We start from the raw sequence: 68,104 nt of genomic DNA on the forward strand, positions 1-68,104 counted from the left end.
ATTCAGAAACAAGTCAATATTCTTTTAAAAGTACTGCTCTTTCAGTTTGTATGGTTTTATCTTAACGACTGTATTAAATGTCATAGCTCAACTGAAGGACATTCTGTTCCCCCCCAAAAAACGTATGATATTCATAATACTGCATGTCGTAGGCACTGAATAGCACCACCACAATGCCAGTATGTTAAGTGGAATACAGCACTTAAAAATGTTCCGTTTGCAATTGCTGACAAACCTGTTTGTATATTTTGATACAGACATATGGTAATGTGCTGTATAGTCATATATTTCATAGAGATATCTAATCCAAAGAATTAGTCCAACATTTTGGGATATATGATCATTTTCTTTTATCCCCAAAGTTAAGCTGGAACTAAGTTTCTGAGAAGATGCACATAAACATAACCCTAAAGGCTTGCAGAGGAGATGATGGGCACATCTCCCACATTTCAACAAAGTGTTGCATGGACCTTCACATTAAGCTGGCTGTTTTATCCAAATCCTCTCGGGAAACAGGTTTTAACCTGACATGGAAAAGCAGCAGCATTCACGCTTGTGAGTATGTGTTGATTTCTACACACCCAAAACAGAGAAGCTTGATTTGCCACACGCACATTCTCTGCTCAAGACACCATTTACTCCACTGTATCTCTCCACAGAAAATTGTTGGTTAATGATATACTTATAACAGTCAAAGAATCATAGAAAACATAATAAGGTTTAGAAATCTGCAAGGGGAATATATGCCTCTGGTTTCTGGTCAGATTGCAGTTGCTATTTAAAAACAATTTGAGAAATCATTAGTGCATATATGAGGGATATCTAGGGTTAAGTACTTAGTGGATTGTGTAGTTTTTAGATTCAAATGCAAGAGATATGAGGTAGTTAGTTTGGAAGCTTGAACAGTAGCGCTTCATAAATGAACAACAAGAGACAGCAATTTCTTCTTGACTGTAAGGAAGGCCATCCAACCTTCAATTACAGAGGACAGTGATGAGTACGGAAGCAGTCATTTGTGATGATTCATAATGCGCTATGATACACAGGGCCAAAAGGAGAAAACATCTCTTAGTCTATCTGGCATTTCATTAAAACTCTAAAACAGACATACACATGCAACCCTTAGCAACAACACAAAGGACTGCCTGTGGAATAAATGACTTCTTTTTATATGTTCTTTGTATCCAAAGACATCCTGTAGCGCCTACCACAGTTTATCTTGATGGACTGATCAGAGATGAGATCACAGATGGTTTTGACTGACATTTCTGTAAAAACTCCACAGTGAATTTCTGATGACACTGTATGTACAGATTCAACAACAGCAGCCTCACAGCAGACAGCTGAGCTAATACCGGGGACGAAATTAGAACATTTCCCAAACACCGAACAATAAAAAAACAGACCTGACCAAAGCCCATCACAGCAGCTCCTTATCACAGCTGAAGCTGTATTATGTTGTCTATCTCACACAATGGAATGTGAAATACTCTTATTCCAGTTGTTCTATGAAGCAAATGGATTTTCTTTGTGCCCACCGTGATACAATTCTCAGGCTGTGTCATTACATGTCCAACAAAGCCTTGCTTGCAATGGTTGTCACGTGTACAATGGCAAAAGCTCAAAATGTCCAGTTTTTGGTGAGACTAGCAGCTTGATTGTCATTTTGAAGTGTGCTTGTTTGTACAACCCGTCCATCGCTGACCATACGCTGAGTGTACTTAACTATTGTTTCATTTTACGCACCTCCTCTAAACACTCCTCATTATTTTTAAAGACCCCCCCAAGTATACCTGCAGGAGTGTGCTGTTGATTAGAGACCTCCATAAATTATTGAATTACCAGAATGTTATGTAAAGATAATACTAATGATGGTAGTAATGTGATGGTTTTAATGTCCTGCTGCTGCTAGGAGCACGAAACTCAGAAGCACAGGAGTTGCTTTATATATTCCAAAATGCACTAGCACTTGGCAGTGCCACATGGGTCATTGTATATGAGATATCTAAGTGGATTATTCAACCATTTTGATGCAGAAAGTGGTCAGTGGCTACAGATTTAATATTCAAGATTCTTGAAAGCACATTTTAGGGCTGTTTTCAAAATCTGAATATGTTTTAAATGCTTGTGGAGACAGATTACGGTTTCGGTTTTGGGGTATTAAAACCATTCAAGGACAGCCAAGGACAGCTGTCAACATTAAAATTCAAATTATTTCCATTAAAAAACAGGATTCAAGAAAATCTAACACATTTTAACACATAATAAACACACTCACAACATAGAAAATGGATGCATGCCAATCTTTATTGCTGGGATGCTTTTTTTTGGTTCCTCTTTTTATAGTGAAGGTTACCTGTGAGCCAATCAATCAACGTGTGGAGTGAGGATGCAGCAGAGAAGAGTGAGCCCTCATGGTTCCCATACTGATCTGCTGTTTTTTCTCTTTCTTTTTTCTTTTTTTTTTTTACCCATCCACCTTCTTTCAAGTATCTGTTCTCATCTCTCTTCAAACTTGGTTCAACACAAGGGAATGAATTTTTGTATGAGGTCAAATATGAAATATCTGGGACTGAATTATTGATGCATGTCTGCATGGCCTCGACAATGGTTTTCCCCAGATGAAGGGTTTGTACAAGTGTTCCTTCTAATGTTTGGTGTCACCAACATTGTGCACAGATGTCGTGCTTGCATTTTTGGTCTGGGTTAAGGCAGCTCCGATGCTGTGTTGGATGATGCTGAAATTACATTAATAACATTAAATATATATTAGAGCACGCATCCAAAGGAATGAATGCCTGTGCAAAAGCAAAAGTAGACTCAGAGTAGAAACTGCAATCAACCCCCTTGCGTGTTGATTCAAGTCCAACGTTAATAATATGTTTTTCAAGGTGCACATAATTGCGATTCCCACTAAAAAGCATAGCTTGCTTGAATGCAGAATTGTATACATGGTAATTTTCATTCAGGGCATGGATGAACAGCTTGTGATTTATCGTCCAGGATTATATGTTTGAAAGCCGGAAATTTAATTCAGGTCAAAAGTGTAGATTTTTTAAACCACAAACAAGTCTGTCAAGCAGACATATATGAAAAAAGATAGAAGAGTCTAAAAAAACATCTCCATTTCTTCCCCCCACAGAGAGCCCACAGAGCCAAGTTCTGTGGAGAGAAAGAAAACGTCAATGAACCACACTGAACTTGTTGCTTGATATCTGCAGAGCAAGTTAATCTTCTTGCATTGTGCTTTTTTTATGCACAACGCAAGCATCACTGTAATTGGTCACCTGCTGTGTGAGTGCTTGGAAGTGCAGAAACATTTGTTATTTTCAGTGCAATGTATTTACAAATATATTAGTCTAGCCTATTTGGTCTATTAATAGTCCTAGCATACTACACATACAGCTGAAATAATGTCAATAAATGGTTTAAATGGTTGGCTAAAAGAAATGGACGAATGGATTCTGATTTATCAACATGAATTAAATCACAGCTTTTCAATATCATACATGTTTTGCTGATGATACAATTTGGAATAATCAGGTTGTTCCATGATAAGCCTATGTCACAGCAGCACTGATTTGTGTGTAATAAATGTATCTAACCAGATGAGACTGTGAATGTGATGCGTTTTGTATTGAAGGACCAGAATCAGACAATCAGACTTAAACTGTTATGTCATCACATAATAATCACATAGTACAACACACTTCTAACACATTGGCCAAGCCAGCATAAATAAATTGTAAAAAAAAAAAAGTTCATGCTTAGGTTATTGTATAAAAAGTTTCTCATTTATTTCCAGTAAAGTCTAATGCTATTAGTATTATATGTTGGTAAAGAGAAAAACTGGTTGTAATTAATTGATTTCCCATGTCATTATACTCAGCTGACTGTAAATACAGTCTAGGTGAAACCTGTATTTGTCTTTGTGACACTGATGGAAATTATGTTCTAGCACCAGCGTGTGTCCTTCATTTGTCACCGTCACGGTAGCTGCTTCCTTCCCATCATCCCTCAGCAGGCGAATGTCATATAGTGAAATGTGAACGGCCGTGCTGGATTGCAGACCTTGGCAGCGCTTCTGATAGCTGCTAAGTATCCTGAACACTGAACAGTGACTCTGCCTTCCTCTGCTCCATCATCCACATGTTCATATGTTAAGAGAGGTTAACAAGAAAGGCAACTGCTTTGTCATTAAAAGGCTGACACGTTTAGTCATGTACCGTGCTGCTACGTGCTATTGTTGGGTGGAAAATCTTTAAGATGTTAGCTTTTTAGGAAGATTAACAGCCTCTTTATTGGATCATACACATTTTTGACTCAATATAATTGTAATGGGATTTGAAAAGGTTCCATAAGACCAGGAGGAGAATTGTGTCATTTCACAGAGCACCATGTAATCCTTCAATAGATGCATTTGCATTAAAATAACGAGCAGGAGTTTTGGCAGAACAAAGAGAACATCCTTTTTCATATGAATGGAAAATGGCATGATGTTGCTATATCTATAACCCTTTGACACCTACTCCACTTGTTGGGGTGGTCCACCCACATTATCACAAATGGACTTGCAGGACATTGCAAAGATTTATTACACAGCCAGACTGCTCTGAAGGTAGGCAGAAGCCACATTTTAAAGCTGCACCGTATCTATATTTTTATACTGACAATCGATCAAATGACTACGTGTAATGTAAAAGGGGTTGCTGCTAATGACAAACCCAAAGAGAATTATCTCCTGACTCTGCAGCTGCCCTCAGCTCTACAGAGGTTTTAACCGTCTTTCAGCCTATTGTTATGGTTTTATAGCCTGTAAATGTTTTACTCGACTGTTTTAGTTCAGTCTCATTGCTCTCGCTAGCCTTGTTTCAGCAGCAGCAAGCTGCTCTTTTCACCAAAAGAGCTCTAAAACAAAAAAAACACTGTACAATACCCGCCCAGCACAACAGAGAAGGCAGGGTGCTAAGCTGCTAAAGAGTCTGATATTCCCCTTGGGAGCTGGTGGAGACCAAAACAAAGCTTGGAGATTTGTTGGATTTGTTGAAATTACATTCTTAAGTGTTCAGAAAATGACTCCAAATGAATTCTAATATTGATCCATGTCTGCTGGTTATGTAAATAGGAAACTGTTTGAAACACTTTCACCATATCATCTTGCTAAAGTGAGATCAGATATTGTGTTTTAAACGTGTTTCATTACCCCCACGTGGCCAAAAAATAGTTTAACACAGCTTTAAGTTCTCAGTTGTATTCTCTGCCATGCATTGTACCTGAATTAATTATACAGCACAGATTTCTTTTTTAGTATCCCTCAGGCAAAGTGAGTGGTGAGGGAATCTGTATTAATTTCAGTGATATAAATGCAGACCATATTTAAACATCATTTGCAGAGCACTGCTTTATAATTCATTGTTCTGTAATCATACAAAATGTTTCTAAGTGTGCTACACAGTAGCTCTGCGATGAGAAATTGAAACAAGAGCACTAAGGAAAGTGTACTGTCCCAGAAAACATTCGGCCCCTGCTGAGCTGGAGCTGTAGCCTACTCATGATACAATTACTCTGTGTTATTTGCTTGACTGTAAAGAACCCATGGGCATCATCAGCCTCTAAATTACCAAGCTCACCTTAATATCCACATAAAAACTCAGAGCAGGTCAAAATTGAATTGTTGCACCAATAAATTGTACACTGTCAATGGTACTACAGAAGCATGAAATAGATATTGATCCTATTGAGTGCTTTGCTTCTCTTCAGCATTTTCTCCCTAGCAGAGGTCGCCGGTGTTAGGCATATGATAGCCTGGGGTAATTCTCCCACAAGACTTCACTTATATTTTACTTGATTTTATGGCATTTGTGATTTCCGTTGTAAACTTTCACATTTTAATACATTTTAAATTGTATGTTCTGAAGACTTGTACAGTTAGTTTGCAAAATATGTAAAACATCATCTTGGTAATTAATTTTTATCCAATAATTAATTCCTCACAACAGAATATTTTCAGAGTTTGATGGCATTTAGATGCAGCATTCGTCTGCAGTGCGCAGTGTTCAGCAAGTGAATCTGCTTTCTGGAGCAGAGAGGTTTTATATGCAAATAACCAATATCTGGGATTGATATATATTTGATAGGATTCTGAAATCCAACATTATCAGTGAGTGTGCTGCTTACATCAAACTTGTCAAAGTCAGATACTACGGCTGACAGAAATAACAGATATATCTCAATATTTTTAAAGTGCAATAAACATTTCACAGATAATTGATGTATGTTATTCAAGAGATAACAGATTCCTCCTGTATGAATGATGTGTGAATGGGTGAATGAGGATGTAATGTAAAATCCCTTTGAGTAGATGAAATGACTAGAAAGGTGCTATACAAATACATACCATTTACCATTTAAGGGCTCAGCTCAGTCAAGCCAACATATAGTAACTCTATCTGAATTGCTACCAGTGTTTTTCTGTGTCTGAATATGGAAGACAGTTGTGTCCTAGTGTCCAGATTTTGACTTTTAAAAGTAGTTCAGCAGTTGCCCGTCCTCCTCCCAGCACCCTACAAGAGGCAGCAGCTCATTTGAAAATGTGATGTTTTATTTCATTAAGCTCCACTTTCATGCATTGTGAAGTACGTCTGCTAAAATGAGAAACATTTCAGAAACTATTCTGATATTCATATTTGCTGATGTGTACGGAAACTGCTAAATTACGGAATATACATGATGAATATTGCAGTCTTTTGCTTCATTTCTGAGAAAGATAAAATCAATGTTGTTGGCATGATGGGGTTCTGCCAAGGCTCAGTGCCTATTGTTATCGCTATGCATTTTCTGCAGATGATGAGAGGACAATGCGTCTTGACCCAGTTGGACCACGTTGCAGGAATGCTGCTTCATGCAGGCGATGACATTTGAAATTACAATCCTCATTGTTGAAGGAGCTGAACCCTGACTTGGCCCCATCAGTAAATAGTCAAAACAGTCTCTTTTCCTCTGGCATTTTTCATGAATGCTTCCATAGGATGCAGCTATTCTGCCACTATCAAAGGAATCCAGCTTAACCTCAATTAAATGTCAGGGGAACCTAAGATGAATGTGCAAAACGTATTATAATGATATTTATGACACATTATAACACAATCAGGGCAAACTCCTTGTTAATAATCTGATGTCTGTGACACTTGTGAATGTTTATATCATGAAGAAGACTGAACAGTTTTTGTGTGTAGCATCCTTGAAGTTGCTATTCTCATCCCATCACTGCAAATGTTCTCAGTGGTTGAATCACCTCAGTGATGCCAGACGTCATTCTTAAATGTTTGCAATGTCCACATAGGTGTGAGTGTTGTGTAGTAAATTTCTGTTATTGTACCTTTTTTCTGTTACTGTAAAGAAAATACGTTCCTAGATAACATTCTTGGTTTGATTAATTGAATTAATTCCAACAAAGTACTTCTAGCGACACAACCTATTGTGTAACTAACTGTAATAGCTGAATACTTGCTATTGTTTTACTTTAAACCTAATAAACTTGCAAGAGATTGAAAAAAAAAAGTTTAACACAATTACGTACATGCTAGCATATTCCAACTTTATCTAACCTTATCTCACCATCTTCACCAGTGAGTTTGCTCAGTTGTCATGGAGAGGACAACTCCAGATTTCTTGTTCAAGGTCAAGAATGAACTTTAAAGCTCGACATTAGTTAGAACGACATTAAAATGTATCATAAGAGTGACATCTTAACTCATTCATTGCCTCTGAAATAGTACACATTATATTCTGATAACAGGATTTGCAAAGGCACATTGTGGTGTTCCTCAGGGATCAATCATAGGGGCTCTTTCACTTTAACCAAATTACTAAACAGTCTTACCTACCCGTGCCAAGAAAAGGGAGAAACCTTAACCCTAACCCTAACCCAAAGCAGGAGACAAGTTTTTAGAAAATTAATCAATTTCAGTGACCATGTGCAAATAAGACCAGACTCCTTCCACTCACAAGGTTCCACTGCTATATTAGTTTTATTTTTTCATACATTTGTTTTGCATCGTTTTGAAGGTGAACATTTCTTTTTCAGATAGGAAAGAGTTAGCTTATACTGAATACCATTTTATGTTTGGAGTGCATTTGGTTTTATTGTTTTCATAAAGCAGCTCATCTCTGTCTCAAGGTACTCTGTTCTTTTTTCTCACAAAACTTCAGTACAATGAGTGTCACTGTGAAGCTGAAAGGCTTGTATCTTGTGCCCTTGTCGAAGCTAGGAGAAATCAGGAAAACAAAACTGTAGCACATGTTTGTCCTCTTCAGGAGCATCCACATAAGCACACAACAAAAAAATTTCATTCATTTTATTATCTGTCTCCAAAATTAAGTGATAACTGTTTAGGAGTACAGAAGGTATTTCTGCAGTGAGTTTGATGTGAAGTCTGGTTTGATGCACACAGGAGGATTCAGATCTGCTGCACCAGAGCACAATCAGTCTATGCCCTTCATTTTCAGCCCTGTCATGCACTCTAAGCAGGTAGGAGGCACTCTCACAGTTGATCCTATGGTTGGATCTGGCAACTAGGAACCATTTCATTTTGTTAGTATTTTGTTTTTAATCTACTGTTACTATAGAAACACTGAAGGAAATTATGCCTCTCTCTCCACACAGTTTATAGTGGACTTATAGTGTCACTGACAGAACAGCAGAACCATGATAGTATAATATAGTAAATTCATGCACTACAACATGCTAAAGTTGAATGCTATAAATGGGAATTTCAGTTGGATAAAATGGTATAACACCTGTGAACAGCATTACTACACCTAAGGGTTTACATATGGACAGCCACCATCGTCCCCCAAAACAGCAGTTCAGTGTCAGTATCTCAAGCTTTCAGGTAGCTTATAGTCATGAATATCAAGTCATTTTTATCCTAATTAAGAAGAATCCTAATCCTCCTGTCCACTTGGGTCTGGGTGAACAAGAATAGTGCAGTATCTAATGAGGGAGGACTATTCATGCTTGTGCAACACTTGGCCATCATACAAATGGTCACAGAATGTTTGTCCTTCATCCTGGCCCTTCATGTTTTCCTGCATCTCCTGATACCTTATTATCTACAGCAGCGGCGTAAAAGGTGAGTACGGATGTATTGATTGTTGATGCCCTCAAATGGCAAGACTCAAGGGGGCGGTTACAGAAATGTTATTTCTAATGCATGTAGGCATCAGCAAGCCGTGGAATGTTTTCATGTTGAATGGTGTTTGGTGAGGAAAAAAAGAAAAACATTTTGAGCATGAATAGACACACACAAACTCACACACACACACACAAGCAGCAACATATAACAGAAAGAGCATATTTCATACAGGGTTGACCTCCATCTAGTGGCAGAACTGATGCCGCTTGAAATGCATTTAGATTAATGTCAAAGCCTCTGCAACATGGAGACAGTGGTGACACTCTACCAGACTACTGTGGCCCTCGGAGAGTGGAATACAGAGCAGAATAGCAGAATACAGTATAATATAATACAATAGAAGAGAGTGAAATACAAGATAGTGTAATTCATGAAGTATTCCAAAAAAATCATATCAACGCAAATAGAAATCATATGTTTCAAATGATACTGATGATCGACAGTAAATCATGACACACCCTATACACAAACATTTACTAATTTATAGACTTTTTTCATTTGACATTTGTATAGAATTCTACATAATAAAGCTGGTCAGAAAACACCACATGAATTATTGTAAATATTTAATTTCAATGACAAATGCCTGTGTAAAAAAGCAAACAGTTACTTCTTGATAAGGCAGGAAGAGTAAAGGAATCACAATTGCCATGGCATTTCAAATGAAATGATTTCCCTTTGGGCCATGTAAAATGTAATTATGGCCATATGCGTTATTACATGCATAAAATCCTACAAAATCAGGAAACAGGTTGAACTATAAAAGCATATAATGGCATTAAAATAGGTAAAGCAATGTGGTGTCTGCGTGGAGCAGAAGCCTTTCTTTCAGGTAGAGGGATGATGGAAGTTTGACCAGCATGCCGTTATAAATAAATGTATAAACATGACTCAGTCGACTTCGACAATAGGCAACGGAATGCAGAATTGTAAAGTTAGCGTGGAAACCCAACATCAAAGAAAACCTGTTTGTTACCTTTGCCACTGAGTACATCTGAATTGCTTACAGCACTCCAGACCTTGTAGTGATATCAGCCCGCTTTGCAGCAACCTGGTGTTTTTTTTAACATAAAGTGCTGTGGCTGTTATGAAGAGAAATATAACTCTGGAAACATAACCTGTCAGGACTATGCTCATAAAAGACAATTATTCAAAGCCACAAAGAAAGCATCACATGACACCACAATGGACCATTGAATCTTTTAAATTTTACTTTTCAAAATTGTATTTTTCTGTATGACAAACAGCAAAATGGCCTTTCCTCATATGAAAGTGGGAAAGTTATTACTATGACTTCCAAGCTGTAGTTGCTTCCGCTGCTGTTTGGGCTGTCTCATTAGCTCGTTCAATTTACAATTCAAACACGTCGTTTGAGATTCCATATGAGAACAGGCAGTTCAAGCATGAAATGCAGAGCTGTTCTCTTTCAGAGTTCATTTGTGAACTCCTTGTAATGTTTTCTGTCTTCATTTGCTAACTTATTTCTTTCTTTATATAAGTACGTTTCATAACTATGTTCATATTGTCTCAATGTGCCTCTGCAGGTTTTCTGTCAAACAGCCTGGATCCTTGCCTAAATGTGTTAATTAGCCATTTCATTATCTTTTTATGAAATAAACACTGCAGTCTAGTTCTACTAAAAAAGCAATGACAGCTGAAATTATACTTCTTTCCCATATGCTCTCCACGCAGACAAGACTTACCATCTTGTTACCATCTTATTACTCATTCACATTGGACTTATTTCTTTGCAGCTGTTTAGAGGCGACAAACAGCTGACCACTTCTTATGATCTAACAATCATAGTGCATGACCTACGCAGTCATTAGACCTGTGTTAACTGTTCATTCATGATTAAAATGCAATGCATTACATACTGTATGTATGTGGACCTCTACGCAGGGCCACAGCCACGATTGTAGATAATGAGGTCGTGAGTCAATATCAATCCCAAAAGAGACCAAAAGCAAAGTCTCTAAAAATATTTTAATATTTTTCATTTTGCATTATTTACATCTTTTGATTAGATGTTGAATTATATTCATTGGATGTTTTATTAAAATGGAGCAGTTGTTTCAAGGACTATTCCTCTGAAAAGCAAAATGCTCATATCACATTCTAATCTTTCCCTCAGCTCCGTGGCACATTTCAGCATCTTTCAGCTCATTGTTTACACAACGTTACAGCTATGGTTCATCCTCTCTGCCTTCTCACATTGTTCTCAGCCACAGCTCAGGACTTGGTGGAGGCCAGAACAGAGCTACAATGAGAGCGGACAGTATCGGACTGACTGCATCAGGTGGACAAAAAAACGATGACTCCTTAGTGTAGTTACGCATCTGCTGGATGCAGCCACTTCAAACGTTATCAGCCCATTTAATTGCCTGCAATCATTACCATTAGCATGCTTCAGACAGGGCCACATCTGTAGGCCACAGGACGCACATCAACTTATATTATCAGCACATCTGCAGCAATGGGTGTAATGCTACTGGACCTTCACTGTCATGGTAACAACAATATATAAACGTGGCTGACATTGTGAGACACTTACAGTTTGGTTACATTTAGGCATCAAAACTGCTTGGTTTGGTTTAGAAAAAAGATCTTAGTATCCATCACAATGATTATGATAGGAAGTGAAGTTATGTTGTGTACCTGACCCCAGTCCTTTCCTGAGAGAGTCCAGTGTTTGACCCGTCGACCCTCTCCGCACATGGACTTTATTGCTCTTTATGTGCCTTAAGTCTTCTTTTGTTTTGCTTCTGTCATAAGTACCATAGCCTCTAAGCGTTTCTGTCTAAATGTGGGTACTTCCAGCTTACCAATAGATGGTAAAAGCTTACTGAGCCTATTAGGAGGAGGAGTAGCGCCATGCTACTCATATCTATGCCCCTGATTACAACTGATAATGGCCATTTAAAGGGCTGATAACATGCAATGTGTGATTAGCTAACAGGTTCACCACATTAGCTAAAAATGTGGCACGTCTCTGGTGTTTCCTTGTTTCTGCTGCTCCCCACTGGGAAAAAGATTGCAGGTTTAACTCAAATAACAATAAGATGGTCTCTATTTCCCCTATAATTAGTACCAAAGTACTATTCTTGCTATCTACTTTGTGGAGAAATAATAATTCATTAAATATGTATTTATTTTGGGGAAAAATCTATTTCAAATATCAGTCTAAAAATACTGGATCTAGCCTGAAAATTACCAAGCACAGATTTTTAACTGTAGAATGTCAAATCCACTTGGTTGCTAAAATGCCCAGATTCCGGTGAGAAAGAGGACATCAGTGATCTCAATGTTATCAGTGGTAGTTACAGCGCTACTTCTGACAATTACAGATCATGTGAACGTATTTTGATCAATTTGTCTGACAGGAGAAGTACACAGTACTGTCTACCAGATGCATATGGAAAGCAACAAAATACAAATGTCTTTAGAACGCGTATGCATATGTGACACACAAAAGGCCCTGGAAATGAAGCATGTGCTGCAGAACACAAAAATTACATGCTATTAGAAAGAGTAGCAATTACCAGCACACTGGCTAAGCTCAGTACATATGGTCACTGTGGGAGTCCTTGTTTAGGAAAATGACAACATGGTCATCATCTCCTGGGTGCTTCTGTAGGAGACAGGAAAAGGGGCAAAAACGAGCATGACAGAAGAAAAATGAGTATGATATTCACCAGAGCATATTCTTGATAATGGTTTTTACTTTTAGATAGCATGCGAGAGAAAAGTGAGAGATATTTTAATATTGGCTTACACTGATCCTTGCTTTCATCTCCTTAACTTCTCTCAGCACAGGATCCTCCTCTAGAAATGGATATTGAGGATCTTTAAGCCACAGATAATAATGCAAATATTTTACCCAAATATATTCAATATATGTAAAATATTTCATAGACCTATGGCGGGGGTTAGCGGCACAATGATTCCCGGATTTAATATTTGATATCTAATATTCAAAGGCTTGAGAAGTTGGCTTACTGTGCTGTTTCCACAACTTCCTTGCCAATATGGCGGTGCCCACCAGCAGCATTAAAGAAGCACACACCAGCAAAGACTCAAAGATGTGACTAAAACACAGACACAAAACACACAGTGGGCTGAACAAGTAGTCAAGAGCAGCTAAGGCTTACACTACATCTGATCTTACATAGAAACATGACGGCCAGGATGATGACACACAGATACTCCTGTACAAGAGGGTGATTGTGTGTGGGTGACTGAGCTGAGCTTGGGGACAGTATGGATTAGCAGCCACAGTGGTTAATAGTGTGAGAGGCACCACATCGAGCATTTAGGTTAAAATACAGATGAAATGAATTCCTCATAAACACTGAAATCATAAAGAGGTGCTTCACTCTTTACCTGTGGCTGTTCCAGGACTCCTTAATGATGGATTTGGGCGGAGGCAGGTGTGCAACAGACTGACTTGTGGTAGGTGGGGATGTCAGAGACGCTGCGGATGGAGATAAAGATATTATACACAGAGCTGAAAAAAAGATGCACTGCCATCAGCAAAACAGCATTTGTAGCAGCGACCGCAGGGTTCATAACATCAATATTCTTGATAAGTTACTCGTAATAATCGATACGAGGTACAGCTGGAGACCTAAGAGCTCCTGCCATCTGTCAAATACACATATTGATCCTTAAAGCTGCACTTCTCATTTCAGCAGCCGCAAACTGACGTGGGCTAAAGGCCACAATTGTGCCTCTTTTCATCTAACTAAAATGGAAGGAGTTTCTGTCCGCGTGTTCGTGTGTCCGTCCTTCGATTTTCTTGACAAGCATTCATCTGATCCACTCCACACTTGCCGGGGGTTTTGCTGAGGACCCACAGAGGTGCAGGGTAGAGTGTGAGCTGTCCAGATCTACGGGACATATGTATTAGTTCTGTGTTATTAACGGCAGGAGTGTATTGAGAGGGGACCCCTAGTGACTGTTACATCGCTGAATGGCATGCTGGGTACAGCTCGCTCTCCATCGCTTGCGACAGAACATTCGGGGACCATATGAAGAAATTGAGGCTGGAGGTGTTACGCTGTAGCAAAGTCAAACATTTCAAGCATCAGCAGTGTAACTATAGGAATGGACACTTTGGTTCCTGGAAATAGTCCAGGCTCAAATAGCTCGCTCACAGCAATGACTGTTCTCAACAAGCACATTTTGAACAAGCAGTGTACTAGTACAAATCTCTTTAGTACACTGATCTGTGTGGTTTGCACAGATTTTCAGTAGATGTTTCTCAAACTAATAGCACAGGGAAAACTATCTTTTTTAATTCTATTAAAGATGCATTAATCAGTCATTTTTTAATATGAGCATGCACTAACAGTAACAAACTCACTGATGAGTATCATCCAATTCTGCAGAGCTTTTTAGTGTCTTAGAGCTCATTGATTTGGTTTTCTGGCATCCAATTTAACTGTTTTGATTCACAGTCACTTGGTCTCATGCCACAAAATGCCAAAAAAAAAAAAACAGTTTATTAACCTTCCATTAAATGCAAGAAACAAAAAATGAAATAATAAAATTATAAAAACATAATTAGTTGTATTATTTTTTAGGAGTTCCTTGTGGACCTACTAGTCGTGGGTCGAGGTGTGACCAGCACATGCACAGATATCTGCTTTTGCCCTGCAGAGCACCAGTACCAGCCGGTGTCTCCCATCTGCAGCTTCTTTAAGGTTACAGTGAAAGCCCTAGTTCTGTCATCGCTGACGGCCACTGAAGTGTCTTCGTAGCTCCCTTCAGAACCTGTCAGCCGACAGGAGCTCCAGTCTCCACTCCGACACCACTTCTTCTCACTTTCTCTGTTGACAAGCAGTAACAGGGGAGTCAGTGGTGGCTGGCTGTCCATCAGAGCTTGGCTTCAATTGAAGATCTCAAACAAATAACCATGTTTTCCTGACTCTGCAAGTGAGGATTCTATATGGCTTGATGGTAAATAGAACTGACAAAATAGAAATACGATGAGAGGGACAATCAAATACCTGTATCTCTCACTGTAGAGGCATTCGATCGTGATGCTACTCCCTTCTTCCCCACTCACTTGGCTGTTCACCACTGACAAACCTGCAGGACAGACATTAAACTGAGCTTTTTTTTTTTTTTACAGGTGTCACTGAAGGCTTTTCAGTTTAAAATCACTGCATTACTCACCATGAATGACCTTTATGTTTTTGAAAGCGACGACATCAGCGTTCAATATACTGCCAATCTCCACGCCACACGCGTACCAGCCGGAGTCTCCCTCCTTCAGGTTGGTCATGGTCACAGTGAACAGCTGCTGGACCGGGTCGTCAAAGATGTTCAAATTGTCCTCAGCTGGATTGGCCGAATGGGGGGCATCTGTTCGAGCTAAGCTGGTGCAGAACCCCCTCGTCGCCCCCCGACACCAGTATTTTACATAGCTGGCATACTGAGGCTCATAATGACATGGCACTGTGAGGGACTGACCCTCCAGGACCACCAGCTCCTGTGTGGTGGTTACTTCGCAGAGGAAAGCTGGAGGAAAGTAGAGATGACTGAATGTTGAACTCTATCTTAGACTTAAACTTCCAGTCATGCTGCAGTCAGTACAGAACAGTTCCTCACACTGGACACGTGCGATTGAGGAATAGTTGCCTTGAGCAATACTTGTACCACATTTATGGTTTCAGTTTCCTTTGTCACGAACACTTTTCCTACTTCAATTTCTCTCTCCATACTTTTTTTCCCCCAAAATTGGATTATCCCTCTGTAATAGAGATTTCGGGGGGAGAAATATAACAGGCCTTTGGAGATTTGACAAAATAAACATCAAACATACTGTTGCCAAGGGGCAAACAGTACAGAAGCTTAGATTTAAAAAAAAAAAAACAACAACACAAAAGCCTTCTCCAGCTCCTGCAGAAAATGATCATTTTAACAACCATTCTAGTCTGTCTTCAACAAATGATTGATACAGAAAAGTAATAAAATAGTTGCATAACAAATATTTTACACTGTAGCACCAGTATTGGCCAAAAGCACAACATTGGAGTCAGGGAACAGCAAACTAGACAGGAATCATCAAAGAAACTCCTTCTTCCATCAGTTAAAAGCTTATTGTCCAACTTGTGCAAACATATGAGCTCAGCAGTCACTTATCATTACCTGGGATCCATGGTAACAGGCCGAGGGCGAGTGTGAAGAGTTGTGGCATGTTTCACCGTCAGTGTGGGGTTTACTGAGCAATGTCTTTCCCTTGTGTAAACACAGGGTCTAGGTTCCGCAATGCCTGTTTCCGCTCAGTCATGTGACCGTAAATTGGATCCAGATGTTCCACATGTTAACCATGTAGGAGCCGGTCAGGTTTTTAATATCAAGGAGCATTTTTAGCAAACATTTCACAAGCTGTGAACTGTGGCACTGATGTAAAATACAATGATTTGTCAATTTCTGTTATTAACAAGTAATAATAAACTAGTATGGTTGAATTTACTACCACCTAAGGCAAAATATATGAAAAAATGTAATTAAGAGTAGTTGTATTTCTGTATTCTTCGACATCCCCTGAATTGGTCCAGTAGATTGTCTCTGTAATCCTGGGGGGCAACGTCACCCGTCAACGTACGTCCACTAGGCTCAGATTGTTATTCAAAGTGTCTGACAACATTACGGAAAGGATCCCTACAGAGATAGTGCTGTTATACCACAGTTCAAAGCCACCAGACTCCATTGACAAAAACAGTCATTTTACATCACAGTTGCAGGTCCACAGCTGCTTCGGTTGGGTTGGTGATGTCGGTGTTTTAATGTGTCCAAATTAATGTGTTAAACCACCAAAATCACAGCAACTAGACAAGCAACTCCTGTGTTGTATAGCGTAAAATTCCTGTTAATTGAAAATAGCTTAACGGCTGTAGCTGAATACTGAGAGACAAAGTACTCAAGCTTATTCTCTGAAAATGTCAAACTATTCTTAAGCAAAAGTTTTGGCCTGTAAGATAAAACATGCCATCTTTACTCCCATTCTCCTGTTTCTATTATTTCAGTGTTTGCCGTCTTTTTAATAACTTATTCTCCCAAACAACCGAATGTTCAGTGCCTCCCCTCCGTGACTGAAGAAGAATCCATTTGGCAGCCTTCAATGAAATTATTTGATTTTGATGCCTGAAAACTTTGGATTTGATCCAGTCTTCATTTGTTGGATTAAGCTTCTACACAGAGCCCCCACAGCCACTGAATTAACAAACAATTATTCCAAGCCTCTCAATTTGCTCTGTGAAGGGTGTCAAGGATGTCCCTAAAGTCCCTTTCTGAATGCTTTGGCTACAAAGCCTTTTATGGTCATCCATTTCCTGGAAAAATGAAGGCAGAGCTCAAAAGTGAAACTTACTGTTCTGGGCAGAATCGAAACCTAACTTCCATAAAACTGTTCCAGCCAATCAAATCCCATGGCATATCCCCTTTCCTTTCCCTTCCTCTCCTCTCCAGCTTAAGCAAAATGGTGCCATGATGCCTCCTAATGTTTGTTTTTATTACTGGGGGTTATAATATAGACTCTGCTACTTAGTTATTTTAATGTAACACCAGTTCTTTGCCAAATAGGCTATTACTCTAGATGGACCATTGATTTTTCTTCCAGTCCAGGAAGGAGCAGTTTAATCAAAAATACATAACAACTCTACTGTATGAATTACTCTCTTGTAATATTGTCTGCTCTCAGGAAGACGTGGGTTGCAGTCTGATTCTTTAGCACACCGTGTACGGGAAAAGCACTTGCACTGTGAGTTATAATTTTATGGTTCTTTATCTTCCACTCCACTAAATCTCCGAGTCAAATATTGTACTTTTCACCCCACCGTCTTTATTTGACTTTCAGATAAAGGTTTTAGAAATCTATAATGAGTATATAGACTATAAAACATTTTTTAAATTAAACCACCAAACAGTATACGAAATAGCTGGAGTCAGCTCTACCTCCCCCAGTCGCATTAAAATGTGGCTTACATGTAAAGGCATCAGTATTAATATTAATTAAGCACACAGATCATAAGTGAGAGTAGTAATACACCATAGAAATACTCCATTACAAGTAAAAGTGCTGCATTCACAGTTCCAATATACTGATTAAGTAAAAGTACTCACTCATGTTTATTACATTATTATACCGTAATCATTGATGCATCACTGTGTTCATCACTTTTTAATGGTGTTAAAAGTGGAGATGACTTCACTTACTTTACATACTGCTGGGATGCTTATGAATTTATCTGTGGAGATCAATAAAGTCATAGTTTAACCTCTAATAATACATCAGAATTCATTTATTGATTAGATTTTGTATGAGGCATTTCAATCCGTACAGTTCCTCGTAGCTCAAGCTGTCAGATAAATGTAGTGGAGTAAAAAGCTGAGACCCCCACAGAAAATACCTCAAATTGTGCTTATGTAGTACCCTTGAGAAAATGTACTGTGGCCATAGTATTAAGACAAAGTGGTTGTGGTACATTAACGTAAGTAAAGGATCTGAATACTTCTTCCACCACTGACTGTTCACACTGTCATTTAATGAGCAGCATAATGAGTCACACAGAGGGCTGATCCCAGGTCAGATATGTCCAAAATCTGGTCTCTTTGTTCCCACAGTCCCCACTCTCACTGCTTTATTCTAACCCGTCCTCAAAGGGGCCGGTGCCAGTGTTATCCACTTAATATGTAGAGGTGGGTAGACAGACTACCTCTGTCTCTGCTATTAAATCAGCATAGGAAGAGATTTAGATCTGACCTTTACAGGGGAGACCTGGGACGCCAGCGTCATTCCGTCCAATTTTATTCTCAGTGTGGAAGGCAGTTTCATATCCAGCTCAAACCGGCCCACACATTCACATCCCCACAGCCCCACGGCCCTGTGCAGTTAAAAGTGATTGAGCTGGAATGTGTTTGACTCTATCAGGTTTTCCAGAACAAGTCATAGTAATGGCAAAACCTCTCATTGCTCTGGGGTGTAATGTTCTTTCTATCCGCCCCCCCCCCCCCCGGAGCGCGATAAGGCAGCGGGCCTCCGGCTTGTTGAGGCACTCTCATCGGCTGAGGAATACACTGCAGTTTAAGGTCTTCAACTTTAAAGTAAAAGATGCAATCCATGGGGTTCAAAGCAGGTTCTGCAGAAGGATGGAGGTCTTTCCGGGTCATTTTCACTGAGTTATATTTTTTGTCACGTCAGCCTTTAAACAGATGCTTCCATTTTCTGTAACCCACACCAGATGTAGCATACAGCTCCCACAGACCCTGATGGAAAAAGTCCTACATGAAAATGGTCCTCAAGAGTCCCCCCCCCCCCACCCACCCACCAAGATCATACCGGCCCTGTTCTAGCCTCTCTTTGCTGGTTACCAGTCAGATTTACAATTGATTTCAAGATTTTACGGATCACTTCTAAAGCACTTCTTGGCTCAGCCCCCAGCTACTTTCACTTTGCTGCCACCACTGTTTGTGTTTTCTAATAAGTCTTATTATTATTATTGTTCTCATCTCCAGGATCACATACTTTATTCCTTCATTTTGTTCTTATCTTAAGAGTCTGACTTGATTCACCAATGAATCAATGAAGTGTTGCAAAACTATTATTACTACTACTATATTTGATGATGCAGAGTCGTCCTGATAATGGAATAACTGTTTTGTTGCTCCCAAGGTCGCCATTTCTGTTGTTTTTATTTCTTCTTCTCAGTGCAAAAGGGAATGCTTTACAAACTTTAACATTTTTAAAAAAGAATGAATGAAATCATTATCAGTAATAGAAACGGTGCTGCATCATGCGTGACAAGATGCAACTAATTCAGTGTTGATGGTGGGATGGGACTCTCTGAATCAGTGGCACCAAAGCAGACGTGGCGTCGTGTCTTGACGCAGAATTTTGATAGTTTCTCTTGTTGTGATCTATAACAGAAAAGAAGAAGAAGAAGAGGTGGTTGGGTTAGCGGCATCAAGGTTGCGGGAGTCGTTATTTAGAAGCAACTGAGAAAAAAGAGAGAGCGTGTTGTGGCCTTCACATCTCAAAATCCAATAACAGCGTTTTCTAGCAAAGCAAAAGCAAAGTGTGGCATCATGTTGATCTCTGAGAAATATGAGCCTGAAGTATATCTTATCGTGTGCACAATCTGGAGCTGTTCCACTGAGGATGAAGTGATGAAGTGGCACGAATGGTTAAAGTGACTGAGAGCACAAAGGACAAGTCTCTCCCCCTCTCTCCCTCTCCCTCTCCCTCTCCCTCCCCCAACCAATATGGTAAAGCATATCTGTATAAAAGCCCACTTAAACATACTCTGAGTATAAAACCTCCCGTTATCTGTCCATTGAAAGATTCCACAGTATAAACACTGATGCATATCACACTGACATTACCTTTGAGAGAGATTTTCTCATCATCAGAGATAGAGACGGAACGAAACACAAACAAAAAAACAAAACTCTGTCTTCAAACTATCTGGTGTTCATCCTTGAACGGTCTGGTTTAAAACTATTTGACAAAAACTGAATAGAACCTGTGGATACGTGTGAATATCTCCACTGTGGTCTGAACTACACTGTGACTGTGAGATTATAAGCAAAAGTTGCATTTTTAAAAGAAGCCAAGTTCAAAAACTCCTAAAATGAGAAATACACACGGTGTGATGGGGTGGGTGGACACTGGGAGTCAGACGCGCGTCTTTTTCAGCCGATGAAATTCATCACGACCAGGTGGAGGACAGTGTGAGCGAATAGGAAGTCAGCGAAGGCTCTCTCTGGGGAGATGGACAGGAACTCTCCTTTGTTCTGTGGGTTGATCTGGATACGAAGACACACTGAGACAAAAGCAAACAACATGGAGGATTTAGGGTTCGTTTTGAACTCCGCACATCCGCACGAGACACTTAAAGGCATCACACGTCCTAGTAACAGGTATTTTCATTATCAATTAAATAATAAATGTTAATTTAGCACATAGATAAAATTTGTTTTTCAGAATAAAACTAAAGCTCTGCCTCTTCCCCTATGGTTACATTCCTGTGACTCTGAATTTAAGGATGACAGCACATAGAGTTACATTGGAGCTCTATATTAAAGAATCAGACTGTATGACATTACTGTGATCCTGTTAATCATATTTTTAAAATCCTCAAGCTATCATGAAACATTTTAGATAGAGAATATGACTAATATTACGGTGCAGTAGGAACAGAAACATTACTGCACCCTGCCTAAAAATAACCAATTTGATCATTTAATAATAGATAGTCTCAGACAGTCTCTGTATTGTGGCTGTATTTCTCTATTTTCTATCACCGTTATCTGATTACATCTTTGGGTTTTGGACTGTCGGCTCCTCTTGGGCTTAGCGGGCTATTGTTCATTATTTTCTGTCAATTTCCAGCCAGAAAATTAATCGAATAAATAAACCGTGCAGTTCAGTGCAGTGTCAGTATGAGCTCTGATTTACAGGGTTTTCACTGGCCTCCACCCACTGATTCTGGAATTAATAAACCCAGTTACCAGTTTATTAGGCACACCTTCCTAAACCTGAGGCAACAGTCCTGAGCTAAACTGAGCCTCCTTATAATGTGCACTGTTTACTGCACTGCAAGCTGCATTGCATTTTGCAGTATATTGTAAATTGTGTAATATTAAAGGTGTTTTTGGATCAGCACCTTTCTGCAAGTGAATGAGTTATTACAGAGCCTTTGTGTTGGACTAATTTTATTCATTTTCTAGTAGTGACTTGGTGAACATTTCCCTGCTTGCCATACTCAGATAGCGCCTTTATTGATTGTATGCATGTATAATGACACATGGAGCCATGGGGCTGCTAGCTTGGTGAGCTAACGTGCTAACCCTCGAGCTGTCGCATTTGTGCAGCTCGCTGGCAGGACGTGAGAGCATTAAACGTGTTTATTTAAGTATTTCTTTACCTGCGAGGATGAAAGAGCCCACACACGAGATGAAGCCCGACAGAAAGCTGTTGAAGGGGAAGGTGCCGACGAGCAGACAGTAGAGGAACTGCAGCGCTCCTGTCAGCAAGATGTACAGCAGATACGCGTCCACCACCTTCAGCCTGTTGGGCGTCGTGGTGGTGTACTCCTCCAGAAACCGAGAAATGACCGATATGACGGAATTCGACATGATTTTTACCGTCTAGTTTTTACAAAATGGGACAGCAGTCGAGTTTGTGCACCGGTCCTCTTCCTCAGTCCAATGAGTGACGTGTCCTCATCAACCGGAAGCGGCCTTGGTGTTGCAAAGTATATCTTCCGAGTCGCTCGGTTGGAAGAGCACAAGCATATCAACCGTGGGAGATCTTGGCTCCGCCCACCATGCAAGAGATGTAAAAAAGTAAAGATGATCTACTCTGATAGTATTTCGACATGAGGCTGTGTTCACTGTTCACTGACCTGAGAGGACTCGGTGCTTGATGTGTAAAGTCCCACAGCCACAGAGGTTATGTTTCCAACAGTTTTTCACCATTTTGCCAATTAATATTCCACACAAACACACAGGAAACATTGTGTATAGCCACAGTAAGACACAACAATAGCACTCGTGGCTAATAAACACTGTGTGTGAAGTGCTCCCACGCCCCGTCAGACTTCAGCATTACTTTGAAGAGTGAGTGACGAGCGACGCTTTCCGCGCGCCGGTGAAGCATCTTCCTGGTAGACCATCTTTGTAGCTGTGTCAGCTGACCCAGGCGTGTACGCGTTACAAAACATTGGGAACAAGCACACAGTGATAACATTCCCAAAGAACACACAGAGGAGCGTGTTTTCAGCCTCTTAACATGATTTAACGGGATATTGTCACCGGAATATGTCAACCAATGGACCCTGCTACGACCCCCGCTCCCATTCAGGACAACTGTGAGACAGAGTGAGTAACTTAGACTGTGTAGTACTCAGATACAGCCTCCTTCAGCTAGCCAGCTTATGTCACATGCTAACTAAACTTTTAAAAACTGAACATGCTAGTTGTGTCCCTCTCCCTTTTTAAGACATTTATTGGACTCTGTGTAATACACGTAAAACAAACCCTGTGCCATTGTACCTAAACCCCATACCATGTTGTCACACTGATTTAGTGTGTTATATCCATGTGACATTGCACTTAGAAAACTACACAGTACTCTCAAACATTTTAGCTGCCTGGATCTGTACTAATATAACACAGAGGCTATTACCATGAGGATGTACCTGACAGGAACAGGAGAAAAAAACTAGTAAAGTGAGTGTAAAGTTAGTGGTTTAATGAGATTGTCTTGATGTGATACTCCTGACAACAGGTCTTGTTAATTTGCCATTCTCTGGAGAGAAGAGCAGCTGTGAGTGACACTGCACGGTGAGCCAGTTGTCCACATGACTCAGCACATTGTTGATTGCAGACCAGGTAGAAGGCCCGGTGGCGTACCTGGTGTGTTTATGGTGGGGGTAGAAATGTGAGACCGGTCTGTTTCTGCCTCCAATCAGCAATCAGAGAAGAAGAGACAACCCCAGTTCAGCCTCTCCGTCTTTTTAGTCTCTATCCTGAAAATAAAAAGGTAATATTTTAGAAAGTGACTGCGAAGAGGTCAGAGGTAATCATCATCGTCGCTGCTGTGGGTGTCCCTGCTGGCTGTGATTGACAGCATGGTGCCTGTGAAACCTGACACTCCTGGGCGTGTTGCACTTCTGCAAATAACGCTAACGCTGACTTTAACCTTGGACTCATCTCGTAGCATTAGTATTGTACATTCAGCACGTGCTGAGTACTTTCTCTACTGCCTGCTTCATTCTTTTCACATTTTTGTCGTCTTTCTCTCCCTCGCCAGGTCGACTTCAGTGTGGAGCTGGTGGCCCTCCTGGCGTCCAACCTCCATGTCCCTTTTGAAGACTACAGAGTCCAAGATTCTTGCCTGTAAGAATGTTTTGGCTCCTACTGCCAGGCTGTATCACCACCAGGGGCTAATGTAAATGTAGCTCGCACAGAACCTCACCGAGGGCACACCAGTCATTACTCCTCTGTGTCTGCTCACCACAGGTATTCAGAATGATCTGTGGGCTCGGTTTGTGACCCTGCCCAACCAGGATCGAATATGGACTCTGACCCTCCCCAACAAGGTGGCGCGCAGACCTGCAGAACAAGGTACCACCCTCCTCCCAGTCTTTGTTTACTGGGAGGCACCGGCTCTAATCCCACAGTGCTGTATGTGTTACAGGACCCATGACATAACTCCTCTGTCACCCTCCTTTCCCTCTAGCCCTGAAGACTCCCCTGGTGATGGTCCATGGCTTTGGAGGAGGGGTTGGCCTGTGGATCAGGAATCTAGAGACGCTGAGTCGGTCACGGCCTGTTTACGCCTTTGACCTTTTGGGCTTTGGCAGGAGCTCCAGGCCTCCCTTCCCCTCAGATGCTGCCAAGGCAGAGGAACAGTTTGTCGACTCCATTGAGCAGTGGAGGCAGTCTCTCGGTCTGGAAAACATGATTCTGCTGGGACACAGTCTGGGGGGGTACCTGGCTACCTCCTACGCCATCCAGTACCCTTCTAGGTAATAACACAGACGTGATGGAAAACGTTAAATGAGCAGGGGCAGAAGCTGGCAGCGATTTAGTGTTTTGTTACTGACTAGGATTAAAAACCTCAGTAAGTCATGTTCTGTGAAAAAGACATCAGTGAAGTCCTGATGAATATAAATCTGGATCAGATCTACACAAAGAACAGTGATTTTCAGTTGGAAACAGACCGTATCTAAGAACTGGACGTGGCCACCGTTGCCTCCCTCTGATTGGTTAATCACAATGTAGCTTGCTTTATCATCTATTTTATTCTAAATGGGACCACAATTTTCAAAATCAACATTGTGCTGTGTTGAAAAAGACTTGAAATGAGACACAATTTCATTAGGAACATGTTTACTGAGGTAATGAACTAAGTGAGAAGTAGGTTCTCATAGACTTCCATACAATCTGACTTCTATTTGGAGCCAGTGTAGTCGCCCCCTGCTGGCCATTAGCAAGAATACAGGCTTAAGGCACCAAAACATTGGCTTCACATTTCAGACACAGAGGCCACGTCTTCTTCTTTTATACAGCCACTGGTCATTAAATGTAGTTAGTAGTAGTCAAAGTCATTGTTTCAGTAGCTACAGTATTTGTACCTTACAAGATCATTTTTAATCCATATATTTAAGGAATCAGTTTTATATTAATTTCAGTTGTCTGGAATGAATATGACTTTGCACAAAGAGTAGAAAAAAGGGAAAACAGCTGCTTGGCTCTGGCCTGCGTGACCATTTCTAGATCAGGTTCAGTCACTTCTAGGAGTCTCCACTGGTTGCCTGGCAACCTCATTGTGATGATAAGCCTCCTGGAAGTGACGGCTCCTGGTCTAGAAATAGTCCAGAGCGTGCCACTCCATAAAACCACAGCTTGTCATTTTTGCACTTTGTTTTTTTTTTTCGTGGATCAGTCAAATGAGTGTCAGTTAGTGAGCTAGAGAGGTGCTGGTTGGCTATCTTTGTTACCTTTGGACTGAGCCAGGCTAGCTCTTCCCCCTGTTTGCATTCTTTGTGCCAAGTTAAGCTAAGCAGCTGCTGGCTGTGGCTTTATTTTACCCAACAGATATGACAATTACATCAGTCTCCTCATCTAATTCTCAGCATGAAAGCAAATTTCCCAAAATGTTGAACTTTCCCATTAAATAAAACTTACAGCTGCACCAATTAGTATTTTTATAGTAACAATCAAATTAAATTACAATTGGTGTATGCGCTTTCTGCCAAAAACACCTCTATTCGTACTAGAACATAGAAAAACACACAAAGGGAGATGTAGGTAAGTTATATCAGATAGTAATACGCTGTATTTTCAGGTTAGTACTTCCATGATGACAAATAAGTGCCAGCTGATTACTGTAAAATGTGTTCTGATCTCCTCTTGCAGAGTGTCACACCTTATCCTGGTAGACCCCTGGGGTTTCCCCGAGCGACCCCAGGCACAGACCCAGGAGGGTCAGGGGGCAGAGGTGGTGAAGAGGCCGCCCCTTCCACGCTGGGTGAAAGCTATTGCAACAGTGATTTCATTCTTCAACCCCCTGGCTGTCATCAGAGCAGCAGGCCCATGGGGTAAGATCTGTCTGTGTCTAACAGAACAGCGAGCCATAGAACACGCCGTCCACTTATCTTACTGTGTGTCCTCGATTCAGGTCCAGGTTTGGTCAACCGATTCCGTCCCGATTTCAAAAGGAAATTCGAAGATCTGTTTGACGATGACACCATGACGCAGTACATCTACCACTGCAACGCACAAACCCCGAGGTGAGCCAACGCACATTTCACCACTCTGTCACATTTTTAGTAACACAACAGAGTAGCTGCAAAAAGCTGACTGTCGTCCCACCACCGTTTCCATTTCACCTTCTCCCCCAGTGGTGAGGTGGGCTTCAGGGCCATGTCAGAGTCTCTGGGCTGGGCCAAGAGGCCCATGCTGCAGCGGGTCCACCTGCTGCCCCCCTCCCTGCCCCTCACCATGCTATATGGAGCCCGATCCTGGGTGGACAGCTCGTCTGGGGACAGAGTGGCCCAAGTTAGGAACCAGGCCCACACCAAAGTTGTGGTGAGTGGTGACACAGAGTCATGTTTTCCTGTTATGAGTCAAAAATATGCAGATCAGCTTCAAATTAGAGTCATTTTAATTCAGTATGTGTCTGTTTATCTTCAGTAGCGTGCAGGCACTGACTGTTCTTGTCATGTTTATCCCTTATCTGTTCCACTGTGCAGCTGATAGATGAAGCCTCTCACCACGTGTATGCTGATCAACCAGAGGAGTTCAACAGAGTGGTGGAAAATATATGCAACTCTGTTGACTGACAGCCAGTATGTGTGTGTGTGTGTGTGTGTGTGTGTGTGTGTGTGTGTGTGTGTGTGTGTGTGTGTGTGTGTGTGTGTGTGTGTGTGTGTGTGTGTGTGTGTGTGTGTGTGTGTGTGTGTGTGTGTGTGTGTGTGTGTGAGAGTGTGTGTGTGTGTGTGTGTGTGTGTGTGTGTGTGAGAGTGTGTGTGTGTGTGTGTGAGCGTACAAAAGGACTGAAAGTATGTAGACAATAATTCATGGCACTTTTAGCACTGTAACCTTTGCATGGGGAGCATGCTGGATGGTTTTACGCTGGGACATATCTAGACTTGATGTAGCTCAACATGAGTTTGAATGTAATTTTGTTCTGAATCCTGTTCCTGTAGCAACAGGTTATTTATATTATTGTGGTAAAAATCATTTGTTAGCTCATATAAAGGCTTTTTTTTGATCTGGTATTGTTAGAGAATGATTTGTTTATAAGATTGATTTAATTTATTCGTTAATGTGTTCATACAGATTACTAATTGAACCACTTAATTCAGTGCTAATTTATGTTTTCCGTTGTTATGTTTTTAACAGTAAGTGACACACACACCATTCTGGATGCACTGGGTTTGTGTGTTCCAGAGCAGCCACGTGGCTACTGAGTCACACACCACTCACACTACATTACAAATGTCTAACACGAAGCATTAAGTACTGTATGGAGCATTATCTGCTTTTCTCTTGCGTCTTTCCTCATTTGTATTTTATACCTTGAAAACAATAAAAAGTTAATTCGACCAACCACGTCCTCCTGGTCTGATGCTGCACAAAGATCAATACTGTACACCGACCAATAGAGGTCAGCAACAAATGTCATTTTTTAGTTTTACCTTGTGCTTTACGCTTCTGCCTGTCAGCAGTGGGAATGGATAGTGGAAGTCCTGCATCGGTAAGAGCCCGTGGTGGAGGAAGTATTCAGATGCTTTACTTAAGTAAAAGTACTAATAGTGCACTGTAAAATATTACATACTTATATTACTAATATTATTACTTAAGTAAAAGTGTGCTGTATAAGTACAATCAGGAAAATGTATTGAAGTAAAAGTATTCAACGCTGAAAGATGTCCCCTGTGACTACTGTATATTAGATTATTATTACTCTGTTACTATTTTGAATAGGACTGCAACTAATGATAATTTTACTGATCTACTTATTACTTCCTCTATTAGTCGACTGTTTGGATTGTAAGAATTAGGAAAATAGTGAGAGATGTTATCACAGTTACCCAAAGTGACACCTTCACAGTGCTTGATTTGTCCAACCAACAGTCCAAACCTTAACATGATTAAAAATACCTTCAAATAATCAAAAGAAAAATTAGCAAAATCCTCACATTGCCTTATTAAAATACATTTTTCTGTAAAGGGATTAATTAATCAGTCGAGGTGGAGATAAATTTGGTCTATTTTACATACGTACATTTTATCCATTTGTTGGTTTGTTTACAATGTATCATCTTTTATAAGATGGTCACATGCTGTCAAACTAATATGTGTGTGTGTATATATATGCATGTATACATATATGTATATATACACACAGTGTATATATGTGTGTGTGTGTATATATATATACCCACAGTGTATATATATGTGTGTGTGTATATATATACACACGTATATGTAGATACATATACGTATGTATATCTATGTATATGTATGTATATATATATGCATGTATCAGAATTGTAGTTAAGTTACGTACTTGAGTAAATGTACAGTGCTACTGCTCCTTGTGCTCAAACTACAGGATGATATATGATTTAGTACCTTTTGTCTCACCTTATTATTATAAAATGTAGATAAACTCCATTATCAGTAAATAAGCATTATAAATAAAAGCCCTCATTAGGCAGCAGAACTGTCACTGGCAGGTTACCATGTGTGTATTAATGTTTCAGTGTTTTATAAAGTTATCATAGGTTTTGTATGTAAAGTTTTATCGTGAAAAGTATCACAAAATGCATCACAAAATGGTGCAATACTTGAGTAAATATACTTAGTTACACTCCACCTCTCCCCTTCATCCCATTAAAGACTGAAGTTAATGTACAGTCAGTCAAAAGAGAGATTACAGCACTACCTTACGCAACAGATATATGGAGCATGTGATGGAGACGAGCCCAGCTTTACCCAGCCTCTATAGCTCAGCCTCTCCAGCGGCACTGACCACACCAAAGAAAAGGAAAAAGCTGTGTATGTAGGTCACAGATAAAATACCACAATCACTGCTTTGTCTACTCCTCACATTGAAGTGCACACTGTGATCTGTGTCTGTCATCAATATCTTGAATGATAAAATGCAGCAAAGGTGTGTCACCTGCCTCAGGCTGCACATTCGAAATGAGTCACTATTCAGCTAGTTATCCCTCATGCAGCACACACTTTTCTCCATAAGAAAAAATGGTTAGATTGCAGAAATGGAAAAAATACATGTAACCACTTGCTTCCACTTGATTTTGTCATGATTTTACCCTCCCTCACCTCCATCCAGTAAAGACTTGTCCGATGGTTAGAGGAAAAAGAACATAACTCAGGTCATTATGTCACTTTTATTACCAACACAACGTATACGTTACAAAAAACTCCATTCCAGGTAGATAAGGTAGATAAATAGTGTAATGTTATTAAAATGTCCTTCACATTGTACTATGAGTGTTGGTGTTACACAGACAAGAACCAGGTAAGGCTAAGGTGAATTAAGGCCGCTGTGGTCTCTCTTCCGATATGGCTTGCTATGGTTTCACAGCAGTGATCAGCCCAATTCTGTAGCTAAGTTGCAATGTAAATGACTTCAGTGTTATTCTAACACACACATATAATGTAATGTAGAAACACACACAAGACGTACAGAACGGCATGTGGTAGAATTCTTCCAAAGGAATTTTGTAGGTTTACATTCGGTTTTATGAATGGTGTTTCAAAATAAAAGAGGCATTGCGTATTAGCATTTCATCTGATGATCAAAACAACCTTTTCGCCACCTACATTTCTGGAAATCTACACTGTCAATAGGTACGGCAAATGAATTTTATTTTACAGATTCCTCAGTCAAATGTAAGAGAAAACAGTTGCAAAATGTCAAAATGTCAATGCCAATTTCAACATGATTCTCTCACAGTACCCTTCCTTCATGTAAGCCACGTGAGGTTCATTTTGTCCGACAATACTTTTCACATACTTTTCATCTTGTGACAAGCTACATGAACAACGCACATACAGTATTTATATTTACATCACAGAATGATGACTTTCTGCACCTTCACATCATTTGTTCAGTGTCTTGAAATGCACGAGTGTTAGGACAGTCTATGTAATCTGACTGTTATATAACTCAATATACTTTCACGGATGCTTGTCAATTTAAACACTTCATTTGCTGTATGCATTTAAACCCTGCTGTATTCTTCACCACAGTTTGGACATTTCAGAGCAAAGGCAGAAGTGTGAATTTATATTATTTCAAGTTAAAAAAAAATAACACTGATAATGCTACAGTTGCTAACTGTCTATTCATAGTTTTAGAAATATCAAAAATTTGAATTTCGCTGTAATACAAAATAAACAAGATAGTTGGAGATACAAGAACTCAGCACACTTTGTATATAATTAGAGGCTCTCAGTTTATATTTTATAAGGAAAAAGTCGTCCTCTCATTGCTCAAGAACGACAATATCGGCCACTCCGTGCACTTGTGTGAGCTGTTTACAGTCGAGAGACGCCACCAGCTTCCTGGGTCCGGGTTGGGTGGGGATGAAGTGCTCTGTCAGTGTCACCGTGGAGTGACCGCCGACGTCACTGAGAGGGGAAAGAGAAGTCGATCGTTAGTCTGGAGAAGGAAATGTCGTGGGAAGTGTGTGGATGACGGAGATAAGGAGGGAACGGAGAAGGAGGTGTGTCACGTTCTCACCCCACGATCACTTCATGGCCGTTCTGCAGACCCAGGCCCTCTACTCTGAACACCACTCCCTTCAGCGTGCGCGGCAGAGGGTTGGTGAAGGTGATCTTGGCCGCCATCTCCTTGCCAACCACAGCGTCTCCCAAAGGCTGCCACAGGGGAATGCAAAAGGACTCAATCTTCCTTTGTTCGAGACTTAATGATGCTGACACACATGCTGATATACAGTAACAGCACAGTAAAACCTACCGTGATGTTGAGGTCAGGTGTCCGGAGCCTGAAGGTGGTCTGGTTGGCTAACACTTGCTGGGTCTCACTGACTCTTCCGGACAGGGTCAGCATCAGAGCGGCCTGATCCACCAGCTGGTTTTGGTACTGTTGGTAGGGCAGTACCCACTCAATGGTCTTTTCTGTGTGGAGAGGTACAAACAACGGGTTGGACTCAGTATGCCGCAATTTTACTATGCAGGTTCTATTTTCTTTTAGCATTATTAGCTCATTCGCTTAGAATAAAGACTGGAAAAGGGGGGAAGCTGCTGGCTTGTTTCTGTCCAACGGTAACATCCTAAAAAAATCTAATAAATCCACCCAACAGCACCTTCAAAGCTCACAATTTAACATGTAATATGTTGTTCCTTAAATCCAGTTCAAACCAAAGTGTAAAAAAAGTTGTGTGTTCATGTTTTTACTGTTTGATCTTTGTAAGGACAGGCTAAGCTAAGCTAACTGGCTGCTGGCTGGTATCTTCATATTTACCATACAGACATAAGAGTCAGTAGATTCACCGTAATGCCACCCTCACTTTGACTCTTTATAGCACAGACTTCTGGGACAGATTTGGGTTTCAGTGGGATTTAGTTTCACAGTTCCTTATTACTGGAGTTCCCTTGAATGTTCCACTTCATTAAATTGCATCAAAGCAAAACAACTGTTTCAACTTTTTAAACAAGACACAACTCATTCTTCCCCTTCCACATGAAAAGTTTAGGCAATAAAACAAGCCATTGCCCAATTCAGTATCCTCTTTTTTTTTTTCTCCTGCTGTCTTTTTTGGCCTGCTGAAGTCCTAATGTCAGCTAACTTTAGATAAACATATTTAACACTCCAGTCCTGTGATTGTTACTTGAGGCCACCGTTGTCAATGTTGAACAAGATATATAACCTTGTTTTGAACCCGAATTAAAGGATTTTTGGCCACTTGGGGGCAACTGTAACAAATCGCATCACTTAGCTATTATCACATTTAAAGTTAATAGCTAAAAGTTGCTTAGTAGATACAGAGCAACATTAACAGTGCCTGATGTAAAAGCCCCAGCTACTTGGTTATTAACTGACTTGACTTTGTGTGTTTGGTCCTGAACAGGTATTGTACAGTGGGTGTCAGAGCTTTTTCAATGAAAACAGCAGCCAACAGCCAACAATGTCCATGAGAGCAGAGAAACTGAATCAAAACGGTGAAGCTGCAGGCCTTCAAACCAAAACACTGACTAAAGGAGGCTAAAGGTTTTTCTAGAGCTGAGGCCAAATGGAAAGCCAGGTGATAATTCTCTGTGAGTTTGTCACAATGAGTGATCTCTTTCACACACATGTGGCCATTTAATCCAGTGTTAGTCCAAACATATTGACTGTAGCAGTTTTAAAGCTTAGTGGACAACTGACCTTCATTGGCCAAAAGCTCCACAGGTATCTGCTCCTTCTTGATGGTGCCCTTCAGCACGCCGGTGTAGTACATGACGGCCACCTGGCTGTGCAGAGTGGTCCGACGAGGCTGCGAGCTCATGTTCTTCACCAGAATGCTGAGCTGGGCGTCAGCACCCATCCTGGGGCCCTCGCCCACCATCTTCACCTCCACGTACACATCCTCTGCCATGGGCGTGGAGTAGACATCTGGCTTGCTGCCATAGCGACTGGCAGTCTCCACAGCGATGCGTTCCTCTTCTGAGCCTGGGAGAGAGGGAGGAGGAGGTAAGTGCACCTCATTCTGTCTGATGTTTCAGGAATTATTGATGGATATTAAAGATATGGCGCAGAAGCCCTCCAAACTAAGCAAACAGACACGTTTTGACTTCACAAACAGCAGGTGAAGAGTTGAGGGGTCAGATGAGGGGAATCTGTGTACGGTGAAGTGATCTATGCGAGAAGAATCTATTAAATCATTACATATTAAGATAGTCCCAGGGAGAGTACAAATATTTCTGTCTGGTTCTGGAACATTAATCTGGGGAAGAAATGCTATTGACAAAGAACAATAATGCTTGCCGGTACCTTCTTGGTGTTTGTACAGGTGTGTGATGTCTGCCCGCTCGTCAGAGCCCACTGCTTTAGTGCTGATGTAGTGGCCCACAGCTTTCTTCTCACTGTGGATTTGGCTGAAGGTACCATCCAGGTTCCTCTGCCAGTAGATCTTATCACTGTTGACCTGATACCAACAAGCACGATCAGCTCAAAATACAGAGAACATCAGATGTTTGCTTCTCATGTTAATTTGTGGGTTTGTGGAGTGGATATGGAAGAAATTCCTCTTTGTTATTCAGCTGTTAATAAAGCAGTTGAGTGTTGCTCTTGGTCTAGCCAGAATCAGGGACCCAAGAAAGTGGTCCCTGTTTGGAAATAATGCATGCTGCTGCTGAGAAGCACTACATTTGTATCCATTAGATCTAAAGATTTCATGGTTTATGTCTGGTATATTAATCCAGCTCCAAAGTCCACCTTTATAAATCCTGTTTGCCCAGTTTCACCACCTTCCTCTCACTGTGGTAATGCAAAATAACAAAGATCCTCATTCAAGCAAGCTTGCCAGTTTCTCACCTCAGCGAAGACAAAAGGCGTGTCATGTTTGAGGTAGACCTGGCCAGAGCGGATGGCATTGACAGAGGCGGGGCCACAGCGGAAGGTGCCCTGACTAGTTTCCTGGGGAGTCGAGTCAACGGCCTGCCAGCCTCCATGGCCGGGGGGCAGGTCTGGTCTCGCCATCCAGCAGTCATTCCATACGTGGAAGTTCCTAGAGGGGATTGGGATATGTGAATTTGAAGCCCCATTAATAGTTTGACATTTTGGCAAGAGAGTTTAGCTTAGCATAAAGACACAATTTCCACAATTTTGCAAGTGTTTACTTTGAAATAAACGTGAGAAGTGCTGACACCTGGATTTTTTTTTTCGTGCTAAGCCAGGCTAGCTGTTTACACCTATTTCCAGTCTCTTGTGCTAAGCTAAGCTGACTGTCCACCTGGCTTAGCTTCATATTTAACGGAAAAATACAAACGTGGTATCAATCTTCTCATCTAACTCTAAGCAAGAAAACAAAACAAAAGTATATTTCACAAAAATGTTAAAACTGCTCCTTAAAGATTAAACATTTCATACTTATACATCTTTGAAGCCTCGTGATTTCATATTTGTTTTACTAAGGTTTTATATGCATGTGTGCAGGTTAGGCAAAAGTGGTATCAAAGAGATACTGTAATCAAGAATTCAGCTACGTTGCCAGCAAGGGCCTGGTGGACTTTTATTATTTTAAATTTCTTTTTTATTTACTTTGTGCTTATGAAGGAAAGGTGTAGTGTAGTGACTAGCCAAGAGAAACAAGGAATGTCACTCATCATTCCACAGACATTTTAAGGACGCGGTACTGGCAGAGAGCAGATAGATACCAGATTAGCCTCTGCAGTCTGAGAGGAGTTTCAAATAATTGAAAGCACGTGACGTCTCTGGGGTTTCAAGTTGGAGGGAACTGCTTTCGGAGCAGATCTTAATATATGGCGCGTTCCTATGGTATGAATTTAGCAGCAGGCAATTTTACAAGCACGGTGCCCCGGCTATGTAAAGCTACACATCTTACCAGACAGAGTCACTGTTGAGGTAGTCGATCGGCTCCATAGTCTCATCGAAATACACATCTGTGGTGAGGGATACATCAGTATCATGAGCGGACTGGAAGTTGGTCACACTGCGAGCGGGTATGCCAAGACAGCGCAGCACTGGAGACAAAGACAAGACAGACAGATGAATTGAAACTTAATTCATGAAGTCATTTAACAGTTTAATTATGTTCCCAGGTGCTAGGTCTCGAGCATTATGACTGAAGACATGTCTACTAAGGTGGAATTTTCAGGGTCACATGGGACTTTATTATCCCGGCTGAATGAAAGCAACACATGTGGCTCTATGGGGGACAAAACTAGGAGGTATGACAGGCATGCCAATGCGAGGTATTTAGGGTGTATATGAGCTACGGCTTGCTATCAGGGGCAACACTGCAGTATGTGCTACGGTCAGCTAGCTATCATGTGAGGGACCCTGCATGCACTTACAATGAATGAAGTGTTCTGTTACAGAGCAGTGAGAGCTAATGAAAAAGGCCTGATGGACAAGAAGCCATGATTGTGATCATTTGCTTACTCTTAATCAGTTTGCTCACACGCACACACAAACACACACACACACACACACACACACACACACACACAAACACACAAACACACAAACACACACACACACACAAACACACACGTAGTCTCTTCACATGACTCTAACCAACAGTGGATATTTCCACCGCCCACTAAGCTTCAACCTGCCCCAATAAACACGCTTTGTTCTCTCCCACGCACTCACCTGCTGTGGTGACCGCAGAGAAGACCCAACACTGTCCATATGACACTGGCGTCCCATTGGAGGAGTGGTATTTCCTCAGGATCTCCACGCTGCTGCTCCACGCTGCAGGAGAGACTCCATCAGAATATTCCCCAGACCAGTTCCCTACCAGAACCCCGAAGTCATCCTGGGCGTTAATCTGAAAACAGGATGGTGACACAGTCAGTTACACGTGACTGCTCTCACTTAAGATTAAGATTCTAATGTTCACGTCCTCTCCACTGCTCCTGGAAATTTGGGGTTTTTAGAAACATGAGGTTCAATTTATGATTTAAAACACTATTCAAAGAAAAGAAACAAAATGAACACAAATGCCACTGAACAAATAAAATATGAACACGACTTGGACATGGCTAACCGCACGGAGATAGTAGGATGTTAATATTAATTTAAACTCACCATGGCAGAAATGACCCTGACCACATTGACGGGGTCCGCTCGACCAGATGCAGGCATGTCACTCTTCTCCAGGATAAACAAACAGGATTCCAGGATTCCCTCGTGAAACTACAGCGGAAAAAACACAAAATCATCAGCAAAGCTAATAGGCCATTTAAATCAGGATTATTATCGTAACATGTGTTGACACACCGTATCTTACTAGTGAAATGCTAATACAAAAACACCTCCAAATAACTGAGATAGATAAGATAAAGAAGCTATGCTGAGTACTAGAGTTGGCCATTATTTCATTTGTTTTCAGCTAGGTGAAGATTCACAGTCAAGAGATATTTCTGGGGATATTCTATAGTTTGAATAGTGAATTCTATAGTCAACAAATCCCAAGAAAAGACCAAAACCAACACTGAACTCATCCTCCTAACAAGCATTGCCTGTGTGGTCAAAGTCTGATAAATCACATTCCTCTGTGCCATGCTGTTCCATCGTTATCCAAAGATGATAAAAATACATAAATGTTGCACTGTAGTTTATTTGTGTCAGTCCAGAATACACCGTCCTGCTGCTGTGTGAACTATTCACCGCACAAATGTGTATCAATCTGCAGCTGAAAATAGTCCCCAACAAATGCACAGTTCACATATGTTAGAGGAACATCTAATAAAAACTACAGTGCCCAGCTGATTTTGGAAATTTCTTTTCTTTTCTGATTTTGCAAATTTTGAAAATCAAACGTCCATTCTGTTGGTAATAGTTGCTCCCTCAGTGAAAACAAATGGGCTGAGGGCCACAGACACTGATGTAACAATCATTTCAAACCAAACCAGTCATATCTTGTCTCGATAGTCTGTACCTGGCCAAAGTTCCATGTGCGTGCACCTATTTGTTTCTCTGTGCCGTAGTAAAGCCTCCCGATGTCATTCAGCACGTACTCCTTCCTCTCCTCCTCGTCATCCAGGAACACAGTGTCCTCTGGAAAGACATGACAGCATAAGATGTGCATACTGTAATTTGGGGTTATCATGCAATAAAGCATTGTCAGTACCTGCAGGGTATACACTCAGGCTTTTATTAGTTTTACATACAACAATTATCTCTAAAGTTGATCCTTTTAAACCGACCTTCACAGGAAGTACTATTAGGAGTTACTTTAATAGTAAAGTCTCTAGTCAAAAATTGTGGCTTCCTCCTTGTCCCTGAAAGTGTCCCTGAATTCAGCCTCATTCAACTCTTCAGTGACAACATCACGAAAGAATGTGATTTTTTTTTTTCACAAATTATGTGAAAGAGCTCCCAAGGCCAGGAAGTGGTTAAGAAACACAATGACTCCATGGACCTTGCAGTGGGGCCCGCATTCATTTATGGGAAACACTCTGTTTTGAGTGACATCAGTGCTGCAGACTTGGGCGTGCACTCCTGACATGAGCTCCACAAATCTGTGTCTTTGTTTTTCCACCTCTTTTATCTCTCACTGTTGCCACCGTGATTGCCGGTGGGCGTTGAAAAGGAATGTAACAAAAAGAGGAAAGAAATGAGAAAGCAGTAAAAGGGAGAGTATTCAATATGGGCATGAGGAAAGGAAGAGGTTCAAGTCACGAGGGTCGAATGAGAGAGAGAGAGAGAGAGAGAGGGGAAGTTATGCTTGGGAGGGTGAGGGCGGAGGGGGGAGAGGGAGAGGGAGTGTAACAGAGCATCTTGAGATTTTTCAGGAGAAAGCAGAGGGAGGTGAGGCCGACAGTCTCTGGCAGCTGTGATAATTGTGGGTTTGTCTTTTCTCTGAATACTTGTGCAGTGTGGGGAGGAACAGACACACACAGGAGGATATGAAACAGAGCACTGGGGCGATGGAGTGAGAATCGGGTCAACAGATAGCAAGAAGGGAGCAAGGCTGGGTGGGCGAGGCATATAAAGACAGGAAATACACATGGAGGCAGTAAAAGCGAGGGAGAGGACAGGTTGTCACCAGCTGCAGGATTACTGTGAGCTTGCCCAATGGCGTTTTTATACAGTAATTGCAGGATTTTGACTTTTATGAGCATGACGGAGAGATTGGTCTCGGGAAGAGGAGATTGAAAGTGGGAAGAGAAGATTGGGCTTGCTGCCAAAAGCAGCAACCCCATAATGAAAGGCAGAGTTTCCTTTTTATCAAATCCAGGTCCACAGTTTTTTTTTTTTGCTGCCTTGCAAACACACTTCTTTTTGTCAAATATCCTGTGTGGATAGCCTGCAGGGCTCAGCAAACTGAAAGGGGCTCAGCAGAATAAAGATTGGACTTGTTTCCTAATGTTTTATTACCTGAGGAAGAGAATGATAAGTATGCACCTATTATCTCATTCTATTTCAGTCCTTTTTGAACTGAAACATTCTGGAAATAAAGAAGAGTATTTTCTTCTTTATTTCCACAATGTTTGACCAAAAGTTTCAAATTTTCTCATGAGCAAAGATCAAAAAAACAAGCGTGCACAAACATTTCATGAACGAGGCTGCTGAAGGCCCATTTCATCTTACACATAACCAAGTGTGCCAGAAGTGTTGAATAAAAGCCAACGGAGTTACATAACTCGCATAGCTACACACAGGGTCACGCTGTAGCTATTTGATGGACAGCAACATCGTGGATCGAGTTGGCCTCTCTCACCCATGTGTAACTTTATATCAGGATTCCTCTCAGAGATTAAATAGCTAAATAGGCACCTCCTTTGCGTCACTATTTGCTATCAGAATGATTGGGCGATTGGGCTTTCAGACAGTTCTCCCGCATGATGTTTTGAAAGTATTCTACCTCAAACTTAAGACTTAAGCCAGATCATTAATTCCAGGCATGTTTTGCAACGCTGCCTGTCTTTTCTTCCTTCATTTTTCTCCTCTTATCACTGCAACTTGTCTTCTTTCCTTCCTCTCTTCCACATTCCTTGACTTCTTCTATGTAAACCCTCTGCCCCGTTAACACCCACTGTCAATCTCACCTTCACACCAAGGGTTGAAGAGCATGACGATGTTCTTGCTGGAGTTGTGAATAGTCGCCTCCTCGCCCTTTGTGGAGCTGGTCGTCACTGTGAGCCCGTAGAGGCCAATCACAGCAGTGGCCGGCGAGTTGACGGACAGCTTGATCTTGTTGCCGTTGTGCTCCACGATCTTGGCCTCCCAGCGTTCATCCTCCAGGTGATCCACCAGTGGGATGATGACATGGGTGCCTTTGGACACCATGGGCAGGGGACCTACACCACACAGGTTAAATCTAAGCAATGTTGTAACAGAATGATCCAATAAGAAATAATAAGGAAACACTGCGACAGAATTTACATGAACAAAAAGCCTGACGTATGGGAATGCGTTTCATGATAGATGGTACTGTACATTATGGTCATGATTAAAGAAGCAGTTTGATATTTTGGGAAAGACGCTCATTTACTTTATTGTGGAGAGTTAAGATACTACTGCTTGTCTGTTACAAATGAAATCAGCAAAATTAGCTTAGCTTGGCATAAAGACTGGAAACTGGGGGAAACGGTCTCTGTCAAAAGTTGGAAAAAAATCACCACCTACCAGCACCTCACTAAATAATCATTTCTATCTAATGGTCTGGCCGTTGCTTCTCATGTAACGGGCTGATGTGCAAGTGACATCAATCCACTCACTGAACTCTGAATATGCTGAAGATGCTGAATATGTGTATTTCCAAACAAGTCAAAATTAAAGTGAACTGCAAGCCACTGATATGTTGTGAACCTCCACAGCCATCAATGATTAATAGTAAATAGAGCTTAAGAATATTTGACATTAGATTAAATATTTGAAATGAATGACTTTTCAGGGCAGTACAAAAAACACACTTGTGTCATAGTTTGCCTACTTGAATCTTTTCCAAAGAGAGAGAGAGAGTGTGTGTCTGTGTGTGTGTGTGTGTGTGTGTGTGTGTGTGTATAGAAATGTGTGCAATTAGAGTTTGTGTCAAAAGTATCTTTGAATAATATTTTGTTTTATATGTGTGACGGAGAATTCTTATGTGAGTGGACTCCATTATTCACGTCACAGTAATTGTTAGTGTGTTCCCACAAAGGATAACACAAGCAAAGCAAACTGCAAACCACATGTGCATCAGAGGCCTTCATCCGGCTGTGCATGGTTTGTCTGAGTAAACAACATTTCAGGGCTGGAAAACCTCCCACACTGCGCTCACACACACACACTGCATCTCTGCAGAACTCCAAGGTCATTTGTGAATGTTTTCTCTTATGGCAGTTAGCTTGGATGCTTTTAACGCGACTTGACATTTTTGCTGAGGGCCAAAAAACTACGACGAGCTATACAGACTTTGTACAAACTTTAATTCTAACTGGCTGAATGAGGACTTATTGAATGCATCCCTCTAAGATATTCCCTTTGTGGTACCCTGCTGGGCTTTAGCTGCCATTTGCTGAACCGAATATGGAGTTTATCAGGAAACCATTGTTCTCCATTCGACCACAGCCAGGACTTCCTCTCTCACCTCTGAGGACTCATTCAAAAGGAAATCAATAACGAACACTCTCTTTTCTGCTGGGACGACCTCGCCCTTATTGAAAATTGACTTTGAATCTATTCAGCCTCCTAGCCGAAGAAAATAACAGCTTAGGAAGCTACAATGACACAGAACTGTGCTGTTAGTGCAAACACTTAAAACCTTTTCACAGCAAATGTGGCCGTGACAGCAAAGTTAATGAGAGCCTGTCGGCTGAGGATGGCTCAGTTTCTCCTGCCTTCTTCGACCATCTAACTATCTAAACAGCAAATCACTTCTCTGTGGTGATGTAATGGCCATTTATTCCCAAGTGCGCAGCGGATCGTTGTAGTATGAGGCCTGTAAATACCAGAGCGAGGTGTTCGGTGTCCTGGGGTCTGGAAACTGTTAACACTGTGGGGCGGGGGGGGGTGCAGCTATGCTTGAGCTGCTGCTCGATTTAAATGTGCTAGCTATGCATGGCATTTTGACCACATTCCTCACGCTTTGTTTTGAGTCAGTTCACGCAGGCTTGCAGCAAACACTGGTAAATAAAAGAGCACGCCGCCATTTCTACGCATTTTGATCGATTTATTCAAGAACAGCTGTGTAACATCCCCTGTGGTTCTGCTAAAGTGGCTCCTAACCTCTGTTAATATGAAGTACCCACACAGTCCCGCCCCGGGCCTTTGTACATTTACCACGCAGATAGGATTAAACTAAATGCTAATGAGTTGCATTATGGAAATTGTAGGATTGAGTGTTTTTGGAGCTTGACCCATAGTAGGAGCTCAGAATATCTTCTCCTCTGCTGCTTCCATTTTGTTTATTCTCTTTTAGTCTTTTAGTCTCTTGTGATTCCCCCAAATTTATGAAAGTCCATGCTAAACTGCTAGAGTGCCCCTTTAGGCTCAGTCATTGTATTTTCTTATTGTTTTGCTTCATTGCTTTGCTTTTCTTATCGTTTCAATTCTGGATTCCTGTTTCCTTGTCAGTGCACTCTTCAGGTTTATCAGTGGATGAGACACAGCTCTGGCTTTCTCTCTGAGTGTGCCTGCATGACAGACACTTTCATACCTGTTTTCAGGTCCAGGTGCAGCTTGTCAGCGTCAGCATTGAACGGCCTGTTGAGCTCCATCTCTATCTGGAAAGTCTGCCCTCTGCGGATGATCAGCTCCTCCCCGTGATACACGTCGGTGTGGTGCTCCTGTCTGTTCTGGCCCGCCTTGGAGCTCAGCAGGTCCACAGAGTGCACCGACAGCTTTATTTCTGAGAAAAGAATGTTTAGCATAAAATGTAAGAATGTGTCTGTTTCAATGCTGCTATGGATCTGATCTTTTCTGTAAATGGCAAATTTATTTGTATAGCACCTTTCAGACACAGGGCAATTCAAAGTGCTTTACAGGGACATAAAACACAATAAAAATAAGACACAGAAACATTAAATTGCATGCAAATGATAATAAAAGCACAACAAAATAAATAGTTAAAGCTTAAGAGAAGACAATAAAAGCATGTGTATAAATAGTTACAAACTGAAAGAAGTTATGTAGCTTTATTATTGGAAAGCCACAGTAAACAGTAAAGTTTTAAGACCTGATTTAAATGCGCTGACAGTTTTAGCAGACTAGTGTAAGCTTGTTCCATAGGTGGGGAGCATAGAAACTAAAAGCTGCATCACCTTGCTTGGTTCTGATTCTGGGAACGCTGAGTACACCTGCACCAGATGACCTGAGGGGTCTGGATGCCTCAGACCTTATAAGTAAGTCAGTTATGTATTTGGGTCCTAGACTATTTATTGCTTTGTAAGCAAGTAATATGATGATGATGATATGATGTGTGATGTGCTCTACCTTCTTGGTGTTAGTGAGGACTCTGGCCGCTGCATTCTGGACAAGCTGCAGTTGTCTAATTGATTTTTTATTAAGACCCACAAAGACACTATTGCAATAGTCCAGCCTGCTGAAGATAAATGCGTGAATAGGTTTTTCTGTATCTTGTTTAGACAAACATCTTTTAATTCTGGCTGTATTTTTAAGGTGGTAGTGGGTTGATTTTATGATTGTATTTAGGTGGGAATTGAAATTTAGTCCATTATCAAACCCAGATTTCTGGCTTGGTGAGTGGGCTTTAATTTCATTGAGTCAAGATGAGCGCTGACTTTAAATCTTTGATGTTTGGGGCCAAAAACAATAATTTCAGTTTTATCCGTGTTTAGCTGTAGGAAATTCTGGCACATCCACTCATTGATGTGTTTGACACATTTGTTTAGCAAATGTAAGGGACTGTAGTCAAGTGGAGACACTCTTATGTACAATTGTGTGTCATCTTCGTTATCATTATTTTGCATCAGGAAGGTGTTAAGCTGCAGGAAAACCTTTCCCAGAAAAGGCAAGTTTGATATTGGTCTGTAGTTATGTATCAGTGAGGCGTCTAGACGAGGCTTTTTCAAGAGAGGTTTAATAACTGCTATCTTCAGGGCCCGGGGCAAAAGGCGACAGGAGGATCTCAGCTGGAGTGCAACATATTCAAAGGAGGCACATTTTCCATATGAGAACTGTTTGCATTGGTAAGTATTATTGAATTATCAACACGGCAATGGCAGATATTGTAGTTGGCACTCCTGACCACAAGGTAGAGCTAGGGTGATTTATGGGGGAGGGAGAGTTTTGCTTGGTGCTGGTGACCAGGTGTGGATGAGGAGTAGCGGTGGAGGTTAGTCACCATGAGGGAGAGTGCCAGATGGAGTAAAATAAGTTGTCAGTGAGGCCATTTGGGTGGATGCCATCTTGACAGAAAAAGGTTGGACATTTCCAGAAGAGGTTAAATTGTCAATAAACGCTACGTTAAGTGCAATACAGGTGGACTGCAGCCATGTGTGGCTTTTTCCATGATATCAACAACTTTAGCACCAGGAGGGCAGAAAGTCACCACAGACTTTTTCTTTACATTCCTGATGATAGACTCTCCAATAATGACGTGATGTGGTTGGTGGGGAAGTGGTTGGCAGTTCCGCCTGAGAAGACTGAATGGATGGGGAAGGATGGTCAGAGGGGGAGGCAGGGGCCCTTTGTGGCACCGCTGTGAAGTGCGGGCACAGCAGAGGGAGGAGCGCCCAGATACGGGGAGAGGAGGCAGGGTTAGTGAGCTGAGGGACCCGCACAACGACAAGTGAGATGGAGGAGTTGACCAGGACTTTGGGTTTAGCCCCAAGCCGGACCCACGACTCGTCAGGGACATTGTCCGGAGGAGGAACAGACTCAGCCGCAAGACAGAGATCATTGGCAGCAGTCTCTCGGGCACTGCACAAATCGGTTTGTGCTGGTCTGAAGATGATGGTATCCATGAACTTTTCCACCTCCTGGATTCTGTAGTGTGGAGATTCTTCCTTCCAGCTCTGTGATCTTATCCGCAAGACGGGCACAGCTGACAGGAGCTGGATGGAGAGGTGAGTGGAGCCATGGATTATGACTGGAGTGGCTGGGGAACAGAAGTAAAAAGGAGGCCGGTACGAGGGCTAAAATTGCTTAACGTTAAAAACAGGTTAGAGACCAGTTGTGGAGGATAGCGGTTGTTGCTGACCGAGAATGTTATGGCTCAGGCACTTAGACGCAGGGGCTCCGGCTTGGAACCCACGGCGGTGATCTGGATTTAGCAAGAATGTCACAGAGAGGACATCAAGTCAGCAAAACTTACCAGCACGGGCCCAACAAGTGGACCTGTTGTTGAAATTGGGCTTTGGTTAGTTGCGTCTTGACAGCCGGTATCCTCGTTGGCTAAAAACAAGCCCCTAGCAGCACGTCCACTTGTTGCAGCACGTTATGCCGATCGAGATGCATAAAATCCGTGCACCCTATGACTAAAATCTTTTACCACGTGAAGAGCCTATATATAAAAAAATCATGGTCTAAAAGTGTATTAAAAAATATGCCTTTAAACTGGATAAACATATTATGTTGTATATTATATATCCAAAACGCTGACACATATGCAGTGAGTCGATATGTGTGAGTTGAACTAAACTTTTTTTACAATTGCATGAACACAATTTACCCCAACAGTCATTGACAGTACCTTCCATTTCCTTTGCCTCTCCGTTCTCAGGTTTTGGCTTGGTGGGCTCCGGGGCCGGGGCCGGGGCCGGGAGTTTGTCCAACTCCACTTTATCTGTAACGTCATAGGTGGTGCTGTTCTGTCGCTTACAGCAGCACGGGCACATCTTCCTGAACCAGCGGCGACAGGCTCCCTCCTCCTGTTTCTTCTCCCCCTGTCTCTGAATGCTCAGCTCCACCCGGGTGGGTGGGGCCGCTCCGGGGAAACGCCCCACCTCCGACGTGTCTCTTACTGTCAACCGCTCACCTGGCATCCTAGGAGACATATTAGAAAATTACTATTTCAGTTTCAAGAATAACATTGCAGATACCGATCATCATATGAAGTCTGTAGCAGAGATAAGTCGACTGAATCATCCTTCTCTTCCTGGAACTAAGATGGAAGAATGGCCTAAATGGGAACTGATGGTAAAAATGCCTGGTAGACTTGTCGACTTCGCCTGTCCAATCAGCTTTTATTTTAAGCTAATGTATCTCTAACACATGAAGCACCCAACACTAAGAGGGGTCACGAACTATTTCAAGTGGAATCTCTTATGGAGAGTGAGCTGAAGCTTGCTAATTCAGTGCCAACTCATTGGGTTTTATTGGGCCACGTTTCTAAATAATTTGCAGCTTGTATTGGAAAAACATGACCATAGTAAAGGGGACATTGTTTCTGGGAAGAGATGTTGTTGTTTTGTTGCTGAAATGATATTTTTTTTTCATGATGAGGGCTGGGGCTGGAGCAGAAGTCTCAAAGAGGAGCAAATAAACCCAGACTTATCTGAAATGTGAGTAAGAAAACACTGAATCCCAACAGCCAAACAACATTATGGGTACAGTAGACAGAAAGAGCCACAAAACTTTGTGTCCACACTGTCGAGGTCATTGGCAGCGTGTTACAGTACATTTCATTCCCGCTAGACTCAGTATTCATAACAATTGGATTAGCAAAACATTCCTCTTCTCCCCTACTTTCATCTCCCCATCATTAAATAGCCAATGCACATTTTCTGTTACTTTTCCCACAATTACCACGTTCCACAAAAGCACCCTCCTCATCCAGCATTCTGGGGTATTTAGCCTTTCGTCCTCGTTGCTGCACTCCCTGAGAAATCTCACATACCTCCTACAGGCTGCTGGATTCCATCTGCCTCTCCCCAGCTGCTGCGGAATAATGCAGTTTTGTTGTATGTATCTCTGTGCGTGCACATACTTTACCAGGTGTCCAGCGCTGTGGATCACATGAACATTTATCACACTGTCACATCCCAGCCCTTACACAGTGCACTAATAACCGCAACGGGATTAGATCATTTGTCACATTGAAGATAAGCCCGTCCTTCCCGCCCATCCTCAGGTCTCAGAATAAGGGGTCAAGTGGCGTACACCGAAAGTCAACATAAGGAGAGTGAAAACTGAAAGTGTTTACTACGATGGCAGGAAGAGGGGGGTGGACCTTCCCTCCCGTACTTTCCCTTCTTTTTCTCACCATCTGCTACTTCACAGATTTGCGCTGCACGCAGAAATAAGTCCATATGACCAACACTTTAAAGCGCCGTTGGAGTTTTGCTGGCTCTTGTAAAACAGCCATAAACTGTAATGAGTTGTAGTAATGCACATAGTCAGGAGAAATGCAGTGTTGTTAAGTAAACATATATAGGAGATGTTTGGTTTATAGGGTCATTATTCTCATTTTCACAAACACTCTTCTCTAAGCCCCGTCCTTCTTAGTCTCTGTTGCTACTCCTGTCAAACTTTCCATTGCAGCGCTGCACTTTTTCAAACAGGGCTTGTGTTAAAGGGTCTTAAATATGGGCTTAATGGCTAAAAGACTGAGGCTAAAGCTACATGTTCCATATAGAAAGTCAGCGTCCTCACCAGTTGATGATGCACAGGACACAAGAGTAGTTTGCCCCAATGTATCATTATAGCGCAGCAATTAAATTAATATGTCATAAACATACACTTTTTACACAATTAACAAATATTTTCATCGTTGATTAATCTCACGACCGTTTTCTCAGTTAATTGATTATTCCTTTGGCCTATAAAAAGTCCATCTCAGTTTCCCACAGCTCAAGGTCTGATGGACAATATGAAACAGAGAAGAGAGAAAAACAGCAAATCCTCACTTTTAAGAAGCGGGAGCTGGATTTGTTTTGGCATTAATGTTTCAAAAGTAAATCAAACAACTGTTGAATTTTTTAAGAATAGTTGGCAGCAATTTTCTGTCAACTCATCGATTAATCGACCAATCATTTAAGCTCTACAAATAACCCTGTTTGGATGTTACTGTGGAAAGGCATTCTTGGACAGATCAGATCGATGCTTCATTGTTTGTATCTTCAAAACAGTTTTTCACTTTTAAAAGTGGATGAGGATGATTAAGCGATGAGTTTGGCTGATGCAATGTTATCTCAGTAGGGTTTTGGCTGGAGTTGCTGGAGAGCAAACTCTCTCCTAAGGAAAGTTGCTGCACATATTTCATACGGACACACAGCAGTGAGAGATAAAGTGTTGATTTCATGGTTTAATATTGGCGCAGGACAGAAGGCGTATCAAAAGGCAGTGATTGTGAAGTTATGTGGTGCAGGTCAAAGGTCAGACAACAGCTGAGGAAGAGGTGGTAGGGAGGGGCGCCTCACAGCACCCGAGCCTCAAAATCCATGTGTAAGAACAGAATGTGTGTGTGTGTGTGTGTGTGTGTGTGTTTGACACTATGCTCGCTTCTGATTTTTCAACTCCGGTCGGATGACATTCCCCTCCCTTCAACTATTTCCTCTAAATATTTGGCAAAAACTCTCACAATCATTGTGACGCACACAATGGATGGAGCCAGCTGTATGTATCGCAACTTGATCTCCACCCAAAACTGAAGTCACGCTCTCGGAGACCACTTTGTGCCGCCTTAACTCCATCTCTAATTTTAGAAAAGAGGAACAAACATGTAGATTGAAATGAAGCGACAAGCATGACAGGATTCAATGCATTTTGGTTAGAGAACAATGACTCTAAGCTTTTCCCACTGACACACAGATAGCAGGTGACTAAATATTTGGGGTGATAAATGCAAAAGTATAATTGGCCGAATAATACTGCAGATATTACCTTGAAAGACAGGTGGACTTGTGAGATCACCATCACACCATGGTGTGATGGACCAATCAGTGCAGCCTACATGGCGGTTTTAGGTGTGACAACAGCGAGAAGCAAGTGCAATGGCAGCTTAGATGCTGCTTAATCATCGGGAACTTCTCCAAACTGACTTTCAAACTGAGTTTTGACAAAGTTAAGGGAGGTTGTAAGGGTAGATGGTGATAGATCACCTCCCAAGTGTGTGTATATGTGTGTGTGTGTGTGTCTTCTTTTTTTTTTTTTGTTAATGTGCCTGTCCCTTTACAAACAGTTTCTACTTCCCACATGGTTCTGTGTAACAAACCATCTGTTGTGTCAGGTTGCTTCAAATATGCTTTTGAAATGTAACAACAGGCTGTTTTGTTAGTAATTTGTGTCTTTGCAAGCTTTAAGAAGGCCAAGTTATCTCACCGCTGCACCTTAGGTGGCCTAAAATTGCCCAATTAGAGTCATCCACTCAAGCCCTTAAAACCACAAAAAAGCCATTCCACAAGACTAATTTTTTGGCAGCTTTGCTCTTAGCTCACACTTTAATGCACAAACTTAAATTGGATTTCGAATACAGCCATCACCCCCCCACCCACCCCACCCTCCCCATCACTACCACATGTATCAGTTCTTCCATTAAGCTGTGCCCTCTCCCCCTGCAGCTCTCTTCAGTCAGTTTGTGTTGGCTGGCAGGCCAGCGCAGTCGGTATGCCCACTGGCCCCCTCAGATAAGCACTTCAAATTCAAGTCACTGTTCCCAAACAACAACAACACCACCTTTAAATTGCCTGACTTGTTTGTCTAGCGGTATTGGTCCCATGAAAAATGAATTAAATGATTAAAACAAAAAGATGTCACAGCGCAGCAAAAGCCATCAGAAAATCAGCTGCAACTGTTTGGCCACCAACCAACAGGGTCGAGGGCATGAAAACACTCAAACTAATTGACTGTTTTCTTTACTGAAATCATTTCTTTAAAAAAAAAAGCAAAGGAAAAAAGTGGGTAGAACAGGAAACCACTTTCTTGAAGTTTGGAAGGATGCCTTCTTATCAACTGCTGGAAATCAATCAGAGGAACTGATTACTTTTGCTGCAACAGTGAGATAGAGAAATGCAAACCAGATGTTATACTGTGTTATATTCTGATACGGCCCTCTGTCCGCTCTGTTTTATTCTTTATAAGGCAAAATCTCTGAGGAGGACCATCTCATAAACCTTGATCTTACTCTACCAGACTTCCTCTGTTGTCTAAAAGAAGAAACCGTTAGGTCATGCGCGTCAAGTTCACTTCACTTAACATCTCCCTTATAAGAGTAAAGCACTTGGGAGTAACAGTGACTGGAAAACTTACTCGATCTGTGTGGATTCTTCTCTGGATCAGCGACCAATCCTCTGCTTCGCTCTCAGTGATTATCTCTCAACTTTTGGTAGAGTTTTCTTCCTTCACTCGCTCCTGTTCTTGGATCAGAATACTTCTAAACTTGTCCTGAAATGTACTGCACGGTGCTTTAAGCTCACACACACACACACACACACCCCTGTGGCTCGCGGCTCAGCCCACCCCGCCCCTATCTTAACGGGGCTGAAGTTTCCCACTCCCACCAGGAGGTCCCGGTGTGGACGCGCTGCGTAAAAGAGCGCACGTAGTGTATCGTTACAATATGGGACGCACACTCTCTCTCTCTCTCTCTCTCTCTCTCTCTCTCTCTCTCTCTCTCACACACACACACACACACACACACACACACACAGAGGACGGCTGGGCAGAAACAATTTGTTACGCAATGCGAGCTTGCTGGAAGGGAGTGGAAGCGCAGAGTCAGTGGAGGGCAGGGAAATAAGTATTTAATGCTTGAATGTGCATGGTGAGTCGTTGTGTGGTCACCCAATAAAAGCAGCAGTGAACCAGAGGTGGGAACTGCGGCAGCAGCGCCATAAAGCCGACAATTATCTTATCAACTACATTCAGGGGGAAAGGGGGGTATAGTTCTTCTCCTTAAAGAATACAAAGTAAACTTCAGCCAGTGAAAAATAAAAAAAGAGTTGTAAAGTAAAGTAAACAGGTTTATTATCATGGATGTAACGACCAAAAGACACCAAAGCAACACCTTCAGGGTTCTGCCAGATTACTGTGAAATGTAGTCAGTACCATGTGTCTTTTAAATTAGTAAATTTAAATGTAAATGTGATGTAAAGATGTAATTAAAAAATGTAATCAAGCAATCCTTGACAATGTCAAATTGCCTTTTTATTCAAATGTAATCTGGAGTAATTACTTCATTACATAAACCTAATTACATGTAATCTATTACTACCCAGCACCGCACACTATGAATGGCATGTGGTAGATGGAAGGTTGGACCTCCTCCATAGGAAACCCCCGTGTCACTCTATAAAGGAAAACATTACTGGACATTTGACTTCCCCTGCTCACTTTCATTTCTCCTCCATCAGTCAGTTTACTGAAAAACATCAGAGGAAAAACTCATTCTGACCTCTCCTCCCATAAAGTCCCATCCTAAGTTTAAACCATGTGACCGCAAGCCCCAAAAAGGCAAACTTCAAATCACCGGAAGAGATTCATGCATTTAGAGGATGGACAGAGCGTGTGTTTGCTATTGCATGCTGCAGATTTCAGTCCAAAGCATGAACACAGCAGAAACACTAATCTTACTGTTTCCAGCTGGCAGTGACCAATGAGAGCACAGGGTGTCGGCGACTGACGCGTCAGTAAATTGGCAGGAGATCATGATGAAGTCATCTCTGATCAGTGGTGATGATAAGGAAAAACCAAAGCACTGATACATATCTAAACCTGCCTCAGCTGTCAGTCAGCGGCAGATGCTTACACGTCATACCTGCTGAGAAACACGGCTACAACCCAGTGAGATAATCAGGTTGTTGTTGTCATTCTAAGAGTCTTCAGCCATGCTAGCTGCCCTGCGAGGCTGTACTAAGGCACCACAGTACCTCAAATTACATGCTAATGCAACGACACTGTTAACATGCTGATGTGTAATGTTTAGCATGCTCTCAATCTTAATGTAATGCACTACCATGCAACACAGGCTAATTAGCACTAAACACAAGGGACGGCTGATGCTCATGTAATTAGGCTGCTTTAGCCAGCAGGTATTTGTTCATAAACCGAAGAATTGGACAAACAAAAACTGGAACTGATGATGTTGTTAGATGACGATGGTGCTTTAGGGACTTAGTTCACTAGATCTGTAGAAAATTCTGGTCTCGTGGTATTTTGTTTTGCTGCTTGAAGAAAAGTCTGGGGATCACAGAGTCATTAGGATTCATCCTGTGGGAGCTGTAGAAAGTCTGTAGAAAATTTCATGGCAATCCACCCAATAGTTTTTTATTATTATTTAGTATTTTATTATGGAGCACAGTGGTGGGCTGTCTGTCACTGGCATCCATGGAACCCTGTACTGTAGCCTAGTCTACTGTACAACATACAAATATAAACAAAATAGCAGTACGCTGATGTAATTGTACTGTGTGTATTAAGCCGTGTTTTGAGTGCTGGGTGGTGGTTTATTCAGCAGCCCGAGAGAAGAAACTGTTTTTCATTCCAGCGGTGTTGGATTTAATAGTACATTATCTCCTGCCACATGGACGGGGCGGGGGGGGGGTCAAACAGTCCAGATCAGGGTTGGGGAGAATCCTTTAGACAAGATAAGCAGGGCAGCACTGAGTAAAATACAGCATAAAGCACACAGTAAACAGCATGCGGCACAGTCACATTTTTATTGAATATATGCAGAATATAGTATAAAAGACAAACAGATTTATATCATCTACTATTCTAATTTATCTTAAATAGATGTAGTCGGTTATTGAGTAGTTGTCAGGTTTTTAAATGGTATTTTAATGACCCTTTTTTCCATGTCAGCGCTTTTGACGTGCCATAACAGTAAAAGCACAGGCGTAATTAATAACATTAATGATGGCTAAATTTTCCTTTGGGTGTGCCAGCTCCAGGGTTTGTGTGCCGTGTGTGGTGTCTCACTACAATGACTCTCGGGTTAATTTGTTAATGTTATTAGTTACACCTGTTATTTTCCTGCTATTAGAAGTCAAATTGTCTGCAGTAAAAAGGGCTTCATTTTAAACAAACCCCTTAATGACAAAGAAGTAACAAAGCAACCTGAGGGGAAGTGATTCATTAATTTGTCGCGGTGCCATTTGCAGATTTATTTCTGTAAGAACAGGGGCTTAGAGCCATACATTACATTTTTGTCATAACTATTTGTATTTTGAAAAATGCAGACCATTTGAGGGTCTTATTGTTCATCCTGCTGGCCTGACACCAGTGTGATAAATGACACAGACAACATTTGCGGCTTCTGCAGAGCAGTGGGCGTGAGAGGAAACATAAAGGTGACTTGGGTTCGCCGAGTATCTGAGTATAACAGATGGGACTGGGTCCTGGCGCTCTCACTGTACGTGGGAAACCAAACAGCCAAAGGAAACTTCCTGACTTTGGGGGACATGTCAGGACTGGGGGGAAATGTGCTCTTTGTATTAGCTTCTATGAGTTTTCACTGAAAAGAACAAGGGGAAATTAACTGATGTTGATCATCATATGTGGATAAAATAAGAGCGCCAACCTTCCTGTAAACATGTCCCTGTGTCAAGGAGTGTCAGAATATTTTTGGTATGTGCTGTATTGACACGTCTCTGTTAAATAATAACCAAGTTCCTCTGACCTTTTCTTTACTTGTGAGGATCAAAAAGGCACAGAGCTACAGCACACGACTAAATAATCTGTTATAGTTATAGTAGTTACAGTTAAATAGTCAGATAAAAAAAATACAGTGGTTGAAAATAAAATGAAGGGAAAGTTCGTATGGTGTTAAAGTAATGGTTTGACATCTATCTAATCTATCTAATTAGATATGTGTGGTTTTGCATGTATTTCCAGACCAGAAATCCAAATCTTGAAATCCAAAACAAGGTTTAATTCATTTCATTCGTTGTGTTGACGTATCAGAGCCAAAGGTTTTCACAGAGGGGATTTTGAATATCTCTTTTTGCCACTCCATAAATCAGCTGTCAACAGCCATAAAAACACCATTTTGTCATGTTTTTATGGACAAAAGTCATATAAGTCAGGCTATGAATGTAAAAACCTTCAGAATATAGACAGGAATAAAACCTGTTTATTTTCTTAAATGTTCATTTTTAGAAAATAGCCTTGAAAGATAAAGAAATCTACGGAAACAAAAAATTAAGTGCACTAAAATGCTAAATGTGTATGTAAACAATTAAATGTGTATTTTGCCCATTTTCTTTCCAGTAGTCTGAAAGAGGAGCATGTTATGGAAGCAAAATAAGCCAAAATCTCGATATTGGCCAGTGCATGAAAAAGACAATGTTTTTTTCATGTTCAGAAAACATCAATAAATAAAACAATGGAGAAATGCTTTAGGATCATAAAACAAATTTCAAGGACTGTCCTTTTCACATACATTGTAAAGGGCGGCTGTGGCTCAGTGGTAGAGTGGGTCGTCCCTCAATCAGAAGGTCGGGGGTTCGATCCCCAGCTCCTATGGGTCAACATATCGAAGTGTCCTTGGGCAAGACACTGAACCCCAACTTGCTCCTGAAGCATGGCTTCAGTGTGTGAATGAGTATGAAAGAATTAAGAATCCTCCAAATTACTCCTGTGTGAATGGGTGAATGAGGATGTCATGTAAATAACTAGAAAGGAGCTATACAAATACAGACCATTTACCATAAAGATCAGGCCCATCCTGTCTCAGAACGGTGCAGAGAAACTTGTAGATGCATTTGTTTCTTCCAGGCTGGATTATTGCGGGTTCTTAATACCAGACTGCCCCAACACTTCACCCACATTAACCCACAGGCTCCTCTCCTGTGGAACCTTCTTCCAGTTTTGGTCTGGGAGGCAGACACCATCTCTGCCTTTAAGAGTTGGCTGGATATGGGACTTCCATGGATCAGTACATATATATATACATATATACACCTGACCCCACGATTCAATTCATATCATCAGTCATTGCTCATCATTAGTCATAATTATTCATAGTCATATTCCTTCTATTATTATAGTTGTTATGGTTGTATACTTTTATTTTAATTATTGTTGTGGCTGTGCATCTCTCTCGCTGTCTTCCTCTCACACTGAGCATTGTCCTGGCAGAAATCCACCCACCTCTGAGTTGGCTTCTGTTTGAGGTTCCCACCCGTTAAAGGGGAGTTTTTCCTCGCCGCTGTCACAGAGTGGTCGCTAATGTGAGGATTCTTGACTCCTTTATTTTGAATTGTCAAAGTTTTGGGTCTCTCTTAATTAAAGAGTTTGGGTCAAGACCTGCTCCGTATGAAAAGTTTCTTGAGATGATAATATTTTTCATGAATTGGTGCTATATAAACAAAAATAGATTCATTGATTTTTTTTCCTGCCTGCTTCCAGCCTCTAAGTTGGGCTAAGCTAACAGTTTCATAGCTTCGTATTTAATGGACATGCTATGTTTTAGCTAAAAGTTGAAATAGACAAACTTAGCGTAAAGACTGAAAGCAGGAAGAAACAGCTAGAAATAGCCAAAATAATAAAAACAACAACAGTGTGCTGACTGTAGCTTCAGCAAACACAATGGACAGAAATGAGAATGAGTCCCATTTTCTCATCTGAGCAAAAAAGCAAATAAACGTACTTCCCAACATCTGTGAACATTTCTTTAACACTAGATTTGCACTCGTAATGTAGAGTAGGGGTCAGAGCGATTGCAATACTGTTTCCATTACTGTTCTGACTAATATAACTTCTCACCGGTTTCCCAAAAAATAGATTACATTTTCTCAGGCGGCCAAAACCCAGAGACTGACAGAAGAGAAAAGTCACAGACAACTTTCATGTGTGGAAGAATAAGAATGTAGACGTAATTATTTCAAAAGAACTGCTCACTCCAATGAGTCCCTCCCTGCTCTGATTCATATGATTTATAACAGGACTGTGACATCAAGAGCAGTGTTTTGCAACGGTGTGACGAAATGTGTCTCCGCGTACGTCTGTGTGACTCTTTGGGTCTAATCAGTTGCAGTGTTCATTCACAGTTTGATGTGTGGGGGCTGATTCATTTGCTGCAGTTGCTCTGGAGATGAACACAAACAGTCGAAGCCAACACGAGCGCTGCTGTTGAACAAATGATCCCCCCCCCCCCGCTCCACACACACACACACACACACACCTGCTCTGAACCCCCTGCTCCAGCTATTCAATAGAGTCTTGAGCATGCAAATCTCTCCTTTGTGAATTAATGTTACAGAGCTATGTGGTACCTTTTAGATAGGAAATATTTTCTTCACATTTACCTGGATACCCTTCATTAGTGGACATTGTAAAGTCTTTTTAAAATATTGCACATTCAGCATATAAGAAATTCCACTTTTCTATGGAAAGTATGACATGTTCTTTGTGTGTATTTGTGATCAGAAATGACAACATCTCAACTTGCCTCACCTCTGATTCATTTAACTACATGCCCAAACACACACTGCAGCCAGGGCTATGTCACTTTTCAGGGGAAATCTAACGCTGTCAAGTCAAAAGCAAAACTCAGGTCCAAAGTCCTGAACTTTAGATTTTGAGTTTTGAAATATGTTACTCTCTTAGATCCAATATGAAATTATTATTATTTTTTTTTTACTGTTTGTAAAATTTGAGTTACTTATTTCTCCAAACTTAATGAGATTCTTTGGTTTTGGTGTCAAAAGCTCTGCATGAAATGTAAAAGAAATCATAGCAGGCTATGTGCCACTGACCTCCACATTAAAACCATCAGGTTGTAAAAACCTGAGGGGGGAATACAGTCAAGTTCACACAGGACGCATTCTGCTCAGCCAAAGACAAAAATAGAGATGGGGTGCATGTGACTATATTAATTGGATGGGCAGAATTAAAGGAGCACTCTGCTCGATATTAACCATGAATGAAGCCTGTTTTCATGCAGTAAGTGTACCAACACAAAGTCTCATTCTAAAACTTCTCGATTTTACGCTACTTAAATGAAATCCTTCCATAATTTTAGAATCACTCATTAAAAGAAGAGAACATAAGCCGATACAACAGTTTAATTTCCCCAGTGGAAAGGCTGTCTGACAGCAATGTGAAGTGGTGAATATATTCTAAATCTGGTGTACACTTAAACTGAGATTGATGTTTTAAGCGGGCCTTTGTTTAGGTGGCCAAAATAAGTTTTTCTGCTGACCCCATCCACAGCAGCATGTTGCTTAGCGTCCATGCTGGTTCTCCTGTCTGCTTCTCCAAACTGGAGGCGAGGTAACCACAATCTACTGCGAGTGATACATTAACTTAACTGGATAAATACCTCATACAACCTCAGTTTAGAAAAAAAAAAAATCTGAACTATGGCTTTAAAAACCCTGATAAAGTCACGAGTCACTGGTGTTAAAGTTGGGCTGCAGGATGTTTTATTTTTTACACTGGGTCACATGAATATGAGGTTGTAGACGAGGATGGCCTTTAAATCCTGCCAGGAAAGTGGCCATGCTGCCCTCTGGTGGATACAAACTAAGCTCTGTGTACTTTATGAATTAACCTGAATCAATTTTAATATGTGTTATTGTCAAAAGGCCTAATGTACTATCATGTAGAATATGTCCTGGTTTATGGGGTGAATGCATTATTGATAAGCTCGACTACTTGAATATACTTTCAATTGCCACAATTTGCACACACAAAAAATACATTTCTCTTTACTATCCTCTGTTAATAACTTAATCACATGCATGTTTAGACACAAGATAGTTTTGAATGGGAAATGTTCATTTTGTGAATTCTCTGAACTAAAGACATCATCACTGTGCACGTGCACACATCAGCAGCAGCACAGGCAATACAGAACTGCAAATAGTGCAGCACCAAGAAGGCAGTTCATGTGGTCAGGGGGTGATGTAGCATGTGATGAATTCATTTATTTCTGTTGGTGTCCATCCCATTGACAGTAATATCGACACTTTGGGTTATGATCTAGCCTCCTAGACAGCAAATACTGTTGATGATCCTCCCATTGCTATTCATTAACTGACTGGAGACAATATACATAATGAAATAAATAAATAAAATGAAAAACGGAATAAAGAAATGTCTCATCAATTATAAGTAAATAAATCCATAAATAAATGCATTTGAATTTATCCAAATAAACAGAAAGGAACAACTTCCTTAGTCAGAAGGTACCGCCCAGTACACGTCATCACTACGCGACGACAACACACCGCCTGCGTCTGCGGTTGTAATCTCACACGTGAGTTTTACTACATCTTGTTTCTTTCCGTAAATTCTGTTTGTGCACGGATTCAGCTAAATGCCTCATGTAAACGTTCTGTGACTATTTGTTTGAAATGCTCACTTCTTTTAAAAATACCAAGCCAGTTTATGTCTCGTGCAGAGAGTTAACACGGTCGCCTCCTCGGCTATGGTCTTTCATATGTGGAGGATCTTTTAGCCAAACTCCCTTAACAGAATGTGTCAATCGAAGATTTCACCGCTTATCCCCAGCCATTTTGAGTTCCTAAAACTTCATTTATGACATTATCTGAGTCATTAGCAGCCAGAGGTAAATTCGGCATACATTGCTCTTACCCAATATTTCAATATCCCTCGTTTACATAGAATTTACAACTTGGCCTCTCTGACATTCCCCTCATTCTTAGACCACACTATTAGGGAGGATAACATATTAAGCTGCAAAGATATACCCAACAAGTACAGGAAGTACTCATTTGTTAGTCTTACATATACACTACTCACAAAAAGTCAGGGATATTCGACTTTCAGGTGAAATATATGGAAAATGTAAAAAGTGAATGCTACAGTGATATTATATCATGAAAGTAGGGCATTTAAGTAGAAGCATGCAATGGTCATTTCTTCATTTTAAACAATTTATTGAAAGAAAATCTAACAACAGTGGTAGGTATACCACAACAAAACATTTTCAGTGCCTCAATAAATTGGGATGTGGCCAAAGGACGTCCACTCCTCTCCTTTCTGTGACTCTTCCAGTCACTCTGTATCACTGTTACAACCTCCTGATGACACTCTGTGTCCCTCTAAGCTCAGTGAACACCTCCGTCTGAGGACTTCCTGTTTGAAGCCTCACAATGGCGAGGTGCTGTTGATCAACTGTTAGGTGTCGTCTTGGTCTCATGATGTCAGAATGTGAACAGCTTGATGAGGAGGACTGTTTAAATACCAATTCTAACTGAAGCAGGAAATGTATTGGTCGATTCATGGATCAAACCTGTTGTGAATGTTGCTGTTAAGCTTCTTGTTAGAGAACAGCAACTTGTGCAAAAAGTACTGAAACACTGAACAGTTGGACATGTGCATTCAAAAGTTTAGAGAAGGTCACATTAAGTTCACCTGGAAAGGTTAGAATGCATTTTAGGTTCATCCTGAAATTTCACCCGAAAGCCGAATATCCCTAACTTTTTGTGAGTAGTGTATATTAAAATGTACTGATTAGAAAAGAAGTGTTTCCTCTAAACCCTTTTCTCTTCATTTTTTAAAGAATATGTCACTGAGTTTTAATTAGTGTAGCTTAATTTCAATTTAAGTTTTGGCCTGTTTATGTAATTATCATTAAATACATACTGACATATACAAATGAATAATTGTATATAATCCCCAATCTACTATTGTAGATGAACAATACTCATGACTACAGTAAGATATTGGATATGTTATTACCTAAAATACATATGTTTGCCTCAAATTCCAACATTTCAGTAAGTCAGTGCAGTGTACAGTGGAAACAACTGCACAGACGTGCTGTTTGGTGAATCAGGTAAATGTGGACTTGACCATGAAATCCCTAATAATTACTTAATATTTTCCCGTTATCTGTTCCCCATTTCAGCTCGAAGACCAAACAGAGCATCCTTATCAAGACCAAGACCTCCTGGCTGTAACCTGCATGTTGTAAGCTCCAAGCAATGCTGGCGAAAGCAGAGGAAAGAAAGCCACAGAAAGGGGGAGGGAAGAAGAGGAGACACCCCGGTGAAGACGGAGATGGACGAGAGAGGAAGAGGAGGGGAGGTGAAAAAGGAGAAAAGGGTCAGGGAGACGGTGGCAGGAAGCGTCTGGATGCTCTGAGTGTGGGTTATTTCCGTCGAGTCGGGGAGAGACTCACTGAAGGCTTTGAAGATAATGAGGAGAGAGGTGAGAAGGATTATTTGAGCAAGCAGAGGTCTGGAAGTTGATTAAAGCTGGGAATGTGCAGCGGAGACGCTCATTACTCCAGCACACCATCATACAAGAACAAAAATCAGTGCTTTTGAACTTTTTAAGTTAAAAAAAAAAGTTAGTCTCCCGTTTTAGGACGACTTTTTCTTTTCTGCATCTCAACATAGTTGGGTTATTGGTTGGGCATTTATCTGACTTTTATAACATTTAAAATAAAAATTTAAAAAAGATAATCGGCAGATCAGTCACTACTGAAAATTATCGTTTGGTGCAGCCCTACTATCAGACTTTGTAATTACTCATATTATGCAGCCATACTGTGCATGAACTGCTCCAAGTCACTGTGCTTTCTTACCCTTCTTACGAGGGGAAACCTGTTTAACCTTTTTAATTATTTATTTGTTACAGGCAGAAATGCGTCTCTAACAAAGGATATCAAATACTGTCCTGTCCCAAAAATCTGCATCAAATGTCTGCTCACTGTAATAATCTTTGTTGCTTATCACGTCATCAGACTCAGTGTTTTATTTAGGCACAGTTCTGGTTCAGCTGCTTGTGTTTATCAGATAAAATGCTGAAATTCCTTTAAAGTAAGTTATCAAAAAAATATTTTCTTTGGTATCAGTCCCTAAACTCGGGTACCATTTCTACACTTCTATCAAAACAACTTCAAAGAAGGGCTGCGGTTAAAATAAGGTCGGAAGTAAAGCACGAGTCTGAGGTGGGTTCACAATAACCAGGTTATTACAGTGAACGTATACATATTCTCTGATCACCAGTGTAACCTGGTCACTGAGGTTCATGTCATTCTTGTTGTCATATAGCCCACACACTGCATATTGCATGTATTGCAGTCATATTGCATCATTTTACCTGATGTCTAACGAGCAGCTTATCCTGCCTCCACCTGTCCAGTCCCATTACAGTCATTTTTCTGTGCTTCCAACCACCATCAAAAATACGCATCTGAAATCGATCTAATGACCTAAAATATGTCATTAAATATCAAAGGTTTTATCTCGAACTGTGTATAATCTCTTTTTGTGTCTCTTCATATTTCATCCCCAGAAATGTTTGTAGAGAATGTCCTCACTGAAGTTAAAGGTAAAGCAACCCTGGTGGCGATGGACCAAACAGGAAGCATCACTCTGCAGCGGCTGCTCCCTCTGTCCAGTCCTGACCAGGTGGGGGAGGTGCTGGCTGAGCTGGCCGGAGAATTGGGGTCAGAGTTAAAAGCGGTGTCTTGCGACCGGTGCGGCGGCCACGTGGTGGAGAGTGCAGTCAGACAGATGTCCAGGTGGATGGGTGAGATTGCATGCTTCATTTAGTTAGAAGTAAATGGGTGAAATCACACAGAACCAACAGTAAGAGCTCAGCTCTGTGCGTCTCTGCTGTGTCCATTCATTTCTAGAGTCATCACAGAAGGAGCCGTCCGCTACCACAGAAGAAGAAGAGGAGGAGGAGACTTGTGGAGCGCTGGAGGCCCAGGTGTTGTCTTTTAGTCAGGTGGTGAGAGATAACTGCGCAGAGTTCCTCAAACACGTCCACGGCTCGCACGTGGTCCGCACTCTTCTACACGTTCTGGCAGGCTGTCTCGGACCTGCTCGCACCGACGCCCGCCCAGGTACACAGCAGCGACATTTTGAGCGTCAGTAATGGGATTTTGTCACTTGTCACTCCCTCACTCCCTTTTGCACGACAACTTGAGCCCCGTTTTTCTTTGCCTATATTGGATTACATTCTGGCAAATTGGCATCATAAAAAGTATGCCGAATCAGCTATAAGCAGTTCCTGTTTGTAATGTGCATATGGGCGTACAAACAGTTATCACTGGATTACTTCAATACTGAAGAAAACCTAAAAACATCATAATTCTCAGGCAAGTTTATCTGCTGCCAAGCCACGCTGCTGATGCAGGCTCTGTGGCTGCTCTTCCTGTTAATATGCACGGTGAAATAAAAAGCAACAGGTTCCGTCACGCACATGTTACTCAGGTAGGCAGCGTGTCCTGGGCCTAAGTGGATTTATGGACATTTATTCACAATTAACATCAGTAATAGATAATAAATCCTTGGAAAGTGTGTGTCACATTGAATCCAAAACGATTATTATTATAAGTATTATGTCTCAGTTGTGACTGAGTTAAGACTCATTTCCAATCACCCAATCAGGCGCTAAGGGTTTTGCTGTGTCCTAACACTCTCCATGAGCCTCACACAGTGTTTGGCTCAGGTCTCTCACGCTCTGCGCCCCCGCCGGGGAAGGTCAGCCTCACAGTTTGAAAGCCCCTGGCCTCGACATCACGCTGTTGTTGTTGCTGAATGTCAATAACCCTGCATCGCCAGTGTCAGACAACACTGGCAGCAGCTGACCCTTAGCAGATTTAGACTTAGACTTATTTATTGAAATTCACATGTTACAGCAGCAACTATAGACAAGAAAGAGTGAATAAAAGCAACATTGGAAAATAAAGCAATAGCAAAATAAGACGCAGAGAGAGCTGTCTGACTTGGTAGAAAATATGTGATTTCCACAATTCACTGTGCCTTTTCACTTCGGTCTCACAGGAAGGAAATAGCTTTTGATCTGTCGGCCTTGACAGGGCTGGTTATTTGAGGTCGTCCCACTGGAACTTAGATTTGTGTCATCTTTTGTTATTCTTGTTTTCTATCCAGGTGCAAAAGAACGCAATGTGGCCACTCAGCTGACAGACTTTGAGATTCCCACCTCATTCTGGTACGAGCTGAAAAGCCTCACAGAGGCCTTGATGGACAACGTTAATTGTGAGTCATCTTTCCTCAAACTTAAAGGCACCGGCAAAGGCTGCTATCTTATACCTGTCCTCACATGTCTTTGGGGGTGTTTCCTGATAATAAGCAGGGTCTAAACAGTGCTGCTCTCCTCTCACGCTTTCTAAGAACATCTGAGCCTGTTAAATGCAAGTGAGGATCCATAGGGGAGTCGAAGGGGAAGTGCTCAAGGGCATCTTTTTCCTACTAGAAGGCCGTTTAGATTGTGTTTAGAATTCATATGATGGAAACCAACCTTTCAAAATAAAATGAAATAGTCAATGAATAAATAACCTTGGGGCTAGTGCACGCTCTTTAGAGAAACCAAAGTGGCTTTTAACAGAGCTCTCCTGCACAGTCCAATGTGGCTGGTGAAGCAGGAGCTATTGAATTTAGTCTTACAAGCACCATGATTTAACTTAGATTAGAGACTAAATGCAATGACCAGAAGCACAAAAATGTGTATTTTTTTGTACTTTTGGTTAATAATGATGAGAAAAAGAGAATCAGTTTGACACAAATGATCTTTATTTATCTATTCAGAGGCCATACATATCACATATAGAGTGTGTGTATTTGACACATTTTGAAAATCTGTCCATTTTGGTCCATTTGTAATATTTAACAAAACATTACTTGAATGACTAAGTTGTGTGACATTTCAGGTTTTAGCTTAAAGGTGAAGCTGTGAAGTTTTTTTATTTAATTCATGCACATGCACGAGGAGGCACATATCACACGCTACATTGGTGCAAGCAAACACGGACGTAAACGTTGTACGATTTAGAAAAGATGGAGAGAAAACAATAAAGTTTGCAAATGTTTTAAATTTGGAAGGAAATATAATATAAGACCAAGATGGATTTTGGACACTGATAGTGGCCGTTTAGAGTTTAACAGTATATCAGCCAATAGGAATTCTTTTAACAGGCGCATAACTTAAACAATCTTTATAAGGATTCATTAGAAGAAGAAGATGCATACTGAATGGCACATTTCATAGTTAGAAATGTATAGTTGTTGTCGGTGCTCTTTGGTGAACAAACTATGTGATGATGACATTGTTTCTGAATGACCAAAAAAAACCTCAAAGCGTCGATACTTGACATTTATCTGCCAACATATACACCCACACCGATACATCTGCAATCAGCTAACATCAACCTGGCAGATTTATCTGTGTAGCCGTGGAAAGAAGTGCATTCAACACATTTAGTAGACAACACATAATGCGTTTTGGTGAGAAACACTGACTGTAAATGTAACTTCTGTGTTTTTTGCCACGGGGCAGCTTTTAATTGGCTGAAAGTTGTGTGAAGTACTTCCCCTCCCATTGTGTCTCTTTCCTTCCCAGTGAGTGTGACAGATGCTGCTGCCAGCGCAGTGTTCCAGGCCATGTTGACTGTGTGTCACAGAAAACGGCCCAAACTCTGCAAACAGCTCGTCAAACGCATCATGGAGTACCTGACAAGTCGCGGCGCCGCTCCAGGAGTCAGGTCAGAGATGTTTTCGTCTCGCCCAGGACTGAGTCGCCATCCAGTGAAATGTTATGTAACCACTGCTTTTATTTTTGCATTCCTTTTAGTCCACTTCTGGTCTTTCTCAAGGACCAGTCCTCCAGTCGCCTCATTGAGACGATCATACAGCTGGCCCACAAGTCCCTTCTCCGGGACCTCTACAAGAACCACCTCAAGGGTCAGCTGGTTGACTTAGCCCTGCATCCCATCGCCAACTTCCCCATTCAGAGGCTAACAGCAGCCTCGGCCAAATACAAACTGGTTGGTCCTAATGTCTGCGTGTCACAGGTTTTAAAAAATGACGTTTGCCACTGTGACGATGACTCCATTCTCTTTCTCTCTCTTTCTTTCTCTGTAGTTCCTGACGCTGTTTGATGAGCTCATCCAAGGCGTGGAGGCCGTCTTGGCCGCTGGTCACATGGGTGTGATCGTCCAACTAGCAGAAAGCTGTGCAGAAAGTGAAGAGAAACAGGAAGAGTTGATACAGTGCCTCCTGCGTGTAAGAGTGATAACAGCCCACGCGGGTCTTAAATCAGAAGAACAGTACCCTTGTTTCTATTAATTTCTCTTCTATTGAAATCAAAGGAGCATAACGACACAATAAAACTACTGTTGTATTTGTGGGTAACAGTCGATGTGCTGCCTCCCAGGCGTTCCACTGTGCTGAGCCCGGCTCTCGACACGTCAGCTGCCTCCCTCTCTTCATGTCCCTGCTCACCTATGAGGTGTACTACCGCTCTGACACAGCAGAGGGCAGCACACAGACGGAGGTAAACAGCTGAGAGAAATCCAAGCAAATCACTTGTGACTGGATTTTAATTGTAGTCCCGACCTTTGAGTGTAATTACTTACCACTAAACGACTGAATGCACCACACTGATGTGGAATAGATGTTTCAGACGCAGTAAGGGACAGCTCTGGTCCTCTTTTTTTTTTTTTACCTCATTTCTAGGTCCCGCTGTCCTCCATCTGTTACCACGGCTCCCGGCTGGTTCAGGCGCTGGCCAAGTTCAAGGAGCGCTCTCTCCTCCTGAGCAGCCTGCGGACCCTGAGCCCTGCCGACCTCCTGACACTGGCCTGCGACCCCTCAGGCAGCCACGTGCTCCAGGCCCTCATCACCACATCCAGCGACAAGGGAAGAGGCAAGATCCTGAAGAGACTGGAGGTACGAGCACAGGGCCATTATAAGAATATTACACAACAGGAAGCTGGTTAGTGATGTCACAGCATGAGAACTTTAATATGCATTAAGCATGGTTTGTGCAGCCAAAGCCTGATATCTTCTCCCTCCGTGCTGTGGAGCTCCACTGTTGTCCAAAAATGATTGAAAACACAACAGTGACTCAAACATCTGCACTTAGTGACATGTTTCCTCATTTCCATTAATGTGGGCACTGTTGTTTATTCAGAGTTGATCTCACATTCACCGTCCTGCTGCCGTAAATACTCATGTGCCCACAAAATCAGCAGCTGGAAATAGTCCTCAACAAATGCACTACTTACTGTTTGCTAAAAGCAACAATGGCCGGCTGGGAATCATGGAATTACTGAGCCTTAAAAAAAAAAAGGAATGGTAAATGGACTTCATTTACATTTAGTAAAGGCTCCGGGGAAGATAGCAAGTTAGTGGCAGACATTCAGCAGACATGAGACATAATGATGGAGAGGAAGAGGAGGATAGAGAATAGAGAGGAGCCCAGTGCATCATGGGAGTCCCCCGGCAGTCTAAGCCTATAGCAGCGTAACTAGGGGCTGGTCCAAGGCCTGATCCAGCCCTAAACTATAGGCCTTATCAAAAAGGAAGGTTTTTAGTCTACTCTTAAATGTAGAGAGGGTGTCTGCCCCCCGAACCCAAACTGGAAGGAGGTTCCACAGGAGAGGAGCCTGATAGCTGAAAGCTCTGGCTCCATCACTACTTTAGAGGACTTTAGGAACCACCAGTAGACCTGCATTCTGGGAGCGCAGTGCTCTAGTGGGGTAGTACAGTACTATGAGCTCTTTAAGATATGATGGGGCCTGACCCTTAACAATCTTGTAGGTGAGGAGAAGGATTTTAAACTCTATTCTAGGTTTTACTGGAAGCCAGTACAGGAGGAATATGGTCTCTTCTTTTAGTTCTCATCAGTACACAAGCAGCAGCATTCTGGACCAGCTGGAGAGTCTTTAAGGACTTATTGGAGCAGCCTGATAATAAGGAGTTGCAATAGTCCAACCTAGAAGTGACAAATGCATGGACTCATTTTTCTGCATCATCTATAGACAAGATGGGACTGACTATATATACACACACACACACACACACACACACACATTGAATTGACCGAATTTCACAGTAACCGCTGCAGTCCACTGTCAAGAGACAGACTGCAGCTCTACTTCATGTGCTGCTGCTGCTGCTGCTGCTTAGAAATATTCAGAATGCTTCTAGTCTCTAAGTAGACTTTAAGCAAACAGAGAGCTGAATGAAACTGGGACTCCTGGTTCCTGTTCCAGAAGACACATAATCTCATTCAAGCATTGATGCTTGTAAAAAAAAAAAAAAAAAAAAAAAGCTACTGAATAAAATGCTCCCTTTGAACATAACATTCCCTGACAGTATGACAGTAGTCTTTATATCTAATGTCCCTGTATTTTAGGGGCCTTTAACAAACACCCAGCGTGATAAACGTCTCAAAACAATCAACACTTTAAGGACACACTAATGCATCAATCCCAAAAAGTCAAAGTAGAAAGTAAAACACAAGATATATTAAATATATCAGAAATATGACGATATTGTATTTATTTTATTTTATTATGATATAATATGATGAAAAACTAGACCAAAACTATACATTCATAGCTTAAAAGTCCACGTTTAGAAGATCTTTTTGACGTCTTAGAGTAAAGATGTAAAAAAAAAAAATGTATTCATGTCATTGTAATTGTGCTGACACACAATATTTTCACATGGATCATCAGCCTCCATTTTTCCCATCCCCCCCCCCCCAGGGCCAGTTTGTTCAGATGGCCTGCTCCAGGTTGGGTAGTCGGGTGCTGGAAGCCGTATGGAACAGTGCCTCAGTCAGTCACAGGCAGAGCATCGCACAGGAACTAGGTAACATTAATCATTGCTCAAAACCTGACTTAAAGGGTGGCTGGGTATATGTATATATATTTTTTATTTTGATTTTATACATTCGCATCTCCCATCTCTCCTTCCCTTGCAGTGTCAAGTGAAAGCCAGCTAAGGGCAGATCAGTTTGCTCGCCATGTGTGGGGCAAGTTTGCCCTGTCCCACTTTATCCACAGAAGAGCCCACTGGCAGGAAATACAGACCGGCGAGTCCAAGAAGAGGAAGCTCTTCAGTGACATTCTGGAGTAAAAACAAAATACATATTTATATAATCTGTTATAAGTTTTTTGCCATGTAATTGGATAAAAAAAATAAAGAAGAAATTCCTTATTTGTGTGCTAGTTTTTAACTCCTGAAAAAGAGGAGGGCACCGCAGTCTTATCCACATTTCTAGTATGTGATGTAAGGAGCAGCAGGGCCACTAGGGGGTGCTAGCATAGCATTTGTTGTCTGAGTCTAGTTTGCCCAATAGTCCAGGTCCTCAAATGAGTAGAGCAACACTTACTCAAATGTGTGAACAGTCCCTTAGAAAACAAAAGCTGACACTCAACAAGTTTGTTTTTTGTGACTGGTATGGCTGAATCATAATGACAATAACAAATCGAATACGGTATGCGTGTGGTTTTAGTACATATCAGACAAAAACATCGATCTGAAAATGATCGGAAAATCTAAAACCGCTATAAGCGAGTCTACAGCTCTCATGAATGTCGTACTTCCTCATTATAACAAACTGAAACACAAACAAATTTGGGCAGTTAGAAATCGATCCAGTACAGCAGCAGTGCGCTCCTGTTGTTGCAGGCCTGGTGGAAACACATTAGCTTAGTCACAGAGGAGAACATTGATTACATATTGATTTGAAGAAGAAGGAAGGCCTTTATCTCGGCAGATGCTTTTCAGTAGAGAAGAAGCACGGGGCAAAGAAGCCGCGCTCCAAAACGGCACGTGTTAGCAGTGTGACAGCAGCACCAAAGGCCACCATACCCAAGGCTAATAAGTGCACACTTTGATTTGACCACACGGTCAGTTTTCCATACAGGACACATAACTGACAGTTTGCCTTTATGTCAGGCGAAGACCATCTTATAGAAAACCTCCAGGGCTCCAATTCAGCTGCCTTTTTACATTCTTTTAACACATTTGAATAAATGAAGACTTTCATTCACATTCAGTCCTAAGATCTTAAAACAAAATAGTCAGGGGTGGCAGAATAAGAGAAGTCTACACTGTAATTTAGTCCAGCACAGAAATCCTGTAATAAATATTATGTTTTTTAAACCTGCCTGAACAGGAGATGATGTGATGATCTGAGTGGTAATTCCAGGCTCTAGGATGTGTCGGGTTGCTTCGTTTTACCGAAGGCCCTTTAATGTTGGAAATATTTTTGCCCTTCCATATAAATGATTTAAGGGGGAAAAATATCTTTTAATATTTTACTGCATCATACATGAACACCAAGATGGAGTCTGAAAATACAGAATTGAATTCTTGACACACAGAAACCATTGAGGAGGAAAGCTTAGCTAAGTGAGGAACTTATTTGGCGCTGGTTCTGCGTTGCATTGGATTACATCAGAAAAGGGTTTCTTGTCCAGTCCACAGAAGGTTTTTTTTTTTGATGGGTTCGCTCACCACAAAAACATGACAGAAGCATGAGAGTAATTTGAAACAGGAAGAATATTTAAAGGGAAGGTTGACCC

At 41.4% G+C, this 68,104-nt stretch overlaps 5 protein-coding genes across 5 annotated transcripts; 2 read left to right on the forward strand and 3 right to left on the reverse strand.

Moving 5' to 3' along the window:
- Positions 1-12,682: 12,682 nt before the first annotated feature.
- Positions 12,683-16,429, reverse strand: pigr (polymeric immunoglobulin receptor). The gene is made up of 8 exons (XM_070845077.1): positions 16,353-16,429; positions 15,378-15,722; positions 15,209-15,290; positions 14,802-15,028; positions 13,581-13,671; positions 13,197-13,285; positions 12,973-13,022; positions 12,683-12,828 (listed from the first exon to the last, which is right to left on the reverse strand). Exons 1-8 carry the CDS (start codon positions 16,399-16,401, stop codon positions 12,757-12,759), a joined length of 1,005 nt encoding a protein of 334 aa, XP_070701178.1. The 5' UTR covers positions 16,402-16,429; the 3' UTR covers positions 12,683-12,756.
- A 3,450-nt stretch (positions 16,430-19,879) lies between these two features.
- dad1 (defender against cell death 1) lies at positions 19,880-22,442 on the reverse strand. The gene is made up of 3 exons (XM_070845385.1): positions 22,133-22,442; positions 20,852-21,028; positions 19,880-20,123 (listed from the first exon to the last, which is right to left on the reverse strand). The coding sequence occupies exons 1-2, from the start codon at positions 22,341-22,343 to the stop codon at positions 20,898-20,900; spliced, it is 342 nt and encodes a 113-aa protein (XP_070701486.1). The 5' UTR covers positions 22,344-22,442; the 3' UTR covers positions 19,880-20,123; positions 20,852-20,897.
- A 498-nt stretch (positions 22,443-22,940) lies between these two features.
- On the forward strand, positions 22,941-27,823 carry abhd4 (abhydrolase domain containing 4, N-acyl phospholipase B). The gene is made up of 8 exons (XM_070845044.1): positions 22,941-23,087; positions 24,022-24,107; positions 24,231-24,335; positions 24,451-24,739; positions 26,133-26,314; positions 26,395-26,506; positions 26,618-26,804; positions 26,969-27,823. Exons 1-8 carry the CDS (start codon positions 23,038-23,040, stop codon positions 27,056-27,058), a joined length of 1,101 nt encoding a protein of 366 aa, XP_070701145.1. The 5' UTR covers positions 22,941-23,037; the 3' UTR covers positions 27,059-27,823.
- Positions 27,824-29,624: 1,801 nt separating this feature from the next.
- Positions 29,625-49,242, reverse strand: tgm1l1 (transglutaminase 1 like 1). Its single transcript, XM_070845490.1, has 14 exons — positions 49,084-49,242; positions 44,588-44,880; positions 41,591-41,782; positions 39,000-39,251; positions 36,887-37,005; positions 36,034-36,141; positions 35,596-35,773; positions 34,823-34,961; positions 33,793-33,985; positions 33,250-33,403; positions 32,644-32,928; positions 31,234-31,394; positions 30,997-31,133; positions 29,625-30,884 (listed from the first exon to the last, which is right to left on the reverse strand). The coding sequence occupies exons 2-14, from the start codon at positions 44,877-44,879 to the stop codon at positions 30,740-30,742; spliced, it is 2,355 nt and encodes a 784-aa protein (XP_070701591.1). The 5' UTR covers position 44,880; positions 49,084-49,242; the 3' UTR covers positions 29,625-30,739.
- Positions 49,243-56,992: 7,750 nt separating this feature from the next.
- On the forward strand, positions 56,993-66,731 carry LOC139214315 (nucleolar protein 9). The gene is made up of 12 exons (XM_070845133.1): positions 56,993-57,037; positions 58,655-58,956; positions 60,049-60,285; positions 60,392-60,604; positions 61,656-61,763; positions 63,124-63,265; positions 63,355-63,547; positions 63,645-63,785; positions 63,937-64,056; positions 64,239-64,451; positions 66,278-66,383; positions 66,496-66,731. The coding sequence occupies exons 2-12, from the start codon at positions 58,731-58,733 to the stop codon at positions 66,648-66,650; spliced, it is 1,854 nt and encodes a 617-aa protein (XP_070701234.1). The 5' UTR covers positions 56,993-57,037; positions 58,655-58,730; the 3' UTR covers positions 66,651-66,731.
- Positions 66,732-68,104: the final 1,373 nt, after the last annotated feature.

The sequence above is a fragment of the Pempheris klunzingeri genome, chromosome 15, assembly GCF_042242105.1.
Source record: "Pempheris klunzingeri isolate RE-2024b chromosome 15, fPemKlu1.hap1, whole genome shotgun sequence".
NCBI lineage: Eukaryota > Metazoa > Chordata > Actinopteri > Acropomatiformes > Pempheridae > Pempheris > Pempheris klunzingeri.

Excerpts from the sequence above, each read along its gene's own strand:
- dad1 (XM_070845385.1), bottom strand. The coding sequence starts at position 22,343 with ATGTCGAATTCCGTCATATCGGTCATTTCTCGGTTTCTGGAGGAGTAC. Across the intron at positions 21,029-22,132 it reads GGGCTCTTTCATCCTCGCAG|TGTGTCTTCGTATCCAGATC; the intron begins GTAAAGAAATAC and ends CTTTTGTCTCAG.
- tgm1l1 (XM_070845490.1), bottom strand. The coding sequence starts at position 44,879 with ATGCCAGGTGAGCGGTTGACAGTAAGAGACACGTCGGAGGTGGGGCGT. Across the intron at positions 32,929-33,249 it reads CCTGTACAAACACCAAGAAG|GCTCAGAAGAGGAACGCATC; the intron begins GTACCGGCAAGC and ends CCTCTCTCCCAG. Across the intron at positions 31,134-31,233 it reads CACCTGACCTCAACATCACG|CCTTTGGGAGACGCTGTGGT; the intron begins GTAGGTTTTACT and ends CCCCTGTGGCAG.
- abhd4 (XM_070845044.1), top strand. The coding sequence starts at position 23,038 with ATGGACCCTGCTACGACCCCCGCTCCCATTCAGGACAACTGTGAGACA. Across the intron at positions 24,740-26,132 it reads GCCATCCAGTACCCTTCTAG|AGTGTCACACCTTATCCTGG; the intron begins GTAATAACACAG and ends CTCCTCTTGCAG. Across the intron at positions 26,507-26,617 it reads TGCAACGCACAAACCCCGAG|TGGTGAGGTGGGCTTCAGGG; the intron begins GTGAGCCAACGC and ends CTTCTCCCCCAG.
- pigr (XM_070845077.1), bottom strand. The coding sequence starts at position 16,401 with ATGCCACAACTCTTCACACTCGCCCTCGGCCTGTTACCATGGATCCCA. Across the intron at positions 15,723-16,352 it reads CCTGTTACCATGGATCCCAG|CTTTCCTCTGCGAAGTAACC; the intron begins GTAATGATAAGT and ends ACTTTCCTCCAG. Across the intron at positions 15,291-15,377 it reads AAACATAAAGGTCATTCATG|GTTTGTCAGTGGTGAACAGC; the intron begins GTGAGTAATGCA and ends TCTGTCCTGCAG.
- LOC139214315 (XM_070845133.1), top strand. The coding sequence starts at position 58,731 with ATGCTGGCGAAAGCAGAGGAAAGAAAGCCACAGAAAGGGGGAGGGAAG. Across the intron at positions 61,764-63,123 it reads CTTGATGGACAACGTTAATT|TGAGTGTGACAGATGCTGCT; the intron begins GTGAGTCATCTT and ends TTTCCTTCCCAG. Across the intron at positions 63,266-63,354 it reads GGCGCCGCTCCAGGAGTCAG|TCCACTTCTGGTCTTTCTCA; the intron begins GTCAGAGATGTT and ends CATTCCTTTTAG.